Source organism: Gadus macrocephalus, chromosome 8, assembly GCF_031168955.1.
Source record: "Gadus macrocephalus chromosome 8, ASM3116895v1".
NCBI lineage: Eukaryota > Metazoa > Chordata > Actinopteri > Gadiformes > Gadidae > Gadus > Gadus macrocephalus.
The window spans coordinates 9,008,693-9,068,365 of NC_082389.1; the positions used below are offsets into that span (position 1 = coordinate 9,008,693).

Sequence of the window (59,673 nt, forward strand, 5' to 3'; positions counted from 1 at the left end):
AAAGCGCTGGGCTGCTTTTCTAACATCAACAACAGGGGTACGGCTACGCAACCGGCGGATGCATTCAATGTTGGAGGATGTGGAGGCGGGTGGGCCTTTCTATAGCCAACCGCTCACGTTGGGTCCCTTTTGTGGGTCGGACACAAGTCCACAGATAAGTGGCCTCTTCTATCACGTGGCTGCCATAGTGAAACAGAGCAGTGCCTGCCAGGCCTTGTGCTGCCATTGTTGTTGCCTGTTGATGTGGAGGAGAAACGGTGTGTGCGTGTGTGTGTGTGTGTGTGTGTGTGTGTGTGTGTGTGTGTGTGTGTGTGTGTGTGTGTGTGTGTGTGTGCTCTCTTTTAAAGAGAAGCTTATTTTTTTTTTAAAGGCATTCCCTCCGGTCCGTTGGTGTAACAAGTGGAAAAATTAGACGTATCTAGGTCTCTAATTTTAGGCATTGCCAATCTCTCTATAATTTGTGGTTTGATAATGAGAGCTGATCTTGGCGGAAGAATAATGGAGTGCAAGCAGACTGGAGAGTCTGAGCGAGAATGATTTGTAAACGAGGTGAACGGGAATCTCGAATGGCAAATGGACCATAAGAAGAGGATGAGTCAGAATGGAAAGTAGAATTGAGGACCGACATTTAAGGGAGATTCGTGCTGTGCCGGATGATTACAGATATAGGTTTCGTTTTTTGTTGGTTGGCCAATGTTTTGTTGTTTGGTATTTTAGAAGGCCGACCGACTGGGATACCAGCTGAATGTCTAATATGTTTTTTTAGTGCCACATTACATCTCCAGCCCCCTGTCTACCTTTTATTGCCCTCGCTCCCCTGTTCCCTCTAGATAAAGTGATGTGCAGACCTATAAATGTGTTTTTTCCAGGGTGGGTGGAAATGAGGTCTAAGATTCTGGGAAGGCCTTTATCGGTGGCTCCCCTGGGAGATGGTGACCTTTTAACCAATGTGGCAGTAAGAAAGGCCTTTTTCAGCCTGGTGGACAATTAAATGTTCTCCCTGAAGACAAAGTGGTGGCACCAGCTAGCTCTTTATAGCAGCTGGTTGTGGGACTCTGGCTTTGGTTTCTGACGGGCTTCTTACCGAAGACGACTGTTGAGTTGGGACTATTTTTGTGTGAGGACGTTGGAGGGCCTGTTTTGGGGGAGGGTTTTTTCGGTGTCCTGGTCATTGACCTGGGGCGGAGCAGAGTAAATGCTTGGAATATTACACAGTTAATTGTTTCACTTCTCACAGTTAACATCTCAAATGCGGGGTGCAGACACACTGACTGCAAATAGTAGTTGAGGGCTGGTAGTTAAGCCGGCAGTTAGGCCGCGGGCAGCAGACCGTACTGCTACTTGACAGAGGTCTGTGTGATCAAAGTTGAACCTGAATGTTCTGCTCCCGGCCTCCTCTCTCAGGATTCACACGAAGAGGACCAGGCGTCCAACAGGTCTTCCACCAGCCACCTGTCCAGGTCTCCTCTCCGGGGGGCCAAGAAGCTGAAGAACATGCAGTGCAAGGTCACCCTGTTGGATGGCTCCGACTACAACATCACTGTGGAGGTGAGCGCTCACTCACTCTGTCACAACCTCACTCACTCGATCACTCACTAACTCAGTCGATCGCTCAGTCACTCTACCAATGCCATAACTAAAGTGTGACGTTATGTTGATTATGTAGTTTCCTTTTTTGGGGGTGGTATTCGACTTCAACCTGCCACTGTGCTCCTCATCGCGTCTCCTGTGTGTGTGTGTGTGTGTGTGTGTGTGTGTGTGTGTGTGTGTGTGTCCCATAATATTTACCTGCTTGGCGAGTGTAAAAAGTCCATATGGGAGATCGCTCCGGGATGTGGGATTATGGGATGTTGAAAAGATAGAGGTGGGAAAATGCGTGTTTCGCTTGTTGAAACAGATTGCCGGTACACAGTACCGTTTCTTGCCAGTTTATTCTCCCACTGTGTGTTCCCCAAGTCCCTAAGTAGCCTTGAAAATGAGTGCTGTCGTTTGTACTGCTGTACTGTACTGGCTGGCCTTGATGTAGTGCGTTTGAACACGCTCAGCAGCAGAACCAAACTGCAGTGGGATCTGCCTCCCGTCCGGCTCACCACTTTAGATCAGAAAAGTAGTTCCTCAGCCGGTGTTCCTTGTAATGCAATCATGAGCAGGCGTTGCTCCCGGTTAAGGACAGCCTTTCCCCATCAGTGCTTCTGTGGGTATTTATAATTTGTCCCGGCGTGGTGCTAGTGCATCAAACGACAGCGGTGGGTCTCCAGAGAGACTCCACAGTCAGCTGCTTTAATGAAAAGCAGATGCTATCAAGTCCCTGTCGGTATTAGCAACGCCAGGCGGTAATGGCGGACGTCATGGCTGAGCAAAGTATTCCGTTTACAGTTAATGAGCAGGCGGAAAGATAACCTTAGCTTCAAGATGGCCTCGTTTTCTGAACCGCATCATTCCTATGCCGTGTCATGTGATTTATCGACGCTTTCGATGTGTCTGAAGCTGAGTGACCCATTTCAGTACTATTTTAGTACTACTATATATATGTCATTCATAAATAATTTCGGTAATATATTTTCGTTGTAAAAAGTTTAAATATGTGACAACAAAAGGACACGATTGATGATTACGATATCTTGAACAATCTTGTATTTTTAGCTTGAAGACAACTGACAAATAATACAAAGAAGGTCTCTACTCTAATGCTACCTTTAATAACTCCAATGGGTCATCACGGAAGGGGTGTGCAAGACAACATCCTATCGATGGTATTGAACGTGTCCACGAAACATCCCCTCGCGTTATCATGTATCTTTTCGATATGGTTCTAAAACACAGGGAAGAAGGTCCTTTTACAGTGAATGTGAATGTCGAATCAATATAATTAAATCATAGAGCTAATTGGGACTGTAGACGTCCAACGTGATTCACAATGTTTTTGCCAAAACGTGACTTAAGTGTTATTGCACCAAGGTTGTTTTTTCTTTTTGGCAGCTCTACGACTAAGAATAAATCTGCTTAACCAATCACAATCAGGTATCTTTGTCATAGTCACCATGGTTACTGTATATGTTGAAGGACATGACAGAGTTTACCACCTATTTATGTATCTCCACACACAGTTGACCCACATACAGTAGCGTGCATGAAGTAGGCTAGGATGGTCGTCATTGTCCCCGAGGGTGTGATAGAAGGATGTTAAAGGAAATTGACCCCACACAATTGTCAGTATTTGTTTTCCACAAACGTCTTTCTTTATGACCTCCAACATCTGTGACGGGATTCAGCAATATTATATATTCCTATACCTATACTTGTTCAAATTATACCTTTTGTTCACGTTTGTGGGCATAAGATGTCTGTTTATTTACAAAAGAATAAAAAGACTAGTATATTTTCTTTAAGTTTGCTGATCCACGTGACATTGCATGTCGAAAGATTGATGATTATTATTTATTTTTTCTTTTCACAATTTAGAACATATCACACACATACTCCTAAACACAGCCACATAACATCACACAAAACAGCAAGGACAATAAAACTAAACCTGTTCACAGGATGGAAAAGAAAAGAGGAGAAAGACAAAAACAAATATTTATGCCCATAATGCCCACCCCTGCACCACAGTGATGTTATTATATAAAAGGCCACGTTTGTACGTGTGAATGGTGTACACACTCGCGCTCACACTCATTAGTGCGGGTGTTAGCCATCTGTGTGAGAGTGTACGATGTTTAACAGGAATAGCCGTGACCCACTTCTTTACTGACCTCCAATTCCTCTATGTGTGTCACTCGGCAACAGATATCCCAACAGGGATATTCAGGAGGGATCCCTAGCAGAAGTCTCCGCCCCTTTACCCCCCAAAAATGCCCCATGAAACCTGAGTTCCCCCACTATCCTCACACATTTCCACCCCTCTTTGTCAAAGTTGGTTTTATGTGGCTAAACCAAGGGGGTTCAACCAGGGTTTGATACTTCATCATTGTGCAGGTCAAAGGTCACCGTACCAGATGACTTTCAAATCTGGGTCCTGTTGGTCACAGTGTGTGTGTGGGTGGAAGTGGTACTCCCAGCACTAGTCATTTTAGATCAGAGGGCTTTAAATAAAGGGATGATGGAACTTTCTGTGGCGGTGGGGGGGGCGGGGGCACTATGACCAAACGATTTACCATAAGATCCAGAACCGTAGAGAAATGTTCAACCAGATGCAAAAATAACAAGTGAGCAGAGACTAGGTTAGCATAGCAACCACCGGGGCCCCACTGCTGTCTGGAAATTTGACTCTTGGTCGCTACAGATTGTTTGAATGCCTGTAAGCAGTCAAGGTAAAAGTTTTAACATTCCTCCAACGGAGAATATGGGATGTCTCCAGCTCGGTGCCAAATTACCCCATCCTCCACGAGCCGTTTCAAAACTAGCCTGCGAAGCCCAGCCTTCACGCTCGCATCCCTCGACTGCACGTTTGTCTAAACCCCGGGAGTTGGTTTTCTGGTTTTTGATGACGGCGCAGTATTTCGCGGAAGGGGCCTGGCTTTCATCCGCTGCACTTGTCCTCCAATCGCCCGCCTCCTGTGTTTAGCGTTAGCCCGGGTGCTAAACCCGGCCTGCAGCTCAAGAGTGTCGCAGATGGTTGGCATGCCAACCTTGGGGGTCGAGCGTCAAAGGGAAGCCCCGTCAAGGCGAGGCGGCGGCGTCCTCTGAAAGTGTTCCGTCAAGATCGTCTATCTGCATGTGCCAGCTTCTACTGGTCTGTTCAGGTCACACACAGGAATGCAAGCTCTTAAAGGCCCTTTAAGCCATGTCTGTGTTTTGGCAAACTTCCTGTCCGGGTTTTGCAGTCAGCAGTGCCCTTCCTCCCCCCCCCCCCCCCCCCCGCTACCCATGTAGCGAAGGCCACCTATCGAAGGTCACGTTGATAAAATGTTGGTGAATGTTGGTCTTGCATGTCTCCATGATGCTCTCTTTTTTTCCTAGCAGCTTTCTTTTCTTTCTTCTCGTCTGCTGATTATTCTTATTTTCCTTGGCTTGTTGTTCCGAGGCATTCCTGGGAGTATCGGAATCGGTAGCGTTGGCTCTTCCGCCGCTGTCAGTCAACACTGACAGCGTTGTTTCTCTCATGATTGGATAAAACGGGAACAGTAAACGGGGAACATTTCTGTTTGCTGCAGAACGGAGGAACTGAGAGACCAAGTCGGAACCGCCCTGGCATATGTGTCTGATCCGCCTCCTCGTAAAGACAGATTTCCAGCAGACCCACCCCAAATTAGACCCGCCCCAAATTAGATGAATGATGTGATTGGCCCGACCAATCACAATCATTTATCTAATCTACTATGGAATTTTCAAAACGAACAAGGGGGCGGCTGCTGTTCAGACACATGTTTCGTTGCACTGAAATAGTGTTTACAGCCCCTGTTTAATATGTGTTGTCTGCTTGTCATGTCATGCGTTTATTTCTTGTTTTTATGATGCAACTTTGGCTTCATGGCTGCCGGGGTTAGTTTTCAGCCACGGGCAGTGGTAACACCGCCCTAAAAATAACCCCAGCGAACCAGGGAAACAAACTGTTGAACCCTCTGCACACCCTGCTCCTAAATCTTCATACAGCCATCGCTGAGCACCAACCAATGAAATGACAGCGTAACTATGACCCCTTAAGACATCTTGGTGCTTATTTGTCCCTGGTTGATTGATTGTTTTTTTGTGCTTGTTAATGACAAACTGCTCTTCCGGTAGTTAAAAGGTATTTATGGTGGTAGAGGAATGGGTATGTATAAGTCAATGGAGGAGGCCGGCAGAAATAGTGCTTAAGTCAAAGGGTAATATGCCCATGAGACGACATGGGCAAATGCTTCACATTTATGTTTTCACATGCATTGGTGCTTGGATCGATAAGGCTGCAGCCTCCTGCCAAGGGTACGAGCTCAACAAGGGTCACTGCTGAAATTAGCAGTAGCCACCCTATGAAGAGTGTCATCTTTTTAAAGCTAGGGCATGCAATTTTTTTTAGAAGCTCTTTTTACTTCCTTATTGATTGGACGACAATCAATTAAGCTAACACTGACAAAAAAGGACAAATACGGTATCTTTGGCTGTCACGGGCCTGTAATAAGCCTGACGAATCATTTCATTCAACCCAAATGAAATGATTTGCTGGTCTGTCTGTCTACCCTACCTACTCGGCTATCTGTGTGTCATCGCCTGTGCACTCATTGCGCATGACCGGAGTCTTCCACAAGGCTAGCAGACTTGTTGCTAAAGCTAGCGAGCTAATCACGAGTTTCAAGGGATTTGCTTTGGAGGGAGGCCTGAATGGAGGAGTGGGATTTTATTTTGGTTTTGATACTACAAAATCGAGCTTACTCTGGCTGGTTTCTCCAGTTTGACGACCCTAGCTTTAATGCTTGCATTGTCATCACGTCAATTGAGTAAGGTTGTTGACCTCAATTAAACTTGCCTTTTGCCGTTTCCCTGTTTCACCTTTGCTCATTAGCATTTTTACAAACCTAATTCAAACATTGTCACAAAAGCAAATCTGTGTTTCAAATGGTGGAACCCTACGGACTCCACATCAAACTTGCCCTTTTTTTATTTCCTTTCCTCATTTTAGAAACGAGCCAAGGGACACATCCTGTTAGATAAAATATGCGACCACCTCAACCTACTGGAGAAGGACTACTTCGGCATCACGTACAGAGATGTCGAGAACCAGAAGGTAAAGATCATTTATACCCAATGTAATTAAATTAAATTAAAATCTTTAACCCTCTGAATGTGTATTGTGTATAGATCTGGACCGTGTCGTAGAGAGGCCCAATAAAAGTACTAGCCCTGGATGATGAATTAATTTGGGAATGAATTGAAATCAAAAATGCAGTCTGTCTTCTGTAAGCAGGCAATTATCTGGAAGCTTCTCAATGTGTACGCGTCCTGAGCCAGAGCATGATTAATGTTCGGTTATTGCTGAAGATGACATCACTGGTCCTCTTTGCTGTTTATGGCGCCCTAGTAAATCCGTGGCCCCTCATTGGTTGTCGTTCGCTGTGTTTCTGTTCCAGAACTGGATAGACCCCACCAAGGAGATGAAGAAACAGATCAGAAGTAAGTCATTCATGACACCAAAAAAAAAAAAAACATTAATCTTGTAAATGTAAGGTCCTCATTATGTTCTTTTTTGTTTTCCCAGCTGGACCCTGGAACTTTGCTTTTAACGTGAAGTTCTATCCCCCCGACCCCGCCCTACTGTCCGAGGACATCACACGGTGAGCCCCTCGGTTTGTTGTGGTTTTTGTTGTTGTTCACCTTCAACGTTGCTTAACTAATTACCAACTACACCGCTATGAGAGATGCAGTTTGGCAGCTCCATCCCATTGTGCTTGTTGCCCTTTATAACGATGAATACAAGGGCAGATGGTTATTGTATTGACTGAGTCACTGATTTAAAAAAAATAGTAGGCCGATGGATAGAAAATGATTCTATTGACATTTCAGGAATCCCAAAAGCACCTAAACTCAATGATCCGTCATCGTTTAGTCTGGTCTGCCCTCTAAGCGCCGTGTCTCTCTGTCTGTCTGTCTGTGTCTGTCTCTGTCTCTGTCTCTCTCTCTCCCCATCTGTCTCCCTCTCTCTCCCCATCTCTGTCTCCCTCTCTCTCTCCATCTGTCTCCCTCTCTCTCCCCATCTCCAGCTACTTCCTGTGTCTGCAGCTGAGGGACGACGTGGTGTCCGGCCGGCTGCCATGCTCCTTCGCCACCCACACCATGCTGGGCTCCTTCACGGTGCAGTCGGAGCTCGGCGACTACGACCCCGAGGAGCAGGGCAGCGACTACATCAGCGAGCTGCGCTTCGCCCCCAACCAGACCAAGGAGCTGGAGGAGAAGGTCATGGAGATGCACAAGAGCTACAAGTTAGTGTTGGCCAGAGGGATCCTCCCCCGGTGCTGGGTCGTGTGTTTCGTGAACTCTGTCGTTGTTGCCGCCGTTTTTTCATTTTCTTCACATTATTTAACTTTTACACAAATCGGTCCCCTCTCTTCCTGGCTTTGTGTCCGTGGCGCTGATAATTAGGGATAGAGTTTTCTTTTTAATGTTGAATGCTAGAAGTTCAGCCTACTACCTCTGAGAAGCCTCTGGCATGTTCAACATGTAGTTGAGATGGGCTGCAGCCACTGTGTGCCGTCTTGCCAGAGTGACACTCTCGTGTGTGAGGTCACTTTGGTCTCCTTTCAACATCAATGTGAGCCGCCAGAAGACGAAATATGTTTGATATTTCATCATACGTGATGCAATATCAATTTACGGGAAAGGGTTACTATGAAATTCGACGTAGCTGATCTTCTGTTCCGCATGCGGTAGAATCCAATCAATGCCTGCAATATAACAAGCTCCTTGTTGATCTGTGTCAGCAAACGTGATCTAGGCCACTTTTTACACCAGTGTAAAAATGTGACCTTAATTCCTAACGCTTCCCTATCCAGTCCTGCAGCACTCCACTTTCCCAGAGTCTCTTATTAGGTTGACTGAAGCTGGGTCAGGTTAATTCAGCTGCCAAAAAAAAAAAACGTCTTCAAGATGAACGCACACGCACACAGACACACACAGACACACACACACAGGGGAATAACACTGGCGTCCTCTCGGTAAACATGATATGCTCTGTCCTGCTTCCACCCCACAGAGGTATGACACCCGCAGAGGCTGAAATCCGCTTCCTGGAAAACGCCAAGAAGCTGTCGATGTATGGCGTGGACCTCCACCATGCCAAGGTAAAGTAACATCGGACCCGTCGTGCATTGGGTTATATGCTATATAACAGGTTCCGGACACACAGCCCTGTATGGGCTGTGTAGAGTCGGGCTATCATACTGTGATACAGCAGTATAGCACACAGCCTTCAGCAGTCTGTAAATTAGTTGCCGATTGGGCAAGATTAATTGTTAAGCGCAAAATGTTATTTTCGCCTGAGAATCTGTCAATGGCGGGATATTTGCCACTTCTGTCTTTTAGCTGCATTCTGGGAATTGTTTCGGGTATATTTGGCCTTTTTCTTTTTGAGGCCGCTTGCTTGCACTAATGGCTCTAGCTAGCTAGCTGGATATGAATACCTGGTTCTATCTATGACCTTTTCAGAAGTTCAATCCTACGATAGCTGAATGTAATAACGGAAATCGCTGACGGCTAACAATAGCGGCTGGCTATTTCTGTTTTTCGGTGCTTGATTTGCTCTTGTGCTTTTAACGGCCTGTTAACACCGAGGGCCTGATGACGTAAGCCGTGTAGTGACTAAGGCCTCTCTTGGGGTCTGGGTGGGGGGGGGGGGGGGGGGGGGAAGGTTGGTCTACATCCACGCATGTGAAGCATCACATCTGCTGCTCATTCGCACTTTGCACACAGGAGAGCATCTTAACTCCTGCCACCCATGCTAAAAATAATATCCACATGCTTACATAATGTCCACGGCTTCACCGCCCCTCTCACACCCCCCACCCCCCCCCCCCCCGGCAGCGACCCAACATCTGTATCATCACTGGCGCTCTGTCTGCCATGGAAGGTAGGCTCGCTCAACTTCAATAATTGTCCTGTTGGTTCCCATCTGCCTGCCTGGGGAGATCAAAGGCCTCATTAGGGAATGCTGGGGAGGGAGAGAGAGGGGAGGGGGGTGGGGGGGGGGGGGGGGGGGAGTGGGGGAGGAAGGGGCAGGAGGGGACAAGAGGAATCTCCAGTTGATTGGCCGACTCTTGTCAGCTCATTACGGTCGTGTCTCGGGAGACAAAGCTGCTATGATGGGTATCTCTAGATGGCATATCGGTTTGGATTATGTCTTTTTTAGACGAGTATCTGTTTGGATCTGTTACCCAAAGCGCCTTGAAAGCGGGAGCGGGGAGGGAGTGCATTGTCTTGGTTTTGTAAGGAGAATCTCCTGCCTGCTGGAACGGAGACCGGGATGAAAGGAATGTTTTGTTGTTGTTGACGGTGGATCTCGGCAGGAGATCGGTCGCGGATCCGGGCCCGTCTTTTTGTAGATGGCTGTCAGCGCTTCTGATGCTAGTATGTGGACCCACCAGCCCAGGGGGAAACTGATTGGAACCGGCATGCTCTTCTTGTCTTTTCTCTCTCTTGTTAAACGCCCTAGTTGGTAGGGAGTCTCTCTGAGTGCTTGGCTGAAGCCGAGGCAGAGGTAAGAGGCTGCTTTACATGCGCTTTCTCAATGTGTATGCGTGATGCGTGCGTCTTCCATCTACCACGTGCATGGTCTAGCAGGACGGTTCAGTGCTGCGGTTCGAATCCCCCCCCCCCCCACACACACACACACCCCCGACGTGCCCTGAAGCATGACGCGCCACTCTCCCTCCCTCCCACCCACCCACCGTGCAACCAAATGATCAAGAGGCCTGTGATCTCTGCAGTCTCATCATGTTGCTCACCCCGTACACCTCCCCACTCGCATTGCTGCAGTCGCCACGCAATGCCTTCACCAACCTCTCTCTCTCGCTCTCTCTCTGCGCCAAGTCATTCATCATGGCCATCTCTCTACCAGCCTGTGCTGGGTAGATAAGGGTATACCGAATGCCTGTGGCTCCACTCCCTCATCCCGCCTGGTCGCTCTCTCTCCCTTGGTACTGCCGTCCTCCTGGCTCTCTCTCCTCTTGTCTGTCCCCATAGGTGCACCCCTTCTACGGGCCGTACGATCTGCGTGGTTAAACCTACACTGTGTAACTTTTTGGGGAGTGAGTGGGGGGGACATGTGGCTGTCCCCGGAAAACCACCATGTCTGAGGTTCCACTGCTTTGGGATGCAGTGACATGTGGCGGTGGAACAGGAGTATATCAGGAAGCGAGCTCTGCAGAACACGGTGGAAGAAAAACACGGCACCATTCTTGGATTTGAATAGGTTTCCGCCGTTGGATTATCCCACTATTTCGATCCAATCCAAAAATGGCAATGTGTAGTACCACTTGTGGCCATAGGTTGTGCTCTTTTTTTTGTGAAGTTACATTGTGCAGGTTTAATGAATAAGAGCGTTTTCGCTCTTAAAAAGACAGATGTGTGTGTGTGTGTGTGTGTGTGTGTGTGTGTGTGTGTGTGTGTGTGTGTTCGTTCATCATTGGTTTCTTTGCTCCCCTGCCAGGACTCGGAGGGTGTGGAGATCATGCTGGGTGTGTGCGCCAGCGGCCTTCTCATCTACCGCGACCGCCTCCGGATCAACCGCTTTGCCTGGCCCAAGGTCCTCAAGATCTCCTACAAGAGGAACAACTTCTACATCAAAATACGCCCGGGAGAGGTAAAAACCAGCTCGCCGCGAGGATAACTCAAATCACACGAAATGGAATCACTCGAGTTATTTTTGCACTCAAACTAATTGGATAGGAAAATTCTATTTTTCCGACGATCCTCATTGTTTAGAATTTGACTTCTCGTTAAGATTCGACACGCTACATGAACACGCGTCCCTCATGTAGACAAGAGACCTTAAACCCTGCATCACTTGGGTCACACCGACTGTGTTGGCGTGGTTTCACAATCCTAGCTCCCTTGAGCTAAAAACACCCCTAACCTCCCACCACTGGCCATGGGTTTTGTTCTGCAGTTCGAGCAGTTTGAGAGCACAATCGGCTTCAAGCTGCCCAACCACCGCGCAGCCAAGAGGCTGTGGAAGGTGTGCGTGGAGCATCACACATTCTTCAGGTGGGTCGCTGCTGCTCTCTCCTCAGACACCCAGACGCTCGGGAAGAAACACACGCTTGTCTTGTTGTACGCCATCGTTTGAACAATGTGTATATACTTTGACAAAGTATCCGACAAGAGCAAAGTGTGGAACTCACAAGGATGAGTTCAAGGAGTTCATTCTTCCCTTAAAGAATTAATTCTCACTAGGTCACTTTTGGGAGTTTGCTGCCATCTAAAGGTTGAAAACGGATGATATGTTTTTGTTTTACACATTGTAGTCGCCCCATCAAAGGGATTAAAACCAACCATTATAATTAATCAGACACTGGGACATGGACATGATGGTCTTACTTCGACCGCAGCCCATTGTGCAAAGTGCACAGTGTGTATCTGCCCTTCGACCGCCCAATCGGCTAATGACCGTCTGTCTTTAACAACCGCCGTCGGTTAATGACTATTTGATTTTTAACGGAGCCCACTTGTCTCCCCCCCCCCCCCCTGCTGGCAGGCTGGTGTCCCCCGAGGCCCCCCCCAAGAAGTTCCTGGGCCTGGGCTCCAAGTTCCGGTACAGCGGGCGCACCCAGGCCCAAACCCGACGGGCCAGCTCCCAGATCATCCGGCCCGCGCCCTTGTTTGAGCGCTCGGCCAGCAAGCGCTACAACATGTCCCGCAGCCTGGATGGAGGTGAGAGCCTCAGTCCTCAGCCCCCCCCCCCCCCCCCCCTCCCTGGAAGGGGACACTTTTGAAGATTTTATTTTTTTTTTTTTACATGGAGAATGAATGCCTGAATGTGATTTGGATGACATTCATTCATTCATTGTACCTCCAAAAAAAAACATACATTTATGACATTGCATATTGGGTAGTTGAATTGTAGGAATTCAAGTTCTAAGTGTTGCATACATTGCAATGCATACCTTGCATACATAAGGTACAACATTAACATTTTCTACCTTATATTTTTTACGATATGCCTTGCTCAATTGTTTCCTATTATTAAGTGAGTAAGTCTTCAAGTCTGCATTATAGTAATCTAATTGAACTATTATGTCTGAGGAAAAGTAAGCAGGCGATCAGACTGCCACAGACGCAGCTATGGAAATTACTCATTGTACTAATTCATTTCTCCTTCTTAAGGAAAACGAATTAGAATGAATGGCGGTGGCATTGAGAGAACTGATAAATGAACCGACAATGCTGTCGGAATTCAAAAGGCTATCGATCCTCTGAAGATCCTCTCAACCAAAGCCAACGGTCCATCTAGCTCTGGCACAGAGGGCAGCCGTTTGACAGCAGCGCTCCGGGCGGCTCAACCCCTTAGTGCGCCGAACATGAGTTCAGCACGCCCTGTAGAGACCCCTGTTCGATTCCCACCTGTGGTCCTATGCTATGTCATTCCCTTTCTTCCCCGACCCGCTTCCCCTGGCTCTCTCTTCCCTGTCCTTTGCCATAAGGGCGCCACAATATTGCTGCTAGAAAAAGAAAATGGAGCTCGTTGTTCGGGTCAATAAAACATGTTGACATTATTATTGATCGGGCATTGGAAACCATGACGCCATGATGTCCTACTGTGAGGGGCCCGCGTTTGACATCTCCCCCCCCCCCCCCCCCCGCTCAGCTCCCATCATGGAGAACCACGAGACCCTGATGAAGGACCACACCGCCGACCGCGTGGCCAAGGCAGACATCATCACCACGGTAACGCCGGAGAAGAAGGCAGAGGAGGAGCGGGAAGAGCGAGAGGACGGCCAGGCCGACGCCACGGCGACGGCGGAGGCCACGCCCACCACTCCGCTGAGACACGACACAAAGGTAAACCGATGCGCCGCTCCACGCCCCGGAACGCCGTAACCCTCCTTTACAAACGACGCCTTTTATAAGGACGGACAAGGCCACTTGTTGTCTGCGGACACGGGGGACACTGCAGGGGACACGGCGCTCTCCTTCCAAGTATCGGTCGTGTGACTTTGCCTTTGCAAGCTTTTTAAGATTATTTTCTTTATTCCTTTTTTCTTTTCCCCTTTTCCCTTTCCTTTGTGTCTTTTGGCTGTGAAGAGTCGGAGCCCAGGTGCTCTGAGCTCGCCCCCTAGTGTGTAGACCTCAGGGCTTTCTGTCTTTTCCCTCTCTGTACGCTTTACTAATTAGCTTCTTCTTCTTCTTCTTGTCCTTTCTCTGACCCCACTCTATACTCGTGTGTGCGTGTTTGTGTGTGTGTGTGTGTGTGTATGTGCGCGTGTGCTCATGCGTATTCACCCCCATCGGCTCCACCCCCCCCCCCCCCCCTACTTCGCGCCTCTCCATTTTTTTAACCTTACACCCCAATCATCACGCCCTCCCCTCCCCCCCCACCAGCGCTGCGCGTACTCCTCCGACCCCCTGCGCTCGGAGCTCTCGCTGCCCTCCTCGCCCGTGTCCTCCGCCAAAGTGCGGCGGCGGCGGCGGCGGGAGACGCTGACCCGGCAGCGCGCCTCGTCCGTCAGCCCGGCGGGCGGCGCCGGGCGGCGGCGGCGGCAGGCCCGCGCCGACCGGGCGGCGGCCCTGCTGGAGGAGCAGGTGCTGCTGCTGTCGGCCCGCAAGCAGCGCCTGGGCGAGCTGGGCAAGGGGGCGGGGCGGCGCGGCGGCGGCGGCACGCTCTTCTCCTTCTCGCTGCACCTGCCCGACGTCATGTCCTTCCTGGACGAGGACGGCTACATCAGCTTCCCCGACCTGGCGGAGCTGCGCTTCCTGCCCGAGTGCGCGCACCACTTCCTGCCCATCAAGTCGCCCTCGCTCATCCCCTGCTTCCTCTTCATCTTCTTCTTCCTGCTGTCCACGTCCTTCTCGGTGCCGTACGCCCTCACGCTCTCCTTCCCGCTGGCCCTGTGCCTCTGCTACCTGGAGCCCAAGGCGGCCTCGCTGACGGCCTCCATAGCGCAGGGATTCAATGACAGCTCAGAGGAAGAGGAGGAGGATGAGGTGTGTGCACGTACGCCCCGTGTGTGTGTGGGTGTGTGCGTCTGTGTGTCAGTGTGCGGTTCGGTATCGGAGCGCTTCCTTTTTTTTATTGCGGGGGCAACATCCACCATGTCCCCCCCCCCCCCCCCCCGGGTTCTGGTTCCTTGAGGTCGGGAAGGGGGGGGCTTTTTTTAAGTGCCCCCCCCACCACCACCACCACCCCCTCGGTGTGAAGTTGCCCGTACTTTCAGAACCCGATCTCCCGCCTCGCTCATCGTCGCGTCCCCCCCAACGCCCCCGCCCATACATGACCTCATCCCTCCTCCATCTTCGTTGTCGTGGTAACCCTGCACGTCGGGCCGTCTCATCGCTGGATGGCTCTCTGCCCGCTCCCTTTCCGTCTCCAGCAGAGGGTTAGACAGTAGACAGCGGTGGGAGGTTAGGGGTGTTTTTAGCTCAAGGAAGCTAGGATCTTGAAACCACGCCAACACAGTCGGTCTGACTCATTGATGCAGGGCTTGAGGTCTCTTGTCTACACAAGGGACGTGTGATAATCAATTTATCACCACACTTTTCAACATAAAAAGCATGCCATGACTGTCATAGTCACAATAATGTAACTAACATCACTAACATTGTAAAGTAAGGCATTGAGGGGCTAGTGGTTCATGCGTCCACATTTTTGGGCAGTGCAATCCCTTAAAGACATCTTCTCCATACCTCCTCTGCATGCGAGCCCCGTCACTATCGCTACCGACAAAAATAGCATGTGATGCACACGCCCATACTCGCCAACCTCACACCAAACCCAACTCATCCGGATCCTTCCCAGAGAACGCTCCTGCACGCCTCTGTGGCTAACCCATCTCAAGTCTTTCCCCTCCACCCTCTCTGCATACTTTCCTAGTCTAGATCTTTCTAGTCACCACCCTGACATGCCGCTCGATCCGCGCTGCATGGAAACACTTGTCCACCACTAGCTCAAGTGTGATGCGGGTCACTGGGTTCTCCTGCATTCAGACTGGGCCTGCAGCAACGGGCCAAGTAATGCATTAAGCACACTGCTCTGTGGGAGCTGCCGACTCTGGGCAAGGAGGGCAAGACCCATTAGTCATGCTCTCCTCAGACCCACTGACTCATCGTTCCTCACGGCCGGCAGCAGCGCCTGTACGCCCATCCCATTCCATCGCAACCCCCCCACCGTCACCCAACACGTCTGTAGAGGAGGGGACCTGAAAGTCAGATTACTGGTTCGGCTCAATCGGTTTTTATGGGTTGTTTTTTGACTTAAGGAGAGCGCTTAAGGAACTCATCCCGTCGGTTTCGGAAATTCCGTCGATTTTTCTTACAACCGGAACCTTTTCTTCTGCAAATTCCACCTGTGCACCAGGGTTAAGATGATACATTAGCTGTCAAAGTGACTGACATAAGGTTTCTACTTCCTCTGAGTCTGTCTGTGCCCTGTGTTGCTTGCTCATTTTTACTTTGCGTTTTATTTTGACACAACCCTTTTTTTTTTTTTTTTTTTTGTAGTGTTTTTTTAATTTTGCAATGTGGCATTTACAACAATGGGACAAAAAGTGAGACACCTCTCATTGTTTTCATTTGTGCCTTTCATTGACAATGTCTAAAATGTATTCAAACAACTCAAAAGTTGGGTTCTCTCGTTTTTGTTTCCTGCTCTCGATGGGAATTGGTTCGGTTTGTTTGACACAAAACAGACCGACAGCGAGCAAACCGACTTTGCGTTTGACGGGGAGACGACTGCCACGGAGGTTTGTACACTAACGAACAAATGGTTATACATAGAGTAATCAAACAGTATGGTCAAAACCATGACAACACCATGATCCCCTGGCGAGGTCTGTCACAATATCTTTTAAAACAAGAGACCTGACCACGACACATCCTAGCCAATCCACACAGTAAATGTTTGAGGAGAGATGGTGCCGTTGTCAAGGGGGGGGGGTTCTTTGTTTGTAGTCTTTAATGCATGAGAGAACTGTTCTCGGAAAACCGGACAAGGGGGATACAGAAGGAGTGGCGTCCTCTCAGTAATGCATGTGTACAAGTGCATGACGTTTAGGGTACTCCTGTAGAAAGGAATTCAGAGGCCACGTTAATCCCTTGATTGACTTTCCTTTCCTTTATTTCACTGCTCTAACTGCTCTCTCCCTCTTGTGTGGGTGTATTCTCTCTCCTCGTCATGTGACTCTTACAATGCCTGTCTCACCTCTTTTCGCCTGTCTCACTCTTTCTCTTGCTGTCTTCCACTGTCTCTCCCTGTCTCTGTCTCTCTCTCTGTCTCTCGCTCTCTGCCTGTCTCTCTCTCGCTCTGTCTCTGTCTCTCTCTCTCTGTCTCTCTACCGGCTGCCAGTCGGAGGCAGAGGATGACTATGAGATGCGGACCCAGGTACGCTGCTGAGTTGGCCTCGTGGCCCAGCTCTCTGCATCGCTCAGCCAATCGGATGCACTGAGCTTCTCCGCTCAACCGTCCATCACCACCATCGAAACCACCACCACTGCCGAAACATAAAGCATCCCTTTTCTTTGTGACATGTTGCCGCCTACAGCCACCATCAACGCTATGAAGACACAATAACCATACAGATTATCCCCATAATTAAATACGACCCTTCTTTTGTCCAGGATTTTTCTTGGCAAAATGGATTCATTTTTCCATCTAATTTCTTTTGTGCTTTTGTTTGTACATCTTGGAGAAATTCATCTTCTTTTTTGGATCACTGCAGCACATTTTGGTTTGACCTCCTTTTAGTTTTTTTGTTATTTTCGGGCGCGGCCCAGACGGTATCATTTCAAGTTTCTCATGAGTTTCCTGTACAGTGCAGTAACCGGTGTGGATACTGTATGTAACGGGCGTATCGATTTGAAGTCAAAACTCCCCATCTCTCTCTCTCTCTCTCTCTGTGTGAAGGAAGCAGTGTATTTAAAGCCCCACCCCTCACCTGACGTTGCTTCCTCCCTCCTTGTGTCTTCACAGTATAGCTTCATAAGGCGCGTGAAGGGGGAAAACGTTTTTATCAAGCACAGTAATCTGATGCTAGAGGTGGGTAAGGCAGCGGCGCATGACGACCGCACGCAACGTTTGAAGAACCCTAACCCCTCCATTGTAAAAACGTAAAGACTCTCGCCGTGTAACTGACCAGCACGTCAGACGTTTTGGGCTGCAGAACGTTGCGATATCCTAACAGTGACATCCTTGCGGATGCACACATTTGACTGAGTGAATGTTAACGGAATCGACTAACGCAGGGTTTGCAGAGTGGTGAAACTAACGGAGGATTGGGAGTGTTGCACTTGACCCGGACTCATAAAGCCATGCATGAAGCCTTCCCATTTGCGTTGGTTTTTCATTGGACCAAGCGAGTCTCCGGACGCTTCCGCTGCGTCGTTGGCACGCATCATGCGTTGCATTTGCCTCTCATGTTGCCCCAAACGGCGAGCGATTGGCGCAGACGGCCTCTCTTCCAGAGTGTGACGGGGAGGTGACGGGTCATAGGAGCAGTTGACCCGGCAGCAGTTCCTCAACAAACACCGGCGTCAACTGCCTCCCACGACCCCCCCCACCTACCCCGGACTGGATGCATGGCCTGTCCTTGTGATTCTCACCGCCGTTGCCCCCTCCCCCCCCCCCCCCCCTCTGTGGTGATTCGGCGGTCCAGGACACAGACGCGTCGGCCGACCTCGGCAAGCACCAGATCAACATCAGCGAGCTGAAGCGCTCCTTCCTGGAGACGGGCGACGCCGGTATGGCGGGCGCCGGAGCCACGGAGTGGGAGAAGCGGCTCTCCTCGTCCCCCGCCCGCTCGCTCCGGGCGGACGAGCCGCCCATGATCGAGCCCCTCCTCCTCCCCCAGGACGTAAGCCCCCCCCCCCCCCCCCCCCCCACCACCACACGTCGAGTGATTGGCTAACGAAGGGTTGCAAGCAGTCATGGGGGTGTCAAGTCAAGTCAAGTTTACTTTTAAAACAGTTGACCAAAGTGCTGTACACATCCACTATCTAGTTATAAACACACAAATAACAAAACTATTTAAAGCACGAATAAGGACACAGTCAATAATACAACTTATATGGAGTTAAATGCATGAGAAGAGTTTTTAGGAGGGATTTGAAACTGGGCACTGAAGGGGCTAGCCTAACATGAAGATGGAGTTCGTTACAGTCTGGGGCCAACGACTGAAAAAGCCAGATCTGCCCTGCTCTTAAGTCTTGACGGGGGGATGGAGTGGTAATTGGTCATTGGACCTCAGTGACCTCAGGGAGGGTGGGTTAGAGTTGAACCCCTGTGCCCCCATGTCTCATCACCGTGGGTGTGCAACTGTAACACAAGGTGACGCGGTTGCTGCCCTGTCTGATTAGTGGAGATGGTGCCCCGATGTCGATCGTCAAGGCACGACATCATTATCGTGTCCTCTGGCTGCGGTCAACGGGACGGAGCAATAGTACAAATCTAAAACATACAAATCATGTTTTAGTCTCATCGTGTGATGAGTAGTGCTCTGAATATTGCATGAGGGTATAGGTACCCTGCAGTGAAAGGTTAACCAACGCAAATGTATTCAACAGAAGGATGAATAATATTGTGTTTTTCTTATTTCACAGGGCTATTTGTGGGTCTATGATGTGAAAGCGCTTTAAGCATTTTTAGTAAATCCAATTACTGGATGGTGCACGCGTTTAGTCAATATCCCAGATCAGCCGCCGTATGATTCGTTGCCTTTGTATTATTTTCCTATTTTTTTTCCGAAGGTGCAGATGAGTCGTGTCTGCTTTGTTGTGCAACCGGGTGTGCCTTGATTGAGTCCTACTTATGGAAAACCTTTGAAGAGGCGGCAATTTGCCTCTTCACAGACTTATTTCAACTGTGGTAGAATCCCTTCTCTGGGCATCCTTGCTGTCCAGACCTACGCTGAACACCTCTGCGTCAAGGTCCTGCCGTCGTGACACCCTTTCTCCTCTCCCCCCCAGACCAATGGAGAGGAGCCGTCCGCAGACCAGACCAAGATGGAGCCAGAGGCCAAAGATGAGGTAAATCGCAAACTTTAATAATGTTGTTTTCATGCAAGTACGCCTTTGAAAATCATCTATGCAGGGAACTCTGTCGACTAGATGTGTGCGTGGTAAAGATATTTCTTATTCTTGCACTGTGTCTGTGGCAGCATTAGCACGAGGCTATCTATCCAGGTGCAGGCAGAGAACGTGTCCCGATACTAAATCCCCTCTGAGTGTCTTTGAGTCCTGTTTAACGTATGGAGTGTCTTAATGTATGGAGTGTCTTTGAGTCCTCTTTAACGTATGGAGTGTGCTTAACATATGGAGTGTCTTAATGTATGGAGTGTCTTTGAGTCCTGAAGGTTGCCGCGCTTCAGCCGCGCGGTTGGACGGCCGCGCGCGCCGCTCGTTCCTCTTTAGCCACTAACATGGCGCGGCGCGGCGTCCCATAAGCCCCCCGTGTCTCCATAGGCGGTGCGCTACTTGGTCAAACTGGTGGCGGACGGCTACGGCACGGACGGGGCCACGTCCTCGGGGCCCCACGGCATGAGCCTGTCCACCACCATGGACGACGACGTGTTCACCGACGCCACCACCCTGCGGGGGGAGGAGGAGGAGGAGGAGGAGGAGGGCGCACACAAGACCACGCCCGACTCCCAGGGCGAGGCGTCGGAGCGGTCGGTGGTGAAGGTCAGCCCCGGCACCGTGCGGCAGGAGGTGTCCCAGGCCATCATCGACAAGAAGGGCACCCTCATCATCCTCAGGGAGGCCGAGGACGACAAGATGGCCGCCGCCGAGAAGATGGCCGCCGCCGAGAAGATGGCCGCCGGCGACATCACCAAGGCGGCCGAGCCTCCGGCCGGGGAAACGGAAGACGTTGCCGAAAACGAGGTCCCCTCGGCCTCCGACGAGGAAGACGGCGGCGTTCCCGCCACGGAGAAGGAGGAGGCGTACGCCGGCCGGGGCGTGATCCTGGGCCCGGGCGACGCCCCCGCCCTGAAGATTGAGAGCCGGCGCATCGAGGTGACGCAGCTCAAGGGGGTGTCCTCGCCCACCCGGGCCAAGGCCTCCTGGGTGTCCGAGGTGGTGAAGACGGTGGAGAGGTCAGAGTTCACCAGCATGTCGGCGAAGGAAGGCGAGCAGTGGGCGGAGTTCAAGGCTGGCGCGCCAAAGGACGTCTTCCTGTTCCAGAGCGCCCAGGAGGTCAAGCCCGGAGGCGGCCTCGCCACCGCACTGTCCGCAGTCAACGAGCTGTCCGCTGTCACCGCCGCTCTGTCCACCGTCACAGAGCCGTCAAAGGCCCCCGAGCTGTCAAAGGTCACCGAGATGACCCCAGTCACCGAGCTGACAAAGGTCACCGAGATGACCGCAGTCACAGAGCTGTCAAAGGTCACCGAGGTCACCGAGCTGTCAAAGGTCATGGAGCTGTCAAAGGTCACCGAGATGGCCGAGGTCACCAAGCGATCCGAAGTCACCGAGCTGACCACGGTCACCACCGAGCTGTCGGCCACCGGCCTAGACGTGGTACCGTATGCCTTCCCAGAGAGAACCAGAAAATGACTTAAATGGTCATTTTCCAGCGCATCCCCCCCCCCCCCCCCCCCCCCCCCCCCTACCCTACAAGCCGACTCTGGTTCTAACAACGGAAAAAACAACAAACCAGGACGACGAGAACCTTAACCCAACCGCTCTGCATGGCTAACAATCCCCTAATCCAAGCGCCATTCGCTCATCCTCCCACAGCAGAAACCAACATCTTTCAGTTGCTCCTCCAAGCCCTCTGCCTTGTTACGCTTTTATTCATAATTTTTTTCAGAACGATTGGTGTTGTTGAATTCTATAACTGCTTACTTTACATGAACGGCTGCGTTGAGCGCGTCGATTATGTGGGGAGAACAGAGAATGTGGCACTGGTTTCTTTTTGTTTTGAAGGCTGTGGATTATTCATAAACATCGCTGCACTTGATGAACCCGGAGAGAGCAGTCTCGGAGAGTTTCCATGGCGATGTAGAACTTTACACGGTTCAGAGTCGGGTCGTTACTGACGCTCGTGTTGCAATCAATTTGGCCGTATGTTCTCGATTGAAACTCGACTCACCGTCTTGACTTGTTTACGAATCTGGTCAACGGGCGGTTCGTATGCGGTCTGCCCAACAGCAGACGGCTGAGTTATGGCCCAGCTCCTAGCTGTGTGTTTGTGGCCGAGGGTTAGTTGTTGTTGTGTTTTCGTAGTGTTTTCCACAGCAGACGCATTCCTCCTCTCAGCTCTAGTCCTTTATGAAGCAGTGACTTCATAGCTCTGGCCCAACGCCAACGCTGCCGCTATCTCCCTCCTCACCCTACCTCCCCCTCACTCTCCCCCCCCCCCCAGCACGATGGCTAACCAGAAATATTGTATGGGTTGTGTTGTAAGCTGATTTAGTTCCACAAAGATCAGCTTTTTTTTTTTTTTTTTTTTTTTAAAGTGTGGGATTTCTGAATACAGATGACTAGAAACGCCCGTAGCTGTGACGGAGATACGAATTTAGATCTTTATATTTACAATAAAATGTTACCCGGTATAAAGGTATGAACCTTGCTAGGGTGCTGCACGCAATCCACAACCCATACAAACGCATTTCTGCTCTTTCGATTCCAGCGTTCCCCCGTTCCCCCGTTCCCCTGTCATCCTTCCTCTTTTCTTCTGTGTTGTAGCTGTCGATGTGTTGACTGTGTGTGTGTATTTGACTGTCCTCTTTCTTCCTTCCCGTCTTTCGACCTATCCCTCCTTTCCATCCAGTCCACCCTGGGATGGACCTCCTCCTCCCCGAGCCCCGTCCTCCTCAAGGTGACCTCCTATGTTCCTTACTCGGGCCCTCGCAACCGTACAGGGGGTCTGAACCCAGTCAGGGTTCCTCCTCTGAGCTGCCACGCCAGCTGGACGCGGGGAGGGGGTTTATGTTGTATAACAGGTGTACCGGGCAGTACCTCTCGCCGCGTTCATGCTGATCACACCACCGTATCCGTGGTAACGGCGTCTCTTACCATAGGGGGGCCTTGCTTTTTGTCGCACCCAGGTGTCCGAAGAGCCCAAGCCGGAGGAGAACGGTGACGCCGCCGCGGCGACGGACGCCACGCCGGCTGATTCAACGGTAAATATCTCGGCGGTCTCAGACGGAGCGAGAGCGGGGATGACGTCGGGCTCCGCGGGGCCGGGGCCGGGCGTATCCCAAGTGTCCCCGGCGGCTCAAAGAGACGCTTGTTTTCGGTTGGCAGAGCAGCTGACTCCGGCGTTGTTCGACCGAACAATGGGCGGTCCACATGCCACAGGCCGGCGTAGAAAGAAGGCCCATGCGTCTGTCTGTCCGCGCACTAGGGGGTGGTAGAGTGTGGCAGGGAAAACCAGCACACCCACAGCCTCAATCCGTCCTTCGGAAACGTGTAAACCCCGCCCCTCTGTGATCCCTCCCCCCCAGGCCACATGAGTAGGCGTATCGGGGGCCGCCCTGACGCAATGTGGGGCAAGCCACTCAGACCGCTACTATTCATCCTTTCTCGCCGGCAGTCAGGACACGAGGGCACGGGGGCAGCGGCCAACAAATGTCGTTATTTTTTTTCTCTCCCGGTTGTTTTTGCCAACACCGGTCCCCACCACCGTGGAGAGCAGGATGAGGATAGCTGGGTCGACGCCCGCGACCGTAAGCCTGGTCCGCGTCTCTCCAGATGTGGTTGGCTAGGGCAGCACGTCGGCTTTATTAGATCGATGGAGCGAATGTTGTTTTTTTTGTAATAGGGGAGAAGTGGAGCGATGTATGACTAAAGTTGGGTGCCAGGGGGGCGGCGCGGTGTGGCAGTCTAGTCGGTGGTTCTCCGTTGGGGTTTTTGAAAATATATACCAAGTGCAAGGAGTTGCACTGTGCAAACATGTTTCAAAAGCCTGTTTAACTCGCCTGGTTTGTGTCCGACCTCGTTCTGTGGTTCTCCCTCTCTGCGGCCGTTGCCTGAGCAGAGTTCGGAGTCGGCCACGCTACAGGAGGAGCCGGCCCCCAAGGACTCCCCGGTGGTCCACACGGAAACCAAGACCACCACCTACGAGTCCGCCGAGGTACTTGTCACCTACATGGCTGTACATCACTTGACTCAAAGGTGACGCATTATACCACCAGGTGTGAGTGGGATTAGCCGTTACAAGCCGTGTTGAAAATCGGCCTCTTCTGACATCACAAGTGGGCGTGTCTACCTAGATGTGTGACGGAATTTGCAACGCTTGCAACAGTCCACTGGGTAGACTGGTACACTGATCTACCCAGCACACATCTAGGTGGACACGCCCCCTTGTGATGTCAGAAGAGGCAGATTTTCAAAACGGCTCGTAACGGCCAATCACACTCACACCTGGTGGTATAGTATGTCACCTTTTTAATGCCTTATCACCCCTCCCTATGGCTTCCCTACACCACATCCTGTCAAAGTTTGAAACATGGTGAAGATATACACTGAACCAACACTGATAACCGATCGGTATTGAAACCCAGCCTGTTAAACACTTCTAACCATCACGGGAACGAGGGAGTGTCTTCTTGCACTAAGGTCAGGGTCGGTCATCACTATATGGCCTGTAAAGCCCTTGGAGACTGTAACTGCGGTTCAGGGCTATACAAATACAATTAGCTTGACTCCACCTGACCACCTGTGTGTTGAGCAGCGAGTATTGATCGTGTTTATCCCATTAGGAAATCTGTCGGTAAGTGTGATGTCATAAGTGTTGCCGGTAATTTCAGTGTGTGTGTGTGTGTGTGTCCCCCCGCCCCTCCTACTGTGTGTTAATTAATAGGGAGACACCAACGGTGACGTGGACCCTGGAGTGTTGCTGAGCGCCCAGACCATCACCTCAGAGACCAGCAGCACCACGACAACCACACACATCACTAAGGTTGTCGGGGGAGACACTGTTGGGGGGGGGGGGGGGGGGGGGGATGTGTTTCCTTTCCATGTGTCCTATAAAAAGGACGGCTGTGTGTGAGCATTAATCATCAGATCCCCAGGGGGTCCGAGTCACTATGTGTGGGGCTAAAAATACCGACCTGAGTTGTTAACGATAATTTTATCATGGTAAAATATAATGGCAAATTTAATGAATTGAACGGCCATACTGCATTGAATTTACTATTAATGCTCATATTTTCCCATATGAATGTATTTTCACGCTTTGAATGGTGAAGACTTTATGCCTTTTCAACCGTCGTTTATTTCAGTCAATCCACTGTAGGTTTAAAGGTTGTTCCAGCGTTTCTAGGCCGACACATCTGATCTTTCAGCTGCCCGCCCAATAAGCAGGCCGTCAAAAAAAAAGCGTCTCTACTAGGCAGCCTATGCGCCGAGATCGCACACAAAAACAAATCAACCAATCAAAACCAAAATAAATAGTATTCCAACCAATCAACGACAAGGGGGTGGGTGTTGTGGGCTTTTGCGCTGCGTTCGTGATCGTTTTAACCGAAGGCACGAAACACGGGAGGGAGGGGCGAGCTGGCTCCGTTTGTCTGGGATCTCGCTTCAACTACCAACAGAAGTGACGTCAGCCAACATCGCTGATACAACCTTTAAGTCACTGGGCCCTGGGTAGCATTGAGTGGTATGCTAAGGTTTCCCTGGGGTCTTTCCCTGTCGCCCCCCCCCCCCCACGCTCCCCAGATGGTGAAGGGTGGCATCTCGGAGACGAGGATCGAGAAGCGGATCGTCATCACGGGGGACACGGACATCGACCACGACGAGGTCTCCTCTTAGCCTTACTCATTCGTCCGGTCGTGTCTCTCTCACACTCGCTTGCTTTCTTTATCGATTGATTTATATTTTTCTCTCCTTGATTTGTCATCGCTCTGTACTGTCATTGATTGGATTTGTACAGTTGACCGTGAAGAAAAAATTCTAACTCCATAGAGACCTTGTCCCCCCCCAGACCTTAACTGTTCTCTGTTGACCCGTGGTGAGCTCCCCTACGCGGCCTTTCTCCCCGTTTCACACATTGACTTAATAACATTAACCTCTCCTTAATTTCGGGTGGCAGATAACGACGTATTGCAGCCGTCGCTGGTGTCATTTTTCTCCTACATGTGTGTGACCCGACATTGGCAACCATGATTGACCTAAAAATACCAACACCTCCCCCTCCCCCGCCCTGTTCCTGTTCTCTGTCTCCCCCCGGTGGCCATCTACTCGCCCTGCACTTCCCCGCTCCGCGTCGTGCGTAGGCTCTGGCTCAGGCCATTAAGGAGGCTAAAGAGCAGCACCCCGACATGTCAGTGACCAAAGTAGTGGTCCATAAAGAGACCGAGATCACCCCAGACGAGGGCGAGGACTGACCCAGGTAAGAGGACGAGGTCCCGGTCTCATCTGGTTCTGGTTCTGCTTGCACTGAGCTTGCAAAGTGTGGCCTCCATTCTCAGCATGCCGCTTCCCCCCCCCCACCGACATCGTCTTCCAATAATTCCTATTTTTCCTCCTTTACCGGTACGATTAAAGGCATGACTCTTTACTGGTACGGTTAAAGGCATGACTCTTTACTGGTACGGTTAAAGAAATGACTCTTTACTGGTACATTTAAAGACATGACTCTTTACTGGTACAGTCAAAGACGTGACTCTTTACTGGTACGGTTAAAGAAATTACTCTTTACTGGTACATTTAAAGACATGACTCTTTACTGGTACAGTCAAAGACATGACTCTTTACTGGTACGGTTAAAGACATGGGTCTTTACTTCTACAGTTAAAGAACAAGATCTTTAATGGTACATTGAAAGAACCGGCTCTTTCCTGATACAGCTTATAGCGTAATTCTTTACCGGTACAGTTAAAGGTATAGATCTTCAAAGGTACGGTTAAAGGTCTGGCACTTTACTGGTACGGTTAAAGGCCCGGCACTTTTCTGGTACAGTGAAAGAACCGGTGCTTGACTGGTACAGTTAAAGGTTTGGCACTTTACTGGTACGGTTAAAGACCTAGCACTTTACTGGAACGGTTAAAGACCTAGCACTTTACTGGAACGGTTAAAGACCTAGCACTTCACTGGTACGGTTAAAGTCCTAGCACTTTACTGGTACGGTTAAAGTCCTAGCACTTTACTGGTACGGTTAAGAGCAATGTGCAGGTTGACGTTAGCATTTGCACTCTAGCATTTCTCTTACCTTGGTTGCATCATGTTCGAGTTCTGTGGTCTGTGCGTGCACATTGCATTACAAAAATGATTCCAGTCGTAATACAATTGAATATGACTTAACCTTTTTTTTAACCGATTTGCAATCGACCCAGGAATGCCAACCTGCACGTTGCTCTGAAAGACCTAGCTCCTAACCAGTACAGACACCAATGTTTCTTGTGCAGCACTAACACCCGATGCCTCACTCCTCTTTCCGAGCTCCCCTGGCGCAGTACAGTGCCGGGCCAAAGGCCAACGTTCCTAACGCACTGTCAATTACAGGCTGGCCCCCCCCCAGGACCAAGCGTTAAACTGGCCTATTCTGGTCGTGCTAATGCTGCTACTGCTGCTGCTGGCACTCTCATGCAATCCCCAGTAACCAGGGGGCAACACCCCCCTCTGCTGGGAAGCCGGCACAGTGTGCTTCGCCTCTGAGAGGGACGACCCCTGACCCGGAGACCCAGACCTGCCCTGCTGACGCTCCTGCGTGACCAGAACCCAAACTGTCTAAATGACGTTATTGAGGAGAGTCAAACTAGGCCAAAGCCAAGTGACGGAGGTCTCTTGACTTAATTCCAATGGGAATGCAATGCTGCCTCGTTGGATGTTTTTGATGGCAGAATGCAGGGTATATAGATTACATTGTAGATTGGAGGTCCTTGTTCAGTGTAGTTTGACTCAAACGCTGCTTTCGTGTCTGGAGGGGATTCACTCACCTCCCATGTTTCGTCAACCCAAAGATCAAGTTAACACCAACCCGTTTAGCTGCAGCTCCCATTTCATTGGTGGTGTTTAGCAAACAAATGACAATGCGAGCTTCTGTCAACACTGCCGAGCCTAACCCCTTTAAACACGTCGCCAGCCATCCATGATGGGAGGGGGGGAGAGGGAAAGAAAGGGAGGGAGGGAGGCAGAGAGAGACCCAACCTGCTCTGCTCCTTAATGCACCTCCAGGCTGACGATCTGCACTGTCATCTGTATCTCGTGTAATCTGATCCGATAACTGCGCAGACAAGACCGAAATATGCCCCAGACTGTGTAAAAGTGTGTTTTCAACTCCAGACTTTACCATAAAGGCATTAATCATTGGAGGCATATGGTGGAGGGGTTTGCCGTCAGTCAAGGCTCTGCCCTGAGTGCAAACACGTGTCTTTAGAGAAGCTATCGGCAAGGTGATTCAACATATAACCAGTGTTCCTCCTCCATGCATCCAGCAGTGGTGCAGCGCCACCACTGGAGGACCAGCGCCACTGCAGTCATTTATTAGACCATTTATTATTTATTCAGAATTATGTTTGGCGCCCCAAATGCATTCTTTTTTTATTACATATAATACTCCATTCCCCTCAAGGGTTAAATTGTCATTATTTTCATTGTAGAAATATTGTGGAAAATTTCCTGACCGCAAAGTGTTCTGCTATTGAAGATTAAAAGCCCATAATTATACTGTAGGCGGCATTAGCCCATAAAATGTTAGACTAAAGGTAGGAAGCATAAAGAGAAAAAAAAAGAGACTTAATCATAGATGGTAGCCTGCATATTTGATGCGGTGGAACAGAAGCAACAGTATTATTGAACCTAGACCAGAGGTCTTGAACAGGGAGTTCGATACCCCTAGGGGGTCCGCGGAGGTACTGCAGGGGGGGGGGGGGGGGGGGTCGCGAAAGTTTTGGTTGATTAGACTTTTTTTTATATTCCCCCAGCAATTTTTTCCACAAATTGAAATGTCATTTATCGGGAAAATAAGCGATCAGCAGAAATAGTCCGCCAAAGACGTTGACGTCGCTTAGCAACCGGACACGCTGGGGGTGATAAGTTACCCGACTACTCTCGGAGTGGTAAGAAAGAAACTAAAAATGTCCATTTGAATTGCTTTTATGCATGATTACATGCAATTGACCGACATTGTTGATCTTGGCAGGTATCAGTTTATTATGTTATGTTATGTTATGTTTATGAATGGCAGTGGCATGGCCACCCTACTCACTGTACCTTGCACATGTTTAAAATGAAAACATGAATATATGAACCTGTGAATTATTTGAATATCTTAGTATTGAATGCAAAATAACAAGGTACTAAGATACATGGCACTATATGCCCAGTTTAATCTAAAACACAATTTGGTACAATATACTGTATAAGTAGGGGGTCCCCGCTCCATCTCTCCATCAGTTTGGGGGTCCTTGGCCTGGAAAACGTTGAATACCTCTGACCTAGACGATGGGAAGGCTAGAAATTGCAGACTGCTTGCGCCAATATTAATGGCATTATAATTTGGCTTGAGGCTATAGTGTGCTCACATGACATTTCTTGTTATGTCATATCAAAATACCATTGGCTCAGACCATTTCCAGTGGAATGCACCTCGTACAGTTCTCGTGGTCCCACTAAAACCTCCTCGCCCCCTCATGCATCAGCACCGTGCACGCTCGCATCTGCGTCGTGCACACGCACCCCAGCGCCGTGCACACACCTCTGCACCGCTGCTGGAAAACATCCTAGGGAACACTGTTTATTCGCTTTAACTAAAAGCTTGGCAGGGAACAATGCTACAAAAAGATGTGTATATCTATCTATTTTTTAAAGGCTGTTATGTGCAGATACATTTCAACCCTCCATTTGGTGAACAAACCACCTTGGGTCCATAAAACAGGTCGGATTGTTGTTTTCTTCCAGCATTTGCGGCAGCTTTGTGCACGTCGGGGCTTGTGTTTCAACTTGCCTGTTTGTCTGTATTGTCAGATTCAGGTCTGGCACAGAGTCGCGCAATGCAATCTCCCGCTCCCTCCTTTTGTTTACATTCTAACCTTCTAATCCTTCTTTTTTCCTTCTCATTTTCAACTTCCTGCTCTGCGGAATTCCGACGCGGGGCGCTTGCGTGCGTTTGTGTCTCCCCTCGATCGCAATCTGCGTTAACTCGTACCCCTGTGACTCCTATGATTTCACATCTGATGGGAAGTAGGCCCATGGTTCAGGGTTGTAGTGAAGGAACAGGTGGCGGTGTGAGCGTGTGTGCATAATGCGTGTGCATGCGTGTACGTGCCTGCATGTGTGTTTTACGTGCCTGTGCGCACTCGCGTGACTCACCAGATGGGAATGGTCGGCTTTGTTTCCACGGACTAACACACACACACACACACCCGGCCCGCCCCTCCCACCTCTCCTGCTCCCTCTGACGTGCGTGCCATCTAATATATGCACCTTACTCGCACTCCTCTGTGTGTGTGCGTGTGTGTGTTCTTTCCCTTCAGGAGGGGTTAGAGGGGCCGCAGCATCCTGTCTGAACTTAAATATAAAATAAAAAGCCGGTACATTTCAAAAAATGTACAACGACGAAGGCACGAATGAATTAACTGAAAAAAATGCCATTGCCATATTCCTGCCAATTGCAAATGTAGAGCACTCATTAACGACTATTTTAAACATGCCTCGTCGTGATGCTGGCTAGGCGGCCAATTAAATATTTGGTTGTCACAGCTGTCAGCGGAGGAGAAAGGCTTTGAATGAGCAGGAATGCAGGCTGAGATCAGGAACAAAGATGCTACCAGATGCTGCCAGCTCGTCTGTCAAACTGCCCTTGTGTAGCTTCCCTTCTCTTTTCGTTATCTCCTTGCCTCCTAGCCCTATGATGTCTCCATGGGAGGGAAACTCTCTCCCCTTAGTGTCCGTCTTGTCGCTTGCTGTCGTGTTTTCAAGACACTCTAGAAATTACAGTCGCAAGTATGGCGGTTGTACACTTCTTCTATTGAGCTAAAAGAATTTCAGTGTAACACCGCTCATGCTTAAAAAATAAAATAAGAATAATCTACAGTGGTGGATTATTCTTGGTCCAATCCATTGCTATGAAATCACATTGGCAGAGCATAAGTGCAGCATTCTTCTCACTCATTCATGATCGCCCTCGGACACAGGAATTACTTTTTGCTCAATGACGCAAAGTGTGACCATGATAACGGCAACTCTTGCAACATAGCACCTAAGTGTGTGTGTGTGTGTGTGTGTGTGTGTGTGTGTGTGTGTGTGTGTGTGTGTGTGTGTGTGTGTGTGTGTGTGTGTGTGTGTGTGTGTGTGTGTGTGTGTGTGTGTGTGTGTGTGTGTGTGTGTGTGTGTGTGTGTGTGTGTGTGTGTGTGTGTGTGTGTGTGTGTTCTCCCTCTCGTAGGAATAAGGATGTTTTCCCACGAGGACTCCATCCCCCATCAGCCACCACGGGTTCCGTATATGTAAGGAGGGAACACTAAAGGAACTGATGGCTCCTGCTCTCCAGCGACTGCGGCTTGCCTCCATTTCTGTCCATCTCTAAATGGTGCATTTGTGCATGAGAAGGGTGCAACGTTGCAGTATCAAAAATAAACAGCAAGACGATACGACACTATATAACAAATCTCTTGTTGACTCGCAGAATACTTATTCTTGTGCAGGGAAGCCAAAAGGTGACCCCTCCCCCCCCCCCCCCCCCCCCTCTCTCTTTACTGCCTTTATGAAATTGATGCATTTTTTATGATTAAGATGAAGAATAATAATTGCAGCAGTTTTATTTATGAAATGAAGCCAAAATCCACTCCGGAAAGCTTCCCAGTGCTTTGTATGGGCTGTGTATGTAGAGGACACCCCTATGTAGCCTAGCGGTAGGTAGACGTGCCAACCTCATCTTCAGCAAGCATCTCACCACTCAACTCCACACCAAGGTATACCACTGCAGTCCTGTATGACCACCCCTGTACTTATACTGTACATAGGCCTCAAGAAGCTTTCTTATTAAAAAAACACACACACCAAACAACAAAGCATATATCTTCCGCCAATGATGTTTGTCATGTGCACTTGAATTCTGTTTTTATTGTTGATCATCTCAGTATTTTTGATTTATTTCACACAAACATCTCTCATGGAGCTTAAGCAGAGGCTAATTTCTTCGTCAAACTCCAAAGAAATCCCCTGTCTGCGCTGGATTGTTTTTGATTTTTGTGCCAGTACAAGCCTTGAATGTTTTTTAGGATTTGATTTTTCTTCTTTATTTTTTATATGGCTGAACATGTTCACGTCTTTGATCGCCGCCGACATTTGATGCTGAAGCAAGCGTATTCTGTCTACCCCCCCCCCCTGAATGTGTAAGCTATATGCCTCTCAACTATTCCATCTATTTAAAATAACACGTGTCGTTCATGTACAGCCATGCCTTCTCAATGGTGAAATATAGGTGTGTTCATTATAATTTGTCATTTTCTTTTGAAATAAAATATTTACTACATTATTGAATTTTGTGGTCGGTGGAGCTTTGTTTAAAATGTCTTGAACATTTTGAAATTCTAAACTATATTTCGATCAATGTCTGCTATGCAAGTCGATTTTGGTATCTGATGGAAAAAATATATTATACTATTTTCATTTGTTACTCTGGTAGCATACTTGACGTACTTCAACGTTCCTTCTCTTCATAAAATGCGAAAAGTTATTTAAACCTAGTTTATTTTATTAGTTTTTAAACGCTTTTGTATTTGGTGGAAATATTACCATAAACTACCGCTGGCTCCTCATTGGCATAAGTCTACATTTAAAGTACACATCCTATTGCGAGCCATTTCACTACGAGGGAGGCGATTAAAAGCGCCTTGTGCCAAATGTCAATCACCACCTAGAATAACATCATTTATTTCATAATAAGGGCACCCTTGAGCTATGCAAAGTGCACATTTATGGGTGCGGTAATAATTACGGTTCGAGGTTTTTCCCCAAGGTTTAGGAGTCATCCTCCTCCGACGCCCCACCCATGGAGCCGTGCGTGCTCCGGGGCTGTAGGTGGCAGCAATAAAATGCAGCATTTCCTCCGGAGCCTGATAGTCACAACAAGAGGAGGAAGAGGAAAAACGACAGCTTTGGATCGTCGTCGACTGCCTTGCGTGACAACATAAGGATCGCGTTCAGGCTTCGGGTATTACATTTTAATTCACCGTTAATTGTGCCGAATGGGTTCCGAGAAGCGAGATTGTTTGGTGCGCGTTTGTGATCGCCGGTGTACCGTTGTTCCGGGGTATTTGTAAAGTGTTAGAAGACACCGATACATGCCAATGGAGGCTTGCTGACCAAAATGGCTGGGCGCAGTGAAATGTGAAATATTCTTGCTAAGGTTATCCTATTCGCACGCAACAACGCCGGCGTGAAAATAGTGCGATAAAGTTATTCGCTTGCATTTCGGCTGTTTCAATAATTTCTCAATATTGCTGTTTTTTTTTATTGCCGGAAAAACAGTCGCGCTTTTTTAACGCTGTCGGGCCTTTTAGCCGAAGGATTTCTGCATGATTGACTTGCCTACCTTTGTTTACTTTATCTGTTCTCCGCGCTTAGTTGTGCGGACCGTCTTAAACATGACGTTATTAATATTTGTTTGCATTTTTGCAGAAACTAAATGACAGTTGCGTACTTCGGCTGTATAAATTATCATAATTGGCATGCAAATTTTGCTAATGCTCCACCCCGTACTTTTGCAGGATTCATATCTGTGCTCTATGTCCTCTCATTAATCTCAAATGATAGCACACGTTGTTTATATGTTGCATTTTTTTATACATATTTTACAGGTTCGCCCTATTACAGCTGCAACATGTCTGACTTATTAAGATATATCGACTATGACCATAAAGCCACCTTCTTGAAGATGCTCAACCAACAGAGGATGGAAGGTGAGCATTGTGACGTAGTGGTGGTGGTGGAGAACATTGAGTTCAGGGCCCACCGCTGCGTTCTGGCGGCCTGCAGCAATTATTTCAAGAAACTCTTCAAGAAGCAGAGCGACGAGGACAACTCCATCGTGGAGCTGGACTTCATCCGCTCGGACATCTTCGAGGAGGTGCTCAACTACATGTACACGGCGCGGTTGGCCGTGCGCAAGAAGGACATCAACATGATGATGTCGTCCGGGCAGATCCTGGGCATCAACTTCCTGGACAACCTGTGCACCCAGAAGCGCGAGCTGACCAACATGAAGACACGGGAGAACCAGGCGCCGGGCGACCACGGCATGCGCGCCCAGGACGCCATCCTGAAGGAGCTAGCCATGGAGGAAGTGCGCAAGAACAGCTTCTACGACCAGGGAATGGAGGGCATGGGCGCCGGGGGCTCCCACGTCTCCCAGCCCCACAACTACAGCACCAGCATGGGCAAGGACCAGCACGGCCACGGCTGGGGCTCGTCCTCCTCCAGCGACATGAAGCTGGAGTACCTCCTGTACGGCCACCGCGACCACGGCTCCTGCCAGGCGACGGGGGCCAAGCCGCTGGACCACAACGCCAAGAAGGAGCGCCTGCTCACCGCCAACCGGCCGTACGGCTGCGAGCACTGCCCCAAGGCCTTCACCACGGCGGCGCACCTCAAGGAGCACCTGAAGATCCACTCGGGCTTCAAGCCGCACCGCTGCGTGGTGTGCGGCAAGGCCTTCATCCGGGGGCCCGACCTGAAGCGGCACGAGCGCGTCCACAGCAACGAGAGGCCCTTCGGCTGCCAGATCTGCGAGAAGGCCTTCAAGCACAAGTCGCACCTGAAGGACCACGAGCGGCAGCACCGCGGCGAGCGGCCCTTCAACTGCGGCTCGTGCGACAAGGCCTTCATCAAGGCGTCGGATCTGAAGCGCCACTGGAACACCATGCACAGCGGGAACCCCCGCCGGCAGATGTCCCTGTCCCCCGCCACCTCCCAGCAGGCGGGCCAGCCCGACGCCACCGGCGACCAGAGAGACTGGAAAATGGAGACGGGGCCCCACTCGCATAACTCGGGGGACTGTTGAGAGCGAGCGAGCGAGAGAGAGAGAGAGAGAAAATTTAAAGCCCCAGCCACGGCCAGGGACATGAGCGATTTTTCTTTTTTCGGGGGCCCCCAATCGGGAAACACAAACGCACACAAAATTTAGACACTGATGTACACCCACACATACACACACACACACACACACACACACACACAAACGCGCGCGCACACACACATGTAGAGACAGACGTAGACACGTACGCCATATACGCCAGGTGCTCAAATGTAAACTTATTGAGTATTTGTATACATGTGTACACAATGCAAATACACACGCAGCCCTGTGATTGGCCGAGGAGCCACGTGTACCACGGACTACGATGGGAGGAACGGCGCTAAGGCCGGTCCACGAGACTGGGGGCTGTATTATCCTAAAGAAATATGTCAACGACAAAAAAAAAATGATGTTCTTTTCCGCCTGTAAAATCATGTAAATGTTTAGTTCACTCTACTTATACGTATATTTTTCACAAAGCATTGTTGCTATTCTAGAGACTGGGGAGTTCTCATAACATTATTCTTTTTATTTTTTGTTTATTTTATTTTTTTTGCTTTTTATGGGATATGTATAACATTTTTAAGTGTTTCGTTTAACCTTTTACTGGATTATCGACAAAGGCTATAGAGGCAGTCAGATGAGACGGGCGACAAAAAAATAAAAGAGGATTTTCTTTCTGCATAACATTTGTTGCGTTGCGTATATTCCCGTGGATGTTTTAATGGATGTGTTTAGTTGTGTTGGTTGATTGATATTGACACTGTAAGAGTAAAGCGTTGACTTTTTTTGCATTTTTCGGAAAGAAAAAAAGAAACAAACAAACAGACGATACCAAAGTCTTGGGCCCCCCCCCCTATCCCCCCTACCCCCCCCCTCCTTGCAGAGGAGGACCTCACAAGGCTGTCCAGTCCCAAGCATCGCCCGGCCCACTAGATTTACTGTTATACAGTACAACCACTGTCATCCTGCGATCAACCGTCTAATGATAGGTGTCTGTATATACTGTAGCTTAGTTTGTTGCACAACTATAAGAGTACACCGTAATGGAATATGCACATATTAACATTGTTCTACCCGCCCCCCCCCCCCCTCCTATCTACACTTTGACAATAAACACCATTTGCTGCGTTGTATTGTTTGGTTTTGTTTAGTTTTTTTCCGACCCGATACTTTTTTTTGTTGTTTGAGAGCTAGCTTATGCTGATTAGTTTTGGGTCACGTTTATGTGTTGTTTGATGGATTTAACTGGTTCGACATTTGGTGTTTGAGGGGGGGTTTCGGATAGCAATCCAATTCCTGGCCTCTTGACTTGCACTGAGAATGTGGTTTGGAAGCCTCGTTGATTGTCCTGGAGTTAATATAATTGAACCATTTGAGATGGCAAGCTAGTGGAGTAATGTACATTTGCAAATGATCCCATTGTGAATATGTGTACTGGCTTTGTCATCTGCAAGATGTTTTACCCATGAGCGACGAGGGGTGGTTGTGGGGGGGGAATTTTCTCAACTGGGTGAGGCGTAATAAACCATACAGTTGACGTCATGTGCGCAAAACAAGTCCATTAATTTCTTATGTCCAAGATGCATTGTTTTCTAGTTTGAAAAAAACACTGGGCTTGATCTTTTACTTCGAGTTAAAACTGGATTTTCTTTGCCTCCCAGAGATGTAGGATGACGTGTTCATATTTTTGTTAACTTACCAAAATCCAAAATCAGGTCAAGTGATGCTCACGTCACGAGGCAGGCAGCTCGATGAGAGATCTCTGAGAACGCGGTGGTGAATCTGTTTAAACCTGTTGCTCACGTGACATGATAAAACACATCCGACAGCATCACAACCGCGTGGCAAGTCAAGGACTCGTTAAACTTATAAATATTTGAGGCACTGCGTGTATAGCGGCTCAGACTGTTCCCTTTTACAGTGAGGGGTTAAGAGTTGCATGGGGGTTTGTTCATCACATCGCGCTTATGCAAACAAACACATCTGGCAACCCATACCCACCCAGCCCCCCCTCCCTCCTTCCTTCTCTCCACGTCCAAACTCCTTCTGCAGGTTTGCCCCATAGTATTCGCTCCGTTCCGATTTCTGTTCGTTAGCTGTGGTTTAAATGTTCATCCTAAATGAACAAAGTTGTTTTTACCAGAGCTGTTTAATAGAAAGTAGGTCGCCTCGTTTTTGAGTGTTGGGAGTGGGGGAGAAAGGAATCTTCTTGATTCTCAACACTAGATGGTGCCCTGTTCAAAGTTTCTGACCTGTTGCTGGTCAACATGAACGGGCATCTCGGATGCTCACACAACCCCCCCAAAAAAAACTTTTAACAATGATCGTGCGAATGCATTATAGATACCACAAGATTACATTGAATAGTAGCTTACTTCAAGCTTGGACCACATTCTGCCTGTGCAGTGCTGAGTGTATGCGCCATCACACCTCGCTGGTTTACATATATTTACATACATCTGACACCGCTAGCCCACTGCCGACGTCAACCCCGCCTCCCCCTCCACATACAAACTGTTTATTTCGCTGACGCCGGCTGGGTATTTCTTCGCGTATGTATTTGTTTTTGACAGTTTCGTCCTCACAATGGCTCATTCTGTGGCCGGTGCGCTGTGTGCGACAGTAAGGACTGATCTGTTCATAAATGGTAACCGAGGAAGGGTTTGATTGCCTGTAATTTTCAGGGGGAAAAATTGCTGTAAGGAAAATGACGTCGACGTCTATTGGAAAGCGAGACGGCCCCTGGCCCTCGCTGGTGTCAGTGTCTGCTTTCTGCATTTCCTGGGTGTGTGCGTGTGTGTTTGTTTGTGTGTGTGTGTGTGTGTGTGTGTGTGTGTGTGTGTGTGTGTGTGTGTGTGTGTGTGTGTGTGTGTGTGTGTGTGTGTGTACATGCATTGACTCCAGTAAAGTGTGCAGGCTTGTGCTGGGTTTGTATGAAACTGTATGGCCCATTTCCCTGTCTGCACTGGGTTGATTCTATTGTGTGCCTGCATGCATGTCGTGACTGGCTGTGTGCGTGTTGTTTGCAGCGGAGGGGTGTGGGGCTAAGAGTGCTTGCATGAATTATATTTGTGTGTGTGTGTGTGTGTGTGTGTGCAAAATAAGGGATTTGTGAAATGTATGTATGAGGGCTTAGTGCATGTCTGTGTGTGTGTGTGTGTGTGTGTGTGTGTGTGTGTGTGTGTGTGTGTGTGTGTGTGTGTGTGTGTGTGTGTGTGTGTGTGTGTGTGCTCAACTGAGTCCCTAAGCACTTTTATGTTATGTGTGTGCACGCATGTGTGCATGTGCATGCATGTGTAATGAATTCAGGGGAGGAGAGTGTGTGGTGGTGCATTCATGTGTGTGCATGAGTGCGTGTGCATTTATGTGTGTGTGTGTGTGTGTGTATGTGCATTCATGTGTCTGTGTGTGTGTTTGTGTGTGTGTGTGTGTGTGTGTGTGTGCATTCATGTGTCAGTGTGTGTAATTGTGTGCGTGTGTGTGTGTGTGTGTGCGTGTGTGTGTGTGCATTCATGTGTCAGTGTGTGTGTGTGTTTGTGTGTGTGCATTCATGAGTGCGTGTTTGTGTGCGTGAGTGCTTATATGTTTGTGCTATATGCATCCATAATGAGGTCTGAGTCTGTGTGTGTGGGCGAGGGAGCTTGTGCATTCAGGCATCCATCTATATGCGTGTACTCATCCGTGCCTGTGCGTGTGGACTGTGCATCAGTGTTGGGGGGGGCTGTGCGCGATTGTGCAAGTGATCTCCAGCCTGCCTTCATTTGCATCAGTGCTTATTTGTGTATATGTATGCATGAGCTTGCATGCATGTGCATGCAAGCAAATGTGCACATCATCACTATTTAAGAGAATTTATGTGCAAGTGGGACAGATAATTCTCTATACCGCAGGTAGCAACAGAGTGTTCTTTTCTTTTTACCATAAATGGTTTGGAGCCTATATGTACTGTAGGGGGTGTCTGTTTTTATACTGCATGGCTCTATATTTTATATCACTTACCTTTTCAGAATTTTGTGTGTTTGTGTGTGTGAGAGAGAGTTTCCTATATTTGTGTCTGTCAGTGTGCCTGTTCAGTTTGTTTTACTGGCCCAACTCTCCATTGAATGTATGTTTGATGTTATCAACTTCACAAATAAGTGTGTGTTTGTGACCCTCAAGCAGATGGATCGTAGCACCTGAACTGTGGGTTTCGTGCTTTTGTTTGTTTTAGAAAAGCCCGAGAAAGTCCTGGCCTTTATTTGTAGTATTGTACCTTTTCAAACTGCAAAGAGGTTCCTTCAAAAGGTCATTTGTCATGAACACATTATTATTTTGTTGTGTTTCTGATACAACAAATTAATTTATGATCTCAGTGAATGAGTTCCATTCATTCGAACACATTTTTCCAAAATGTTAAAAATATCTACCTGTGTGCGGATACATTCAATATGTTTTAAACTTTTAGAGATCTTCCCTTATAGTGAGCATGCATCCTTTTGTGTGTGAATGAATGACAATATTGGTGGGAATCGGCAAACCCTAAAACAAATAGCACCAAATGGCATATCTCAAAGCTGCATACAATTAATTCTGCTACAATATGCAAAAGATGTAAAGAAAATCAACTAAGTATGGTACAAAATGTAATCTAAGCCTGTGTGTGTGTGTGTGTGTGTGTGTGTGTGTGTGTGTGTGTGTGTGTGTGTGTGTGTGTGTGTGTGTGTGTGTGTGTGTGTGTGTGTGTGTGTGTGTGTGTGTGTGTGTGTGTGTGTGTGTGTGTGCGTGCGTGTGTATGTGTGTGTGACCGTGGCACATGCATTTGCATGTGTATACAAACACATTGGTGTGCCCGTTGCATGTGTGTATGTGCATGAATATAGATCCAGTGCTCTGGGTCCTTTTGTGTCAGCAGTCTGTATGCGTCCATACCCATAGCCAGTGTGATTTTGAAGACAGTGAGTGTGTGTGTGTGTGTGTGTGTTTGTCCGTGCTTGTGCATGCCTGCTTGTGAGTCCTTCGTCTCTAGCATATGTCTGTGTGAGTGTGTCTGCGTTTGTGTGTATTGATGTGTTTCTGAAAAGTATCGTATTTGTGTGTGTGTATGCGTGCACGCATACATGCACGCGTGTGTGTGCGTGCGTACGTGTGATTGCGCCATGTGTGTCTGCATTCGTGCGCCCATGCGTGTGTGCGCTAAACAGCCGGTTTCCATTACTCTGGTGGTCGGTTGTTCCCCCGTTGAGACCACAGTTCTCCTGTCTCCCTCTGGCTCCACCCAGCGTTGCCACAGGCTTCCCAGAAAAGAGCAGCATCTAATTAAAACACTTTAATTACATTCATCTCCTCTCGGCTCACACACACACACGCACACACACACACACACGTAAACTGGCACACATGCACAAACACACACGCGCATGAACAAGCACACTCGCACGCACGTGCACAAACAAACAAAATCGCACAAACACATGTGTACATGCGCATGCATACACATGCATGCCGTTTTATGTGTACATAAGTATGCAAAATGCCCCTACGTGCACACACATTGAGAATCACGCACACATACACACACAAACAGACTGGTAGAACAAAACGTCTGTATACAAGCGATTCCGTGTCCTACACAAGCCTGGGAGGAGATTTGGGAGGTTCTTCGAGGTTCTCCTCACTGCCTTTTAATCAGCGTTGCTGAAATTCATAAGCTGCTTTAGGGTCCGGTACGAGCCCCATCTGGAATAGTACACTTCAGCCCTTTAAGCACTTCTGGCTGACAGTCGCCTGCTATTCCCCGCCCTCCTTTACGCTCAACATTTTATGCTGCTCTCTCTCTCTCTCTCTCTCTCTCTCTCTCTCTCTCTCTCTCTCTCTCTCTCTCTCTTTCTCTGTCTCTCTCTCATCTCTCGCTCTCTCTCTCGCTCTGTGATAAATACAATCCATCACAGCTGTCTGTCTCCAGGTAATGTTTAAACGGCTCGCCCCGGAGCTGGGAGTCGATTAGATTCTTTGAGGTCGGAGGGCATGGGCCTCCAAGCAGGGAGTGTGTGTGTGTGTGTGTGTGTGTGTGTGTGTGTGTGTGTGTGTGTGTGTGTGTGTGTGTGTGTGTGGGGGGGGGGGGGGGGGGGGGGGGGGTGGTCATGTTAACCAAAGAGCGGTTCGTTAACAGTTCATCTGCATTTCATGGAGTTCATGTGAACCATGTTCCAAGTTGAGGGTGAGCCCTGGTATTTCTGTCTGGGTTTGGGTAATGGAGGTGGTGGGGGGGGGGGTCTAGTCAGGGGTCAATCATCACCTCTGACAGAGGGACTGCTGTGTGTACACCCCCCCCCCTCCCTGTTTCACATCGAACCTCCTACGGGGGGGCCGCGTTTATTAACGTTGACCCTGCGCGTCCCCACCGCCCTGACAAAGGTGGGCCTTGTTGTTGCCGCGGGCGGCCTCACCTTGACGGGGCCGCCTCAGGTTAACAGACTTCCCTGCTGCCTCGGCCGGCCCGGAGGTTATCAGGGCCCCCATCAGCGCCGCACGGAGCCCAGCCTCGGCGACCAATCAGGGGAAGGCAGCCCCTCCGCCGTGGCTGTGTCTGTTAGGGTTCATTGTTCACCACCTGGCCAGATGTTGCAGCCCCGGAGATCCACATCGTGCCAGGGCTCCTCTTCTTACCTCCCCTCTGAGACCTGGAATCTTGCCCGTCGCTCCATTCCTTTCTGGGTTATTACGAGTATGACATGATGTGCACCTTCACCACAGCTGCGGAAAGTCACCACGGGGCCACAAGCAGGGAACCACGCGCACTGGGAATGTGGATGAGGGTGGGTGGACAGTCAGATAAGATCCACGTTGTCGTGTGTGGTCGGCTCACATGACGACCTCTCTGTGGGATGCTGGAGAGGTCAAAGGGGAACCTTCAGGCTCTGCTATATGTCTTCTTTTTTTTTTTTTTTTTTTTTTGCATTTTTATGTTTTATTATAGAATGAGATAGAGAGGAAAGTTATGGGAGACACAGGGGAGGACATGCAGCAAAGGACCACGGACAGGATTCGAACCCGGGTCGCTGTGTTCAGGACTGGGCCTATTTGGTGCGCGTTCTACCCGGGGAGCCACCTTGGCATCCCTCTGCTGTTTTTCTGCAGCTCATCTTGTGCTCATCTCCTGGGGTTAAACGGAGGCAGGTTGGTTCCAGCGGTGGTAAGGTGCCATGGATGGAATGGGGATGTTTCCCCCGCAGTGAAGGCCAAGGTGCAGGCTGGGTCAACCCCATCGGTGGGCTTGCATATGAACAGAAGCATTCAGATGAAATCTCTCAGGATGCAGCTGGCAGATAGTGGAGAAAATGATTAAAAGACAAGGGAACAGTGTGTTTGTGTGTCGTGGTCATAGAAACCGACTGGTCCGTGTCAAGCAGGTGGGTTTGCAGTGATTGGGTCATCCTGGGACTTTGATTTGATTACTTGTAATAGATATAGACCGAACTCCAGATTTGTGCGATGTAGACAGCCTATAATGATTATGTGTATCTGATTCATGAGTTTTTAAATCCACAAACGGTGCTTTATGTTCTGGTTTTCCCAGAGCACCCTCATGTATTGATTTAGCCAAATGTATGAAATAAGTCAAATTCATATATCTTTTTTATACTAATTATTCATTTAAATGTCGTTGGCAATCACACCTCATTCCAGGAGGTTTTATATTTATTTATACGCACCCACATGCGACTCTAGGCATGTTAGATATTTTAAAGCAGAAGGGAGAGGGTTAATCGCAATGGACCTTGCGATTAGAAAACCAGCGACATGTTTCGACGGTGTGCAGAGTAAAAATGAGTAGGTTCAGAACTCTCCCCTCATCTTATCCTCCCGTCGCCTCTCATCTCCCACCAGCCAGAGATAACCAGTGTGTGTGTGTGCGTGTTTGTGTGTGTGTGTCTGCGTGTGCATGTGTGTGTGTGTGTCTCTTTGTGTGTGTGTGTGTGTGTGTACGGGGGGGTTGGGGTGTGTTTGTGTGTGTGTGTGTGTGTGTGTGTGTGTGTGTGTGTGTGTGTGTATTGGGGGGGGTTGGGGTGTGTGTATGTGTATGTGGGTGTGTGTCCTTTAACAAACAAAGCACAGACTGTGATCCTGCTCCCCTTCCTAGCTTCCCCTCCCCCCCCCCACCACCACCACCACCACCACCCCATCCTCTCTCTCACTCTCTACCTCTCTCTACCACTATCTCCTCTACCTATCCTTTGCTCTGCTTTGTGTTGCTGCTATCAAAAAACGGCTGTCCCAACCTCAACTGTACTTTATCACACCCACAGGACACTACGAATACCTCGTAATGCCGTTTGGTCTGTCAAACAGCCCGGCGGTTTTCCAGAACCTCATCAACGACGTACTGCGCGAATTCCTGGAGGTGTCTGTGTTTGTATACGTGGATGACATACTCATCTTCTCCAAGTCCCTCCAGGAACATGTCAGCCACGTCCGAGCCGTCCTAAAAGCCCTCCTCCTGAACAAACTGTTTTGCAAGGTGGAGAAGTGCACGTTCCACTCTGCTTCCACCACCTTCCTAGGGTTTGTAGTGGGCCCCCAGGGGCTCTCGATGGACTCTGAAAAGGTCAAGGCCATCGTGGATTGGCCTATACCCACCTCCATCAAACAGGTTCAGGGGTTCCTGGGATTTGCCAATTTCTATCGGCGTTTTATACGTAATTATAGTGCCTTGGCGTCCCCTATCATAGCCCTGCTCCGGGGGCGTCCCCGTCGGTTGGTGTGGACAGAGGCAGCTCAGAAGACCTTCGAGGACCTCAAGCAAAGGTTCTGCACTGCGCCTATCCTCACCCTTCCAGATCCAGCCCTACCTTTTGTAGTGGAGGTAGATGCTTCAGACTCTGGGGTAGGGGGGGTGCTGTCGCAGCGGGCAGCAGAGGATAGCAAGCTCCACCCGTGTGCCTTCTTCTCTCGAGCTCTCTCCCCGGCGGAGCGAAACTATGATGTGGGTAACCGGGAACTGCTAGCCATCAAACTAGCACTAGAGGAATGGCGTCACTGGCTCGAGGGCGCAGCCAACCCGTTTCTTATATTCACTGACCACAAAAACCTGGCTTACCTCGGGGAGTCCAAACGCCTGAACCCCAGGCAGGCCCGCTGGGCCCTTTTCTTCAGTCGTTTCGACTTTGTGGTCACCTACCGCCCAGGGTCCAAGAACGGCAAGGCTGATGCCCTTTCACGCCTCCACACTACGGAGGCGGAGCCAGCGGCGTTGGAAACCATCATCCCCTCCTCTAAAGTCGTGGCCGCTGTACGTTGTCATCTGGAGGAGGAGATTCGACAGGCACAAGGACCCACACCGGCACCCACGGAGACTCCTAAGGGCCTCTTGTTTGTGCCTCCACCCTGCCGTACTAAGGCCTTAGAGTGGGCTCACGCTTCCCGATTGGCCGGCCATCCTGGAGTCCGACGTACCCTGGAATTACTCCGGAGACGATTCTGGTGGCCGAAACTCCGTCAGGATGTGACTGAGTATGTCGCGGCTTGCACGGTCTGCATGGGGGCGAAACCAGACAACCGCAGACCGGCAGGACTCCTACAACCCCTTCCAGTCCCACATCGCCCCTGGACACACATCACCCTTGATTTCATTACGGGGCTGCCCCCGTCACAAGGGAACACCGCCATCCTGGTGGGGGTGGATCGGTTCTCCAAGGCCGCTCGCTTCATTGCCTTGACCAAACTCCCCACGGCCAAACAAACAGCAGAGATTTTGGTGAGAGAGGTGGTGCGCTACCACGGACCACCAGAAGATCTTGTCAGTGACCGAGGTCCCCAGTTCGTGGCACGTTTCTGGAAGGCCTTTTGGGGCAACTTGGGAGCATCAGTAAGCCTGACCTCGGGCTACCACCCCCAGTCCAACGGGCAGACTGAGCGAGTCAACCAGGCCCTCGAAATTTATCTCCGGTGCTACACTGCCAAAGACCCAACCAAGTGGAGTCAGAACCTTTTGTGGGCAGAGGTGGCCCACAACCAACAGTGGAGTGCTTCCACGGCTACCTCCCCCTTTGAGATCATGTGGGGATACCCCCCGCACTTGTTCCCCTCCTCCCCAGAGATGGGGGATGTGCCTGCGGCTCGCAGCTCGGTGGCTCGCCTCCGCACCCGCTGGCAGCAGGCTCGTCGGGCCCTGCTTCAGTCTCAGAGACAGATGAGGCAACAGGCCGACCGGCGGCGACGACCGGGTTCAACCCTGAAGACTGGCCAGCGAGTATGGCTGTCCACTAAGGGCCTGGCCCTGAAAGGAGAGACCCGGAAATTGGCCCCAAGGTACGTTGGACCGTTCCGGATTCTCCGGAGGATATCCAAGACGGCCTTCCATCTGGAGCTGCCACGGGCTATGCGGGTTCACCCCGTTTTCCATCGCTCCGTACTACGCCCTACTATGTACTACTATGCCACCTCCTCCCCTCTGTGTCCAGAGCTCCCAGCCCCACCACCCCCCAGGTTCATCGCCGGAGGTCTCACCTACACCGTGCACCGGATTATGGATGTACGCAAGATCGGGAGGTCCACGCAGTACTTGGTGGACTGGAAGGGTTATGGGCCGGAGGAGCGCAGCTGGATCCCCGCCAAGAACATTGTGGACAAATCCCTCATCCAACGGTTCCGGGCCTCTTCCCTTGGGCCGTCAGGAGTCGCCCCTCGGAGGGGGGGTCCTGTCACGTCCGCGCAGGGTCGCCAGTCCTCTAGAGGGCGACGCTCACTCTAGAGCATCCATCATCAACCATTTCCTTTACACTGGGCTCCACTTCCACTTACTATACTACTTCCTATTTAAGCACTGGGTGTTTGTTCCCTCTTCACTCTGTCATGGAGTTTCGTGAGTACCGTTTCCCTTTGTTTCCTCCTCTCCCATGAGGACTTGTTTGTGTGCCTTTGCACATTCAATGGAATGCTAGTCAATCGCGATTAGCATCAGCTAACTAGCTTAGCATCACTATTGACATTTACTAACATTATATCGCCGCCTATGTGGACTTAACTTTCCTGTGGATTATACCTTCTTTGGATTACCCTTGTGTGGACTACTTTTCTGTTGGACAAGCCGTTCTATTGTGGAACCGTACCTTTGTTTATTGACGCTGTTAAGCTACAAACTGTGCTAACCTAGCTGTGGTTGCTACCGTGTGGGTCTGGCTAGCTAGCCAGCTTTGTGGACTTTAATAAACCTCACTGTTGCACCTGACCTGCCATCTGCGTGTGTGCCTGAAAACCCCGGCCTGATAGTACTGGGTCGAATGCCATAAATGTACATTGAATTATGTTCTCATCCATATACATACTGAAGCCCATTTCCGCCAGTAAAAATAAAAAGAAGATGAAAACTTAGTCTTGATAATAAAAATATCCAGAATTATGAGACTATGAGATAAAACGATAAAAAGTCTTCAGAGGTCTGTTCATCACCTCGCTGGCTGGCCTAAAGATGCAACCGATATGCAATCTTGAATAAGGTAACTATCACAGGTGACCTTTGTAATTGTTAGATATAATTGTAAGGTATTTAAATCAGTCAGCTAAACAAATTACAACATTATTCAATGAGCCATAGCTTGACTGTGATGGTCGCGCCACTAGAGGGTGAATGAAGACAGTGTCAGGGGGCCACCGCCTCGGTGAGTTACTTTATGTTAGATAGATAGATAGATAGATAGATAGATAGATAGATAAATACTTTAATAATCCCAGAGGTACTCAAAGGCAGCGACAAGATCGACGCTATGATGTGGAGTTATCCTTTGTCACTTTCCTGTTAAGCTAGCTATTCTGGGGAACATGCCAATGCAATACCGATTATTCCCAGTAGGCCCGCAACAAGCCCCTACGAATAGTTCTTCTTTCAAGGCATTTGCCATGAATCGAACAGGAGAAGGTAGTTAATATAGGAAATGCTAAAGTTTGACCAATCACACATAAACATTAAAAAACACAAACGTTTGGAAGTGCTTTGTCAATAATATCTGGCGCGGTATATGCAGCAGGTATAATGCACTTGATTCCAGTGTCATACACCACGTGACAGAAGAGCAGCTGAGAGGGTCTGCCATTGTGTGGGGATCGACTGGCTGTTTTTAGAAACTGCAGACAGAAAGAAAAACAACCCAGCCATCGGAAGGGTCTCAAGAAGTAGCGGTGATCATGTGTCTGAGAAAGAGTCATCAACCCCCTCCATAGAATGCTCAGAAGAATAAGAGAAGACTCAAGATGCGATATAGATGCATTCTAGTCACTGATTTTTGACCTTGTTTCAACTAACTCTCAGCCTTCAGTAGAGGATAGTATACGTCGGGGAGCTGTATGCAAAGAAAAGGTTTCTATTTACAACCCAGCAGTGAGACATTGCCAATGACATAAATCCGGGGAATAGTGATGCAACTGCACAAGAAGGTGGAAATACACATGACAGACCAGATCTTCTTCCAGATGGAAAGCTTGAAAAAGCTGTGGATGATGAAGGTGTTTCGAGGGAAGTATTGTCAGAATTTTGGAAGGACTTGAGCGGTGCCCAATGGGGAAATGGCTCAAAGTGCCATCTTGACTTTGGCAAAAAAGAATGGGAAAGTGTAGGCAGAATAATGACGTTTGGCTGGCGGAAAAGAGAAGTACCTTCCTGTAAAACTTGCACCTGTAATTCTGGAGCAGGCTGCTTTGGGCTATATGGAGGGTGAGCTTGTGGAGTCTGTTTTATGTGTATGTTTCAGAGTCTGAGCAAGTGATCTTTGAATCTTATCGTTAGGTTTTAAAGGTGTTGATCAAGAAGAATTTTTGGAAAGCATGGATATTCACAACTGTCAGAGGCTTCCAACAGCAGATAACTTTGAGCAAATCCTGAGGGAGCTTGCTCATCAAAAACTGATTCAAGAGTCTGCGTTTGTGATTGAACAGTGGAGCAACACGCTAACACCTGTATGGGTCAAAGCTGGAAGAGATTTCAGCACATTATGTGCCTTCCCCAGTACTCAGAATGCCCAGGAGAAACAAATTGTCAGGTATGTAAGTGTATATCTTAGAGGGCCAGACACAAAGCGTCTCTCCCACCAATCAGATGCCTTGAACTTATTTTTAAAAGTGAGCCGATCATATCCCTTGAAAACCGCAGCCATCAGATCCCTCGGAAAAAAAACCCAATCAGATCAATCCAAAAAAATGAATCAAATAGCCATTCAGATCGCTCGATAATCACAGCCAATCAAAAAAAATCGAAAAGAAATTCCCCAGATCCCAGAACAATAAGAATATGAAATTAAGTAAATCCGATCACTCGAAAAAATATATAAAACAAAAATGGAGCCAATCAGATTGCTTGAAGAAATATTTTTCACCCCTTTAAATCCATTTGGAAATTGTAATTGTAATTGAACATGCTTAAATTATTATCAAGGCAGAGGGTTTAGAAAGTTAAGATGTGTGGATCCTCTTTGAAACTCCCCAATCTGATAGTAATGGCTCGTCTGTTTCAAATGCTACTCTACCCAGGGAAACACTACTGTCATGACCTATAATAGGATTCCATCACCCCCTGGTCACCCCATGCTGTGAGGAGTATTGTGAAGGTTTGTCCTTTTGTCAAGACAATCATGATTTACTAGCATGACGCACAAAGTGAATCCAATTGCATTTGGCTTGGCGGCTTCCATGAACTGTCAGAGGCATTTCTCCTACTCCTTTCAAAATCATCTCAGTAATCATTTCCATACAAATCCCTGGGTTACATGCACACACACACACACACACAAACGCATGCCGCACACACGTACTGACGCATGCACACAAGCACGCACATCCACACACTCGCACACGCAGAGATTAGAAGTGCAGCTTCATGTCTGAGCTCTCTCCCTGCTGCAGGCAGTTATAAGCCACATTAATATTATGATCATTATTAATGTTATGAGCTCAAAGGGGGCCTCTCTATGTGGAAACCCCTTCCCCTCGGGTTGGGATTGAAATGTAGGGGGCTCCCAGGGGCCCATCAAGCCCTATCACCCAGACAACCTCATCTTATCGCGGGAGGTATGTGTGGAGAGTGGGCGGCGGTGAACCAGCCCTCTAAACGTAATGACGGCTGGAGTGGGGGATAGGAACGGGGTTCTAAATGATTCAATTCATCCTCCACGGTTGTCGATCCGGCGGCTGACATGGAGCTGTGCGTACCGGTACGGGCCTAGGGGTTGAGCTGCCGACTGTAAATTGGGAAAACCGTTTTGGCTTGGGAGCTGAGCACAGAGTCATCCTATTTTTGTCTCTCTCTCAGCAGGTGTTCACATCACCATGAATGTTGTGGTTTCCTGGTCGGGTCCCCTCTGGCAGCTTTCCATGTGTCTTCTTCGTCTTCTTGTGTTTCTTGTCCTTGGTCTTCTCGTTGTTTTCCTTCTTCTTTTCGTGCAATTCGATCAGATCGCTTGAAACCTCCAGCCTATCCGATCGCTCAAAAACCGCTGCCATTCCGATCGTTTTTACTTTTACTCCCTACATTTCACCACAAATATCTATACTTTCCGTTCCTAAAATGTTCACAACAGTCTTTTTAATTTAGTTTTAATGCATTTTAGAGGAATAATAAAAAAAAAATGAAGTAAAATTTCACCTTGATGGGTTAGTAGAGCTCGCTGTTGGCCTCTCTCAGATCTTATTCCATTTTTAGACTGTTTTTAATTTATTTATCCTCTAAAAATCAATTTCCCAACCGTCAAATTCAAAGAGGTACTTTGAATGTACTTCTTATTTAGTTTTGCTGAGTGCTGTGTGAGTGTGTGTGGGGACTTGTTTTTCAGTTCCCAGATCGGGGGTGGTGTGGGGGTCACATAGCTGAGGGGCTCCTGCCACGACCTGCACTCATAAACACCTCCCGGCCGCGTGGGGGTCCCCCCTCTCATCTAACAGTTGCTGGTTCACCACAAAATGGAGAAGGGGGTTAGGGGGTACTGGGAGAACAGGTGTTCTCACTGGAAATATGAGGAAGATACCAGTAAGACGTGGCGGGGGGGGGAGTTTGATTTAATCCGTCTCGATCCATCAATATCGATATCCATCTATCCGTCTATCTAACTATCTATATAAAAATATATCTATCTATCTTTATAACAATATATCTATCTGTCTGTCTTTCTGTCTGTCTGTCTATCAATCTGTCGATCTGTATATCAATCGATCTATATATCTGTCTGTCTGTCCGTCCGTCTGTCTATCTATCTATCTATCAATCTATCGTCTGTATCTCTGCCAGTCTGTCTTTCTGTCTATTCGGATGGATCCATCTATAGCCCTCTATGTATCCATCCCTCTCTCCATCCATCCATCCATCCATCTCTCCATCCATCCATCCATCCATCCATCCATCTCTCCATCCATCCATCCATCTCTCCATCCATCCATCCATCCATCTCTCCATCCATCCATCCATCCATCCATCCATCCATCTCTCCATCCATCCATCTCTCCATCCATCCATCCATCCCTCTCTCCATCCATCCATCCATCCATCCATCCATCCATCTCTCCATCCATCCATCCATCCATCACACCACAGTATTTACCTCTAACCTCGGCTTAGCGAGTCCTTAGACGGGACAGTCTGCCGATGGGAACTAGGTGTTGGTGATGGCGAGGTGAGTTGAAAGGAGAATGAGTGATGAGTCGCTCCATGGGTGAATCATCCACCTATTTGATAAGTGAATGGGGGCGAAGGGAAAAGCTGGCAAACCTCGGTTTAAAGACACCCTAGGTAAACCTTGAGCACATTCTCCACCACAGACACACACACGCACACACACACACACGCACACACACACACACACACACACACCTGCTTGCCTACTGGCTAATTGTGACGCAGGTGCCCTTTTTGCACACCCGTTTCTCACATACACAAAGAGTTGTGTTTGCATGCCTTGACGCATGCGTAAACAAAGTCACACCCTCATACATAAAGAGGTAAAATCACCAACAGGTGTGTTTCCTGGAGTGTCAATCAGAGCAAACACATCTGAAGTATAGGCTCAACTTCTAGAAGCCTTTAAAGGGAACACCCATAGAATCCAAAACAGCAATGTTTGATTCCAACTAGAGCTGTCAGTTAAACACGTTATTAACGGCGTTAAAAAAAATAATAATAATTATCGCGATAAAAATTTATCGCGCGATTAACGCAATTATTTTATTAAAAAAAATAAATAATAATTCTTTGGCTCAAAACAAAGAAGCAGTAGCCTGACTGCTATGTTCAAATGACATTTGTTCAAAGCAGTCGTTTAATTGCACTATAGGCTATTTTTTTGCATCGTCCTGTTTTGATCAGTATATGCCAATGTTGTTATCAATAAAAAATCATTTGCACAAGGCAAGCCGATGCACTTCACCATGTTGATAAGAGAATTAAAATGAGAAGAATTATGGGACAAAAAAATCAAGGGATATTTAGCATAGAAAAAGAATTTGCGATTAATCGCGATTAATCGTGAGTTAACTATGACATTAATGCGATTAATCACGATTAAATATTTTAATCGCTTGACAGCTCTAATTCCAACAGAAGGAAACACATTAAGTAGCCGAAAGTAGCTAGAGTAGCTACAGTTAAATGATTGCTCAGGAAGAACGTTCAACATTTCAACTATAAAAATAAATGTGTGCCTAACTTCTGTTTGTAGGCCAATTCTGATATTAGATTAGCTTTACGTAATACCCAGTTTTAAAAATATGAAGTACAAGCATAAAAAAAAAGCCTATATATTGCTTGCTATAAGATGTTATGATATGAGAAAAATCTTCATGTTTCACTTATTTTATGCCTTCTATGGTCTCGGCAATGGCCTACTAATGACCACTAGCGGTACTACACCTCGAGGCACTTCTGCATTTGGCCTCAACATGAAACACTGGTGTTGGCCTGGTTGGTCCAGACACACTAGGAGTCTCATTTATCCTACATGCTCATACACACACACACACACACACACACACACACACACACACACACACACACACACACACACACACACACACACACACACACACACACATACACACACACACACACACATACACACACACATACACACACACACACACACACACACACATACACAAGTTTAACATTGACATATTTGCTGTGCAAAGAGCCTTAACTTGGGGGAATTTATGTAAACACACACTTGATAGCAAGCCTTGTGTTCTGAAGCGGTCTACCTCAGTCATTAACAGAGGGCATGATTTATCCTGTGTGTGTGTGTGTGTGTGTGTGTGTGTGTGTGTGTGTGTGTGTGTGTGTGTGTGTGTGTGTGTGTGTGTGTGTGTGTGTGTGTGTGTGTGTGTGTGTGTGTGCGTGCGTGCGTGCGTGCGTGCGTGCGTGCGTGCGTGCGTGCGTGCGTGCGTGCGTGCGTGCGTGCGTGCGTGCGTGCGTGTGTATATGTGTGTGTACGCTTGGTCCACCCAGACTGTGTGTGTGGGCGTGTATAAAGATGTGTGCCGCATGTGTGTGCATATATGTGCGTACGCGCTCGCTCCATCAAACTGTGTGTGGGTTTCTGTGGTTGCGTGTACATAGATGTGTTCTGCATGTGTGTGTGTGTGTGTGTGTGTGTATGTGTGTGCTCGGTCCATGGGCCTGTGTGTGTCTGTGTGGGCGGTTGAGAGAGAGATATTGAGAAGGGGGGCGGGGGGGGAGGGTTCCACACATGTGGTTTTGGGTAGCCTTCAAGGGCAGGCCACATGTTGCTGGATGACCATCCGCCCGGCAAGGTGCTGCAGCGACTGAAACCTGAGCCCCCCCCTGCTCTCCTCCCTGCTGCCCCCCCCCCCCCCCCCCCCCCCCCCCCCCACCGCGGAATGCAGAGCGTCGGGTCAGAAGGGGGGTGGGGGGGGGGGTTATGCTGTCTTGACCATCGCTATGGCGATGTCTACATCCTGTGTGTTATACACTGCCAGTACAATGGGGTAATGGCAGCAAACACATGCACATACACACATATATGTGTGTGTGTGTGTGTGTGTGTGTGTGTGTGTGTGTGTGTGTGTGTGTGTGTGTGTGTGTGTGTGTGTGTGTGTGTGTGTGTTTATAGTCAAATACTTTTTATTTAAAAGGCTGGAATCAAGCTTTTCGCTTTGTTTATCTTGGACTCAAAGCTCTCATAGAAAGTTGACAAAATAAATACCCCAGTATTTATTTCTAACCTCGGCTTAGAAAGTTTATTAAGTTTATTAATGAGACCGTACCGATGTAGTTGAGACTTATTGATGTTCATCAAGGACTGCCTCTTGTCTTGGATAAAGTTTAGATAGTTTATACTTTGGGCGCCTTTTAGCTCTTAACTTAATAATAAGCTTGGTCTTCCTCCTATTAAACGTCATTATTCACTGACACATTGAAAATGTGTGGAAAAACATCTGTGAACCTTCAAGTGGCAATCTGAAAGATTTACAATTGTCCTATGGGAACAATTACCACTTACTGCCAAAGATGTCACCAAAGACAACGAAACGGAGATCTATGAGATGGCCACTTGGAATATTATTATATAATATTGTATTATATTGTTGAATAGTTAGTCCATCCTGCAAAATTAGGGGGATTCAAAACCTCTGATATGACTTTATTAATCCAAAATAACTTTATCGGGTTATTACAAATAAATTGCTATTGATTCACCAATTTATGTTATTCTAATAGTATAGCATTGTGATGTTACAGTTAAGTTATAGTGGTAGTAACACACACACACAGACAAACACACAACTAGGCACACACATACATACGCATAGACACACTCGCAAACACTTAGAGAGAACAGAGTACTGATTTTAAGGAGTAGGATACCTTCTTAAAATATACCCCACATTATGTACCATATAAAGCAAACTCACTCATTATCCTGCAGCACAGGATAATGAAGACAGGGACCTGACGGGTGTCAAATGACACAGGTTAAGGGCTGTTGACGACCTCAAACCCGGTGGAAAGAGCTGATCATGACCTGGGAGAGTAGGGGCCTCCGTGTCAGACACGCGGAGGCTAAAAGAGAGAGGTGTTGGGGGTAGTGGGGTCGTGGCTGTCATGGCTGCAACCTGTCTGGGAGGGAAAGCGCCTGGTTTTGTGACCCTCAGACAAGAGGAGGGTATCAATTGGGTAAGGGGGGGGGGGGGGGGAGTCCTTCAATAACTCAGAGTGGTAAGTATGGGTTGTGCTTTCAAACAAAGGTTGAGGGTCACAAGTGGATGGAGAAGCTGGTGGTGTGGGCTTGTTTTTGTGTGGAGATAGAGTGGTGGATCTTCCCTCCAATAGCACCAGGTCCACTCACATGCATGGGCGATGTGTATTGCAGGGGTTTTAAAATATAATAGTAGGTTTATAGTTCTGGAAATTGAAATATTTTCTTGGTTATTTAAAATCGAATTCTGAACCAATGGTTCAGAATTCAACGGTCAACAATATGTGACCGTTTGGCTGTTTGTGAGAAAAAAATGTAATTTGTTTTTACTAACTAAATATTAACTCATGAAGTTCTGGTATCATATAACGGCCCTTTTCATACACAATCCCAAAAAGGGTTAGCTGTTGCAACTCTCCTCTCCAACTATCTGATCCAGTCTCACATCAACACAAAGGAAATTTTATTTTGCAAAAAACGAGCAATGCTTCCCATAATATAAATACTGTTTTGGTTTAAACCTGGTTTTAATGTTTACATAAGGTGTCAGGCGTGGAGTGGGCTAAGATTTGGTTTATGGAAAGATTTCTATTAAAGTGGTTGCTTCAATAAAAAAGTCAATAGAAATGTTAAAGACATCAAAGACATCTCCCTTCGTCGCTTGGTGAAAGTCAGAGTGTGCGTGGATGCATGTGTGCGTGAGTGCGCGGGAGTGTGTCTGGGTTTGCCAATGTAGCCATTAAACATTGTCTCTGTGGCTTATCACAAAGTTTGTAGAAGAATGTAAACTAAGATCCCTTTCAGGAAAACCATTCTGTGTAATTTGAAGAAGGAACCAAATACAGATGATAATGAAACAAAATAATGGAAGCCTTAACTTTGTCCAGTTTCAATAGAAAACATCTCACTATTTCCCACGATATCAAATCATACTTTAATGGCACCTGGGGGGGGGGGGGGATCAGGTCGTAAGGAGATCCACCAGAGCATCCCCCTCTACATCACATGTTCGTCTTACCATGTGATTCTTTGGAGTGTCCTGTCCACAATGGAGAAGGAGAGAGTCCGACTCAAAATGGAAGCACGGTGACACGTTCTCGGTACTCAGGCTAGACCGGTGGACCGGCACCAGATGTCCAGGAGGGGGCTGACTGGAGGTCCGAGGCTGTAGAACAGATGCACACGATTAGATCCTCAGGCTACCTCAGATTAGACCCCCTTGTTTGAAGTTCACCCCCTCCTTCGTATTTAAGGACACATTTTCTTTTTGAGGCCAGTGTTTGTGTGTGTGCTTCCTTTTGAGTGTGTGTGTGTGTGTGTGTGTGTGTGTTATTTTTAACGTGTGTGAGTGTGTGTCTGTTTGTATATATTTGTTCTCGAGTGTGTCTGTGTGTATTTTAAGTGTGGGTGTGTGGGTGTTTTTAGTGTGTGTATGTATGTGTATGTGTGTGTCTAGTTGTATTTATGTATGTGTGTGTGTGTGTGTGTGTGTGTGTGTGTGTGTGTGTGTGTGTGTGTGTGTGTGTGTGTGTGTGTGTGTGTGTGTGTGTGTGTGTGTGTGTGTGTGTGTGTGTGTGTGCGTGTGTGTGTTTGCGTGTGTGGTTGTCTAGTTGTGTGTGTGTGTGTGTTTGTCTATTTGTGTGTGTGCGTGTGTGTGTGCATGTGTGCGCGTCTGTGTGTGGTTGTCTACTTGCGTGTGCGTGGTCGTGTGTGCGCGTGTGTGTGTGTGCGTAGGGGAGATCAGGGACAAGGCGGGGCGGGGGCGTTGAGGGGGCTTTTGGGTGGTCCACTAAGGAATGCAGAATCCAGGAGATTTAACTCTTAGCTCATCTGCATCGCTGTGTCCCAGGGTCTCTTGGACTGGGCCAAGTGAACCCAACCCTACTGCCACCCCTGGGCATCTGACTATGAGCACCAGATTAGCAGGCATTAAGTCCATCACCGTTATGGAACCTTGAAAATGTCCTCAGTCCCTAATGTCATTCTCAGCTTAATAACTGAGATAGGGGCAGAAGTGTGTCTGCTTTCAAAATGTAGCGCACACATTACTTACTTATACGGAAACCACACCCAAAAGACATTTTCATATTAGAATACAAAACACACGCACATGCTATTCATGGTTTATGAAGATGCTTTATTATAATGTTGGTGTTTGAAATAACACTCTAAATACATCAGTACAAGAGATGACCATAGCATGTGGTTCAATGCAGTTCACTGAATATCAATATCACTGAATATGTTTCCAATTTCCATTTCACCCTGCTTTTGATGTCATTACAGTTCTTTTTCATCAACATAAACATAAAAGCTTGAATTTAATATTTACAAATATCGTAGTGTTCGTTAAACAGCGCTAAACAGTCATAGCGCTGCTGCTAATCACCATAACCATCATCATCAGAAACATCAAAAGCAACACAATTAGCATCAGCAACTTCATCATCATCATCATCATAATCATCATCATCATCCTCAACTGTATCATCAGAAACATCAAAAGCAACTTTGTTTTAATCAGTAACATCATTATCCCCAGCATCATCTTCATCTTCGCCATAAGAGGAATAATAACAGCTGCTTAACAATATTGTCAAAATAACAACTTAATCAAGTCAGTCGCAGTCAAAGTCACAGTCAAAGACTTTGTGCAATTTGAACTTTACAAATATTTAAAAGAAAAGTGCTGAACAACATTGTCAAAATTACAACTGAAACAAGAACAGTTAAAGAATTTGTTCCATTTTAACTTTTCAAATATTCAAAAAAACATTTTAATGACGACTTAGTTAAGGCGGTAGGCGTGTGTTGCCTAGGCGGCCACCTAAGCTGTAGAGTGCTGTGGGAAGCCCTGCATAATAACACAAGCCAGCAGCTATACTGGTAGTGTGCTGTGGGCCTGGTGAAGGCTGGTGTGAGTCTGAGAGGCCGAGGATCAGGCCTTCACTGGATTAATCGAATTTTGATTGTGATTTCGATTTTAGCGTCAAACGATAACAAAACAAATATAAACGAGTTTTCGATTTATCTATTTTTATCTTCATCTCATTAAATGTTTCAAAGAAAGTGCAGAACAGCTGGATAAATATATGTGCATTATTTTAGATTTCAACATTTTCTTTTTGACCATTTTGTGTATTTTTTTAAGGCGAAATTTCCAAGTTCTCAGTTACAAAGCGTTTTTTGGGAGAGGCATGCGGAATAAATACATCATGCTTTCAAACTCAAAAATAACCGTTGGAATAATCGTGATTTTGATTTTTTTCCCATAATCGAGCAGCCCTAAGTCCCGGGTTGATCCACCCTCTCACCTAGCTCCTCTGGCATCCCGAACCCCACCCTTGAAGACAGTGTGGCGGCCCTCTGGCTGTCTTTGCGTGCTGTTGTGGAGCTGCACGATCGTTGTGTCTCTCTCTCCTCTCCGGTGGTTCCTGGTGGGTGGGGCGGGCTGCAGATATAAGGCTCACCAGTCTGCCCACGGCTCTCTCCCTCTCAGAACACCATTGGACCTTTGTCACAGCATTATTTTTGGTTAACTTCTGTTCATCAATAATTGATGATTACTTTTGCAGTTAGACCTTGGTGTGTCTCCATATTGGTTGTGGCCAAGAGCCGGGCCGTGACAACAGCCATTCCTGAACCATGCCCTGCTTAAGACCCTGAGTACAGGCACTCTAGTCCCGAGTCTTATTGCGCGTTTCCACCGGAGGGTGCGGGTCGGTTCAGTTCGCTGAGGTGCGGCACGGATCGCGTTTCCACCGCCAAAAGTGGGCGTGACCCGGACCGAGCCGTATTGAGCCGTACTCGTCTCGCTGTACTCCTCCGTTGGGGTACTGAGACGCCTGAAAGGGCGCCGGCTAGTTCGAGCTACACACGCCGTCCGTTGATAGGTCAACAGAATCGCACTTCCGTGCGACTGGGGGATAATAATAAACAAGGGCTACCGCATAACGGTACTGTCGGCGGTGGGAACGCGAGCCATAACTGAGCTGCGCCAAACCACACCTTCACTACTCCACCAAGCCGCACCAAACCGACCCGCACCCTCTGGTGGAAACGCGCCACTAGGGGCCATTGGTGCACCTCCTTACTGGGGACCCCTGCTCGTGGGAGGGGGGGGGGGGGGGTTGCTAGACAGAGGGCCCCTTCTGTACACCCTGATGCAATCGCTGCTCATTCAGCAGTTGCGGTGCCATGCACGCACGCACGCACACAGACATACATATATATGTTTGGCAGAAACACACACATACAGGTAGAAACAAACACATACAGGCAGAAACACACACATACGCACACACACATACACACATTGACACTCGTGAACAAACACACACATGAACAAACACACACACACTACACACACAAACACATTCAGGGAATAGAGAAGGAAGGAAGCCATGGTTTCGATCGGAAGTCAATGTCGTAGTACACACTCACACTTCAACAACCACAAACCAGCACACACACACACACACACACACACACACACACACACACACACACACACACACACACACACACACACACACACACACACACACACACACACACACACACACACACACGCACACACACGCACCCACACACACGTCCTCTAACTGCATTATTCCGCTTTGCTTTCCAAAGAGTAAAAGGTCTGAGATGTTCTGTTGTCCAGGAGAAATCTGGGCCTAATCTTTTCAAGATGTCCTCCTTCTCGCGTTGTTTATTCACAGAATGTTGTCCATTGCAATCGATCAGCTTCCTCTGTTGATCAAACAAGATCAATCGAAAACAATCGAAACCAATGCACCTTTAACCACTGTAACCCGTGCCATGCTTTCAGTCCTCCTGTTAGTTTGTCAACTTGCCATTTCAATTGATATACATTCAAGTCATGCCCAAACAGTCATTGAAGGTGCTGTAAGATTGAAGAGCTAAAACTTGGGTGCAATTTGTTAGAAATGGCAAAGCCTTCCATCAGCTCTTAGTGAGTGAAATGTTCTGCGAGAATATCTGTTTCGAGTTGACTGAGCCTGCCTCTCATGAGACTATTTAGACTCAAGAACGTTCCTAGCGCATTTCTGACCAATCAGGCCATCTCTTCACTGATTGGTGTGGGGAATCCAACTTGCCTCTCAACCACGTGAGATTAACCCTTCTCAGATGCACTAGGGTGCTGACTTTTTGGGTCGTTCAGCTTCAACATCTTGCCCTCTTCGATTTTTTTAGTTTTTTCTCTCTTTACAACTCTACACATCGAACCTCAAGCAGCTTTTTCAAATAATCCATCCTATTCCCTCGGTCTTGTGTAGCAACTAACCAACACCATGATGTTGTGGACCAAACCAAGCGGTAAGGGGTGCAGACCCCAGTTTAAGCTGGTTTCCATCCCGGGCCAAAGCACTGCCTTAATGTGTTCCCTCTTGTCTTTGTTCTAAAAGTTCAGCTTCACACATAGGCAAGAACTTAAGGCTTAAGGGCTGCAAAACACAAACACTCAAGTGCATGAAGACAGGAAAATATACTCCAATGCTGTCCAGACACCTGCTTTAAGGAAAATCCTGCTAGAAGCCAACCCAGCTTGTGGCCAGCATAGTGTCCTGGTTTGATTTATAAGCTGCACATTTACAAAGAATGAGAAGAGAAGCAAAGGAGGAAGAAAATGGAGACTAAAAAAAAAGGAACTTGGCACAGGGTACGGATCACTTTAGAGAGGATTTAGGACAAATACGCCCGCGTCGTAAACCTGATACATATTAACAAGATGGAGAGCCAATGTTCTTATTGCAATTGACAAATTGGGTTCACTAAATGTGTTATGGGTATGAAATGTGCTCTTTTCCCCTCAATATACATCCAAGAGGAAATTATAAAACACTAGGTTTTATTTCCATAGCCCAGTTTAAGTTCAGCCCAGTTGGAAATATATCTGTGGG

The 59,673-nt window shown here is 48.3% G+C and overlaps 2 protein-coding genes and 1 long non-coding RNA gene across 8 annotated transcripts; all 3 read left to right on the forward strand.

Moving 5' to 3' along the window:
- Positions 1 to 1,289: 1,289 nt before the first annotated feature.
- LOC132462868 (band 4.1-like protein 3) lies at positions 1,290 to 32,044 on the forward strand. Of its 6 annotated transcripts, XM_060058640.1 has the most exons (25): positions 1,364 to 1,548; positions 6,602 to 6,706; positions 7,050 to 7,092; positions 7,178 to 7,253; positions 7,680 to 7,898; positions 8,669 to 8,756; positions 10,124 to 10,168; positions 11,120 to 11,272; positions 11,579 to 11,676; positions 12,167 to 12,342; positions 13,277 to 13,470; positions 14,011 to 14,613; positions 16,314 to 16,367; positions 16,970 to 17,005; positions 17,594 to 17,659; positions 18,276 to 18,473; positions 19,585 to 19,644; positions 20,080 to 21,132; positions 22,388 to 22,435; positions 22,665 to 22,739; positions 23,597 to 23,692; positions 24,422 to 24,520; positions 25,282 to 25,362; positions 25,839 to 25,954; positions 30,948 to 32,044. In XM_060058640.1, exons 1-24 carry the CDS (start codon positions 1,495 to 1,497, stop codon positions 25,947 to 25,949), a joined length of 3,831 nt encoding a protein of 1,276 aa, XP_059914623.1. In that variant the 5' UTR covers positions 1,364 to 1,494; the 3' UTR covers positions 25,950 to 25,954; positions 30,948 to 32,044. The 6 variants fall into 6 exon arrangements, with proteins under 6 accessions (XP_059914618.1, XP_059914622.1, XP_059914619.1 ...); XM_060058636.1 differs by lacking the exons at positions 10,124 to 10,168; positions 14,011 to 14,613 and having other exon boundaries at positions 1,291 to 1,548; positions 20,080 to 20,943; positions 21,007 to 21,132; XM_060058635.1 differs by lacking the exons at positions 10,124 to 10,168; positions 14,011 to 14,613 and having other exon boundaries at positions 1,290 to 1,548.
- On the forward strand, positions 25,961 to 28,813 carry LOC132462871 (uncharacterized). Its single transcript, XR_009526917.1, has 2 exons — positions 25,961 to 26,668; positions 26,725 to 28,813. It is a non-coding gene; the product is annotated as an uncharacterized LOC132462871 (long non-coding RNA).
- Positions 32,045 to 32,561: 517 nt separating the features above from the next.
- On the forward strand, positions 32,562 to 35,716 carry LOC132462870 (zinc finger and BTB domain-containing protein 14-like). Its single transcript, XM_060058641.1, has 2 exons — positions 32,562 to 32,717; positions 33,364 to 35,716. Exon 2 carries the CDS (start codon positions 33,387 to 33,389, stop codon positions 34,563 to 34,565), a length of 1,179 nt encoding a protein of 392 aa, XP_059914624.1. The 5' UTR covers positions 32,562 to 32,717; positions 33,364 to 33,386; the 3' UTR covers positions 34,566 to 35,716.
- Positions 35,717 to 59,673: the final 23,957 nt, after the last annotated feature.

What these genes read in the sequence shown, in the direction of transcription:
- LOC132462868 (XM_060058640.1), top strand. Translation starts at nt 1,495, where the DNA reads ATGCAGTGCAAGGTCACCCTGTTGGATGGCTCCGACTACAACATCACT. An exon ending in GAGCATCACACATTCTTCAG is followed by an intron (nt 11,677 to 12,166) that starts GTGGGTCGCTGC and finishes CCCTGCTGGCAG; the next exon opens with GCTGGTGTCCCCCGAGGCCC. An exon ending in CGAGCCCCGTCCTCCTCAAG is followed by an intron (nt 22,436 to 22,664) that starts GTGACCTCCTAT and finishes TGTCGCACCCAG; the next exon opens with GTGTCCGAAGAGCCCAAGCC.
- LOC132462870 (XM_060058641.1), top strand. Translation starts at nt 33,387, where the DNA reads ATGTCTGACTTATTAAGATATATCGACTATGACCATAAAGCCACCTTC.